This window comes from Anastrepha obliqua, chromosome 2 (assembly GCF_027943255.1).
Source record: "Anastrepha obliqua isolate idAnaObli1 chromosome 2, idAnaObli1_1.0, whole genome shotgun sequence".
NCBI classification, from domain to species: domain Eukaryota; kingdom Metazoa; phylum Arthropoda; class Insecta; order Diptera; family Tephritidae; genus Anastrepha; species Anastrepha obliqua.
The window spans coordinates 29,319,572-29,391,660 of NC_072893.1; the positions used below are offsets into that span (position 1 = coordinate 29,319,572).

At 34.1% G+C, this 72,089-nt stretch overlaps 2 protein-coding genes and 2 pseudogenes across 8 annotated transcripts; 3 read left to right on the forward strand and 1 right to left on the reverse strand.

Annotated features, from left to right (window-relative positions):
• Positions 1-32,327: 32,327 nt before the first annotated feature.
• On the reverse strand, positions 32,328-34,815 carry LOC129238073 (myb-like protein AA). Its single transcript, XM_054873112.1, has 2 exons — positions 34,136-34,815; positions 32,328-33,438 (listed from the first exon to the last, which is right to left on the reverse strand). The coding sequence occupies exon 2, from the start codon at positions 33,309-33,311 to the stop codon at positions 32,328-32,330; it is 984 nt and encodes a 327-aa protein (XP_054729087.1). The 5' UTR covers positions 33,312-33,438; positions 34,136-34,815.
• Positions 34,816-36,465: 1,650 nt separating this feature from the next.
• On the forward strand, positions 36,466-48,694 carry LOC129238297 (uncharacterized). 7 transcript variants are annotated; one of them, XM_054873338.1, is made up of 5 exons: positions 36,466-36,582; positions 43,211-43,846; positions 43,953-45,703; positions 45,766-46,508; positions 46,666-48,694. In XM_054873338.1, exons 3-5 carry the CDS (start codon positions 43,986-43,988, stop codon positions 47,508-47,510), a joined length of 3,306 nt encoding a protein of 1,101 aa, XP_054729313.1. In that variant the 5' UTR covers positions 36,466-36,582; positions 43,211-43,846; positions 43,953-43,985; the 3' UTR covers positions 47,511-48,694. The 7 variants fall into 7 exon arrangements, with proteins under 7 accessions (XP_054729313.1, XP_054729310.1, XP_054729312.1 ...); XM_054873335.1 differs by having other exon boundaries at positions 43,211-45,703; XM_054873337.1 differs by lacking the exon at positions 43,211-43,846.
• LOC129239922 (U2 spliceosomal RNA) lies at positions 40,165-40,351 on the forward strand (annotated as a pseudogene).
• LOC129239885 (U2 spliceosomal RNA) lies at positions 40,942-41,128 on the forward strand (annotated as a pseudogene).
• Positions 48,695-72,089: the final 23,395 nt, after the last annotated feature.

The window sequence follows — 72,089 nt, forward strand, 5'->3', positions numbered from 1 at the left end:
TTGTGCCTAACATTTTGATATTTTTTCATGCCATTTTGCCGCACTGCGTTATTATTAAAAAATAACTTTGTCCACCCTGCGGAACCGACACGTAAATCGAAATTTCTTTATTACATGAGATATGTCTTTAGTAAGTGTTTTTAGCAATTACGTTATTTGTTAAGGGGGGACTCTACTGTAAAACTTAAAAAAAATCGATTTTTTACTTTTTGTTGAAACATACTCAGAAACAACTCCAGAATGTTCCATGAAAATCTTAAAAAGAAATCTTGAATAGTTTTCAAGTTATAAAAGTTTTAGCAAAGCAGGTATAAACTGAGCGCTCGAGAGGTTTACGGTCATATGCGTGTTTTTCTCGAAACCACGTTTTCAAAATTGCCCACATCACAGCTCCGTGAAAAATTAACATATCAAGCTCAAACTTTGATAGTATATTTTTAACAATATTTACTAGTTTTTAAAGCTATGGTGGGGAAAAATTTATTATTTATAACCCCTTTTTTAATAACAAAATGACAACAAAAAAATGTCGATTTTTTAAAAAACTTCAAAAATTTTACAAAAAAATTTTTTTTTTGCAAGTAATAGGCTTAACAACTAAAAATAATGATATATAATAAAAAAAATTTGGGTTTTTTGATTTCAGATTTTTTTTAAATGCGCGACAGTGTGGGCAGATTTCAAAAGGCGTTTCGGGGGAGCGGCTGTACAGCTGCCATTTTGAAATGAAAATAAATTTAAAAATTTTTTTTGTACACTCAAGACCTGTGTTTATGTAACACTAAACTTTTTTTTACTAATTAAATTAATACAAGTATGAAAACAAAATCCATGAAAATTTGATTTTTACAGTAGAATCCCCCCTTAAGGTAAAAGAGAACTTTTTAATACACAATTCGAGTCGAAAAAGCTTATGGAGTAAAATAGAAAATATGCTGAGGCTTTGCCATGAAAAATGGAATTAAAGTAATGAGCGTCTGCAGCCATTAGCGTAGCGGGGCGGCAGGTACATAATGTCTGTTAAATAATAAAGTTAACGGATTTCTACTACTTTCATCCATGCATACACACAGAAGCGTACATTTAGTTAACATAATCGACACACGCACAGCGCTACAATGCACACAACCGCTGATGACTGGCATTGGTAACTGGTGTAATACAAAAGAAAAAAAAAAAAATACTCGTAAAGCATTTGAAAAAAAAACATGAATAAGGAACGAATGCCACCAATAACACAATGAACAATGACTAGATAAGCAGCAATAAAAAAACAGTTGAAAGCTATTAACATAAAAATGCGTTGCTGACTGCAGCTGAAGAAAATTAACATAGAAAGAAAGGTGATGCCAAAGAAAAGTAAGCGAGAAATACGCAGCGAGTATTAGCGCATATCTACAATAATTGCATTGGAAGATTATGACTTTCATTAAATAAACCGGGATCAGTGACAGGTCACTGAATTACAAAGTTGGTAAGAGAGACAAGTTTTTTTTTCAAGTACGCAGTGGCTGTAAATAGTGAAAAAATAATTAATTTTTGTTTAATATAATAACAGGCGACTTTATTGCTCATAATTTCATTAACCTTCAATCCGAGGTGTCAATTCTCAACAGATTTATGAATTAATTTATTAAAGTAGTTGGCGGCTGCAAATTATACAGAAACAATGCTGAAACGATTGTGACGTCCACCCACCATGAAGGAGTGTTTATTAATGTTAAAAATTTTCTCCCAACCCATTCTCTGCTATGCCGATTATGAGGAGGTGTGATTTCTAGACCACGCGTACCATTTTCGGTATACGGTAAGCATTTTAATAATTTTTCATAAATACCCAGCATCAAGGAAAAAATTTTATACTTACATATTTAAAAAATCTACGGGATTCTCTTACAACTTGGCACTTAAACTTTATAATAACGGGTGTTTTTTAGCTGCATGAGAACTATCGTTTAAACCTTGCACAACGCTTCCAAATTGTGGAAATTTACTTTGAAAAAAGAAAATAAATAAATCTGTGCGCGTAGTTCATAGAGCGAAGTGTTGAAGAAGAGCCGGTGAAATTTTGAATCGTCGTCGTTCTCAACTTGTTGGTCTTTAATTTTACAAAAGGATCTTGGCTTACGTGCCTATACAACACAGCCGGTGCAAGAACTGAAGCCGAAAAAATATGTTTATAAAAATAAATTAACTTTTGTGAATATTATTTAATAAAAAAAACTATTATTTCACATCTTCTAAAAAATTTTACTAATTGGGCTCATTTAAATGTAACTAAATAGAATTAATTCATATCTTCTAAAAATAAGGTAAGTTGGATTTTTTTACTAAAATCGAATTTTTTATAAAAAAAAAATATTTTTATAAAAATAAAATAGCCTTTGTGAAAAATATTAAAAAAAAAATATTGTTTGTTCTAAAATTGAATTAAAAAAAAAGCCTTTTTATAAAAATAAATTAGCTTTTATGGAAACCATTAGGTAAAGTAAAAATTTGGTAAACTCAATTTTTTATTAAACTCGAATTTTTCATAAAAATAAATTAGCTTTTATGAAACACATTAAATAAAAACAAATTTCTTTGTACTAACATCGAATTTTTCATAAAAAAATATTTTTATAAAAATAAATTAGCTTTTGTGAAAAATATTTAATAAAAAAAGGATGTTTTATAAAAATAAGTCAGCTTTTGTGACAAACATTTAATAAAAAAATTAGCTTGTACTAAAATCGAATTTTTTATAAAAAAAAATATTTTTATAAAATAATTAACTTTTGTGAAAAATAATAATAAAAAATTTGTTTTTTTTTAAATGGAGTTTTTTATAAAAATAAATTAACTTTTGAGAAAAATATTTAATAAAAAAATGTGTTTGTTCTAAAATCGAATTTTTATTATACAAACTTTTTTTTATAAACCTAAATAAGTTTTTATGAACAACATTTAAAAAAAATTTATACTATTATAGTATCTATTTTTTTATAAAATATAATATTTTAAACTAAATAATTAGCTTTTATGAAGAATATTTAATAAAAAAAATATTTAGAGCAAGCAAATCAAATGTTTAAAAAAAAAATATTTTTATAAAAATAAATTAACTTTTATGAAAAACATGTAAGAAAAAAATTTCTTTGTTCAATTTATTTATATAAAAATTAAAAAAACAAAATTAAAAAATATTATTTTATGAAAATAAATTAGCTTTTGTGAAAAATGTTTAATAAAAAAATTTGTTTGTGCTAAAATCGACGTTTTTATAAAAAAATATTTTTACAAAAATAAATTAGTTTTCATGAAAAACATTTAATAAAAAAAATTTGTTTGTACTAAAATCAATTTTTTATAAAATATAATGTTTTTAATTAAATAAAAAGCTTTTGTGAAATATATTTCATATAATAATAAAAATATGGTTTGTACTAAAATCCAGTTCTTCATAAAAAAAAAAATATTTTTATAAAAATAAATTTACTTTTGGGAAAAATATTTAATACAAAAAATTGTTGCACTAAAATCGAGTTTTTCATAAAAAAAATATTTTTATAAAAATAAATTAGCATTTGTGAAAAACATTTAATAAAAAAATTTTGTTTGCATAAAAATCGATTTTTTTTAAATAAAATTTAAAAAAAGAAAAATATTTTTGTGAAAATAAATTGGCTCTTGTGAAAAATATTTAATAAAAAAAATTCTTTATACTAAAATCGAATTTTATACAAATAAAAATTTTAAAAAATTATTTTATAAAAACAAATTACCTTACGACGCCATTTGCAAGAAATTATAAATATTTCGCTAAGGTGAATAATTTTGCGCCACCTCATATAAAAATAGGGAAATTTTAATTATTTAGAAGTAAATAAACAAAATACGAAACATTGGCATTTTATGGAAAAAATTTAATTTTGATTAAAAGACAAAAGACGTACTCTTCACTTTCTAAAACTGAAATAAAAATCTGAAAACAACTTTCGGTGAAGCGAACCCCAATAAAATTGTCTATAGCTGGCAGTCTTTGATCCTCAAGTGCGTAGCAGACGCATACAAAATATTTTTCAATTGTAAGTGTATATTTACTATACATGCGTAGCACCCTCCCCTCCGCCCGTACCACCACACAAGTTTGAGTTTTCATTGTACCGTTTCACTTTAACAGGAACAGTCCCCGTCTATGAAGGTGTTTTGATTTGTTAGTGCATGCATATGTATGTATGTATGAATTTATGTATGTGTATATGGGTATGTATGTATATGGAATTGTATGTTTGTACCCGTGCTTTATGTGCAAATGTTCGTGTGCAAAAAAAAGTTATAAACGTGGCAAAAACATTAATAATTATTTTACGAGCTCTAAAACTTTTTAATTTAATTTCGAAAAGATGCTACAAAACTTTTTGATTGATGTACCGCCCAGCATTGCGTGAATGAATGAGTGATGATAACTGCAGGTAACAAATAGGCTGAATGGTAGGCATTAAATTGTTGGCTTTCGACATTAAATTGGTAACCAGCAGCCATCAACCCCCAAATTGTACGTTTATGTAGACGTGCATGCATACATAGATACATACACACATACATGGGCTCATACAATACTTCCATCAGTTGAATGAAATCTGAAAAATGTGCAAGTTTCATAAATTGACGGAACAAATTTACTAAAAACGAAATTGCCTACAATAAAGTGAGCTTTAAGAGTTTGACTTTTAAGTTGGCAATACTGTTGCTCTGTGATAATCATTTTATTAGACTCGCAGTTCACTTTTTTTGTTGCTTTAGTCGTTTATTATATTTCATTTGTATTTTTATGATCTCCTCCTAGTAAAATCCTTTTACTTTCCTTTCACCAACACAAATATAGTAAAATGAGGTTCTTTGACAAATGCAACTTTAAATCTCCTTGAAATTTCCTAACGAATTATTTTGATAAATATATATGTTAAAGGTGGCACAAAATTAATCATCCAATTATGTTTTTAAATAACTTTTTTTTACTACATAAAAAAAAAATATAAAAAAAATTAAATAAAAAAAAAATAAGCAAAAAAAAGCTGTCTACTTCACATGTTCCAAATATAATTAACATTGCAAAAATTAGAAATTCTCCGATAGGGTGATTAATATCGCGCCACCTTGTACATGCAACCGAATAGATCTGGGAGACGCGAAGTCTACATCCATGCTTCTAGGGATGCTGCTTATCTGCTCTTGTAACGAACGCAAAATTATAATAAGTTGACTTAGCATATTTGGCATAAAATCTAGAATGAAAATGCAGTGACCTCAAATCCATTAGTCTTCACCGGGAACGATAAGACGATAGAAGTTCCACAAGAAGAGGTTCCCCAATAAAAGTTCGGAAGAGCGAAGCATATGCTACTACGCTGCACCCTTTTGTTTCTTCGGGAATGCGTAAATTAAGTAAGGTTCCAAACTATTGATGCATATTCCTCTACTTTGACCTAACTAGGGAGTTGTAAAGCGATTTTTTGTGCAGCGAAAAACAAAAAACCTTCAGTTTAATAAAATTATTATTATTAATGAAGAAAAAAACTAACTGGCAGTAGAAGGCTGAGCTTTAAAAAGGCTTATAATAAGCAGTGACTTGTAGAAATGTTTTTCAATCTTTTCAGGCACAAAACACCTTTCAAAATAGTTTCTCATTGTCCAAATTAAATATCTAAGACTGCTTCTTAGTAGAACGAATGGTACAACAGCAGCATCCGATGGATAGGACACGTTTGCAGAATGCCAGATGAAAGAATACCTAGCAAAATTTTGGATCGTCGCATATATGTATGGTGAAAAGCGAAGAGAGCCACCGCGAAAAAGGTGGATAGACGACGTTGAGGATGATCTGAGAAGCATAGGAGCTACCAACTACCGTAGTATGGCCATGAACCGAGATGCATGGAAAAAAATTGTGGCGGCAACTAAGGCTCACATCGGGCTGTAGTGCTATGTAAGATGATGATGAGTCCAAAAGATGTGTTAAGTGTATCAGCGGTGTTTTTCATTGTTAATCAAAGATTTTCGAACGGAATTTTAATTTTTCAAGCACAAAATATAATTCAAATTTAATTAAAGGAAATGTAAATAGTCTCAGCGAGATCTCTATTTGTCAATTGGCCGATTTTTGAGCAAGAAAGTTCCGTTTTCCTTGAGAGGGAACGTATTTGGTGAAGACACCCGAACGATGACTGATTTACGGTGGTATAGTCGCTTCAGCAGGCGCAGCAAAGAAATGAGAGCCAAGATACTTAAATCTTAGCAGGGTAGTTAAGGAGAAAGTGTTGAGATACTTCCACCCCATCCTCCATACGACTGACGCAAAAAGGACTCGAAGTAATGCCGAGTTTCACAGCATGTATACCTCGCAGTCGCATAGCCGAATGGGTTGGTGCGTGATTACCATTCGGAATTCACAGAGAGAACGTTGGTTCGAATCTCGGTGAAACACCAAAATTAAAAAAAAAACATTTTTCTAATAGCGGTCGCCCCTCGGCAGGCAACGGCAAACCTCCGAGTGTATTTCTGCCATGAAAAAGCTCCTCATAAAATATCTGCCGTTCGGAGTCGGCTTGCAACTGTAGGTCCCTCCATTTGTGGAACAACATCAAGGCGCACACCACAAATAGGAGGAGGAGCTCGGCCAAACACCCAAGAAGGGTGTACGCGCCTATTATATATATATATATATACCTCGCAGTCAATGTGCTGTAAGGGCATCCACGAAATTCAAGATCTGAGATTTTGTTAACCTCAGGAGATCCCTCGAGCGCCTCCGACCCACTCGTGGCCAGAAAGGCTACGCTACCTTACAAGTTCGTGTAATTACGCAGCGTTCGCTGAGTTGACGCGAAGCCCACTTCTCCAGGAGCAGACCACAGGCAGTCAACGGGATCCCAATCCTCTCGTTTCGCGGGGTAACTACCTCACAGGTCCCCTGTCTAGCCAGCTCATCTACCTCGCAGTTTCCTGAAATGTCGCTATGACCAGGTACCGCGAACCAAGATACCCTTATATCGAAGAATTCGGATGCGATCGAAAGTGAAGTCAGGCATTCTCTAACCAGTTTCGAGTTCACCATCATCGAGCCCAGGGTTTTGATTGCCGCTTGGCCGGAGTAGATAGCAACCTCCGTGACAGTTATTACACAAGTGAGCGGCTTCTTTAACCCCTTGCCGTGCTTTAACGAGTCTGACTCGTAATGCAAATTTTGGTCCAAACATGAATATGACGAGCCAGGCTCGTGAATAGATCGTCGAGTCAAACGTAAATATCACGAGCCGAAGTCGTGTACAGATAGTCGGATCAAACATAAACATTACGAATCTGGGTCGTGATTGAATGTTAGTTTCTATCTGTACGCCACCAGAGTTAGTCACGAGTCTCATGCTGTTACAAAGTAGTTTATATTATTCTGATCTGTTTACCACGCGTTGACGCGTAACACTTGGGTCCAAGTTTCGTCGAGCTAAAGGGCACGGCAAGGGGTTAATTGCCGCTTCCTCTGCTTGGAATACACTGCAATGGTCCGGTAACCTGAACATGGGTCTGTTGGGGAGCTCCTTGCAAAATATTCCTGCGCCAACCCTTCCATCCAATTTCGAGCCTTCCGTGAACAGGATCACCAGGCCCTGCCTTCAAATACTGCATCCCACCCACTCCTTCCTGGAAGGAATGTAAGTGGAGAATGTTACGTTCGGACTAAGCAGTGGTGCGCATTGATCAGACGCCAAAGGGATGAGTCCAATATTTCTAAGGATTCTTGAGTGTCCATAATTGAGGTCAAGTTCTAGCCTTATGGTGCTCACACTCACCAACGTAAACGTACGCCCGTAACAGCTGACACGATAAAACTAATGAGAGCCCAATGTAAATGAATTCTCACCACCGTTCCGTTCCGTAGTATCGTAGATGGTTATTTCATCGTGTCAGCTGATACGGGCGTACGAGCGTACGTTTACGTAACCACAGCTTTGCCTGCAATGTCTAGTAGGGGTAACTCGAAGCGCTCCACTGATTCCAATGAGGGTAGACCTTTGGATTCTTTCCAGCTTCTTCAACGATGCCATCTTAGCGACCGCTTTAGGAAACATATTTTTTTTCTTCCATTATTTGGTGTTTCGTGCACAAGGTTTCGAATTGTCCGAATTTTTAGTTTATTTTAAATTTCATCTACTTTTTGACCACCTTAAGCAACTTATCGGCCGCCGTAGCCGAATAGGTTGGTGCGTGACTACTATTCGGAATTGAGAGAGAACGTAGGTTCGAATCTCGGTGAAACACCAAAATGAAGAAAAAGTTTTTTCTAATAGCTGTCGCTTCTCGGCAGGTGATGGCAAAGCTCCGAGAGTATTTCTGCTATGGAAAAGTTCCTCATAAAACATATCTGCCGTTCGGAGTCGGCTTGTAACTGAAGGTCCCTCCATTTGTGGAACAACATCAAGACACACACCACAAATAGGAGGAGGAGCTCGGCCAAGCATCCAAAACAGGATGTACGCGCCAATTAAAACAAAAAAAAACAACTCATCCGTTCACTTTGGATGGAAAATGTTGCTATTGCATTAGTTTGAAAAAAAAAGAGAAACATATATTTGGACCACCCTGTAGCAGTCACATAATATTAATCATGCGCATATATGTATGCACATCCAACCGATTTCTTATCTGAAGCCAAATGTAAACACTCTATTATCCAACAGCTTTGCAACGCGCTCAAGTTATACGCAACTGAAATTGTATACTTGAAAATCCAATGTTATCAAACAGGAAAAAGGCAAAGAATCCATGAAGCCAACAATGCATGCGACTTAAGCAAATACTTTTCTCTACCAATAACCCTGACCATTCCATGAATTCGAATATCCATACGTTGTACAACATATGTAGGTATGTATTCGAGCTTACACACACACACACACACACACACATATACATATATATGGATATGTGTTTAATAGGTTTATAAGTACTAATATGAATTTACAAGGGGCGCCAGCGATAAGACACTCAATAACATGCCACGAATAAAATTATTTTTATGTGCACTTGTCCACAGACATTGGACACCCAACGCGCTGATGGTAGAGTTTACAGGCGAAGACAGGAAATTTAAATAATAAACTCGCCGCTAAAGAGTAAGTACAGAGCATATCAACACATTGACTTTGCAACTTTGTGGCATTGCCAGTGATTGGCATTTCCAATACTTAACAAAAAATATATATACATACAAGCATACACACACACAAAATGTATATTACACGAAATTGTAAGCGAATGTTTAGCGCCTTATCGCACACGCAAGTCAACAGTTGAATGTTGAATTTGTGGCAATCAATCGCGATAAGCGCGAATTACGAGAAATAAGACAACGAGTTGACTTTATGACTTTTTGTTGACATAATAGACTAAATGGATATCCACTGTGTGTAAAACAAACAAAACCAAGAAAGGAATTAAAGAAAAAAAAAATCAAATACTGTTTCAACGACCTCGGTTAGCCGCAAGGCTTGGGTTGAGAGCTCGGCCAAATATCATCACAACGCCGTCACTTTCCATGGCTTCGCATTGGGTTCGTCGTCGCTTCGCTATCTCCTACCTCGTCGCTTCGCTATCTTCTACCCACTTCGTTGACGCGCATACATTGAATGAGAATACATTGAAAATGAAAGTTATGTGAGTCACTTGAGTCCGTCATAAAGTCAAGTGTGAGTCAAGTAGAGATTGTGACAGCAGCTGCGCGCATCACCAGCCAATTTCCCAACTATTCACTATTCACTCGTCGTATTTTACAAATAATCAAATAGTAGCGGTTACATACACAGTTACTTATCGCCCTCGTTCATTTCTCATCACACAAATGGCTGCGAAACGGCTGAGAAAATGTCGCGACGTTGTGTTATTGCTTTGTTATCGCTAAACTTATCAGGCTGCAAATTGATAAGCCCTCAAGGCAATTATCGGGTTCAATTGCAGGTGACTGACTGCACTCGTTCTCATTTGTGCCGCTAAACATATGTACGCCTACAAACACATATACATACATACACCCGCCGACGGAAACAAGTGTTCGATTGAACGGCAGATAAATGAAATTATTTAGGCGTGCACAAAGATTTCAGAGATCAACAAAAAATGTATGTAGAAACAAAAATACATGGAAAATTTGAAAAAAGATTTCAGAGATTAACAAAAAAATGTATGTGGAAACAAAAGTACATAGAAAATTTGCACTTTTTTTTCTCATAAAATTTACGTTGATAAATAAGTTTGACAGTTTTTGATGGCCAAATTTTCATTGACCTTCAGAACCAACAACCAGACTACACTTTTTCGCATAGCACCAGTACGACAGATATTTCAATTTAAAAGTACAAACAAAACAGGATCTTTGGCTTTAGTTGAGATATGTCACCAGACACTTTTTTTTAAGTTGTTATAGTATCATATAAGTCACTATGAAGAAGACAAATCAGTACGACTGAATTTCAAGCGACGACAATTTCCATTAACTTATCGGCTTATCGGATATTGCATTAACTACTTATCGTCTGCTCCGCCATTTTCCTCTTTATCGCAAGGGTCTAATCTACTATACAAACTTAAAATAATATTTTCGATGAAGTTTACAGACGTACTAGAAGCCTATATGAATGATCGTTGTTTTCGAATAAAGCATGGACAGGCAGAAACTCAAAGCCGAGTGTCGAAAACCAACTCTTAATTTTCAATCAGGTGCTTAAACCAACATGGACCTATTGCGTCCAGCTGTGGAGATACACAGCGAAAAGTAATGTTGAGATGATATAACGCTTTCAAAATAAGGCGCTTCACCGCTTGAAAACAACGAGTTGGAGGAATCATCGCCCATATTTCTTCAAAGACGAAGCTGGCACCAATGTTCCAGACTGTCGAACAGAGGTTTACCCAGGGTTAAAATTCTGTCCTTCCATAGAGCAGGGCATTCGCAGAGGAAATGGTTGTTTACAACTGGGACAGTATGTGTTGTGAGGTATGCCCATTTTGGCTGCTTGTTCTCCCACAGACCAAAAGCCAGTTATGACTGCCGTTAGTAGCTGGTACAATGAGTTCTAACATGGCCGTTCACCCTTGCAGGATGAATTTCGTGAAGGCTTTGCAAAACCGATTGTTGTGTCAATTGATAACGAAAGATGGAAAAATGAATAATTGAATTGGAAATAGTTGTACTTTTTTCCTGTTAGCATTCGTTTGTGCAAATATTTATTTTTTAGTTTATATTTCTTATTTTATGTTTCATATTTTTTAATTTTAATTTTTTTTTTATATGTTTTCATTTGTTTATTTTTTTCTTTTTATTTTATATTTTTTAATTTTTTTTTTATATGTTTTAATTTCTTTATTTTTTTCTTTTTAAATTATATTTTATAATTTTTAGTTTTTTATTTTATATTTTTTATTATTTTTTATTTTATATGTTTATATATTTATATTATATTTAATGTTAATTTTTTTCTTTTTATTTTATAACGTTTTAATTTTTTTTATTTTATATTTCTTATTTCATATTTTTTTATTTTATATTTTTTTTTAGGAGGTTGAATTAGTTTTAAAGGTGACACACAGATGGCGCTATTTATCACTTTATCGCGTTGGCAATACTGAATATATATTCATGACAAAGCCTCATCCCTAGGCTTTGTTTATCAGTATCTGTCATTTCGCTGAAGTATAAACAACGCAGTGTTTTCGTGCTCCGAGTATGTCAACTTTCGTGCCGTCGAAACGCAATTTGCGGGAAGCTTTGCTTTTCTGCTTCAATTTGAAAAAAAAATACAGCCCAAGCCCGTGAATTGCTGCAGGAGGCCTACCCAGACCATACTCCGTCGATTTCAACATGTGAGTACTGGTTTCGACGATTCAAAAGTGGTGATTTTCACAACGAAGACAAGGAGCGTCTTGGCCAGCCCCGCGGAATTGGGGGAATTGGTAGACGAGGACTCGTGCCAAACCCAAGAAGAGCTTGCTGAATCATTGGGCGTTGATAAATCAACCGTTTGCAAGCGTCTAAAAACGATGGGAATGATCCAAAAGCAAGGACATTGGGTCCCGTACGAGTTGAAGCTGCGCGACGTCGAACGGCGATTTTTTACGTGCGAATTGCTGATCGAGCGACAAAATCGGAAGGGTTTTTCGCATCGGGTGGTGACTGGCGACGAAAAATGGATCCACTACGATAACCCAAAACGCAAAAAATCATGGGGTTTGCCCGGCCACGTATCAACGTCGACGGCCAAGCAGAATATTCACGGCAAGAAAATCATGCTCTGCATTTGGTGGGATCAGGTCGGCGTCGTATATTTTGAGCTGCTCCAACCGGGCGAAACAATCACGGGGGATCGTTACCGACTGCAATTGATGCGTTTAAGCCGGGCATTGAAAGAAAAACGGCCGGAAAGGGTAAAAAGGCACGACAAGGTTATTTTGCAACATGACAACGCTCGGCCGCATGTTGCTCAACCTGTCTAAAAATACCTTGGAACGCTTGGCTGGGAAGTGTTACCCCACCCCCCGTATAGTCCAGACATAGCTCCCTCCGATTATCATTTGTTCCGGCATATGAGTCTCGATTTGGCGGACCAGCGGTTCTCCTCGTACGAGGCTACCAAAATATGGGTTGAGTCATGGATAGCCCAGCAGCGGCCAGAATTTTGGAGAAACAGCATCCGGAAATTGCCCGAAAGATGGGCGAAAGTTGTAGCTAGCGATGGCCAATACTTCGAATAAAATATTTTGTACCGTTTTTTCACAATAAAGCCCCAAATCTTTATTTTTATTTTTTTATGTTTTATGTTTTATTTCATATTTCATATTTCTTATTTTATATTTTTTGATTTTAATTTTTTTATTTTATATATTGCAATTTGTTTATTTTTTCGTTTATTTTATATTTTTAATTTTTAGTTTTTTTATTTTTTATCTTATATTTATTTTAAAATTTTTAGTTTTGTTTTTTATTTTATATTATTTATTTTTTTATATTTTTATTTAAATTTTTATTTATTTCATATCATTTGATTTTTCTTATATTTTTTTTATACGTTTGTTTTTTATTCATATATTTTTTATTTTTTTATTTAAATTTCTTTATATGTTTTAATTTTTTTCGTTTTATTCTATATTTTGTAATTTTTTTTTTTTTTTTATGTTTTAATTTGTTTATTTTTTCTTTTTATTTTATATTTTTTAGTTTTTAGTTCTTTTACTTTATATTTCATATTTTATATTTTTTTTGTATTTTTTTTCATTTTTATTTTATATTTTTTAATTTTTATTTTTTTATTTTTTATTTTATATTTCTTATTTTATATTTTTTAATTTTAATTTTATTATTTTTGGTTGGTTGGTTGGTTTAAGGGTGACCCCGCATCGGAGTGCCACATAGACCACAAGTTGGGTACGTTGTGTTGCCCTAGAGCTCATTATTTTAAATGATTTCCCCACCTAACCGAGATTTTTATTGTAGATCTTTGTCAAAGATATTAATTCGTTTCGAGAGTACTGAAAGATTGTCAATTGTTGGAGAGCCTAGAAGAGCGAGTCGACTTCTGGCTAGACCCAGACAACTGCACAGCAAATGTCTGCTCGATACTTCCTCATCTTTGTCCTCGCAGTATCTGCACAGGTCGTTTTGAGGAACCCCGAGCCGACGTGCGTGAGTGCCCAAAAGGCAGTGGCCGGTGATAAGAGATGTTATATGCCTTAGTTCGTGTTTCGAAAGACTTATAAGGGTTTTTGTCTGTTTCAGATTGTAGGATGGCCAGATTTGTCTGGTCGTATTATTTTTTATTATATATTTTTAAATTTTATTTTTTTTTATTGTATATGTTTTAATTTGTTTATTTTTTCGTTTATTTTATATTTTTTAATTTTTAGTTTTATATTTTTTATCTTATATTTTTTAATATTTTTTTATTTTTCGTATTTTATTTTGTTTATTATTTTGTTCTTTTTATTTTATAATTTTTAGATTTTTTTTATATTATTTATATTTTTTTTTAATTTTTATTTTATTTTTATTTTATATTATTTATTTATTTCTTTTTTTTTATTTTAAGTTTTTTTTATTTCATATCATTTGTATTTTTTATTACTTATTTTATTTATTATTATTTTTTCTTCTGCATGTAGTTTTTAGTCCTTGACAATAAAATCGTATACATATGTATTGAAATTCAAATATTTTCAAACATCAAATAATAGAAGTGGCGTCAGATAGAGATGCATTTGCGTTTCACATTTATTCATCACTGTTTTTTTCCTTTTATTTATTTTTTTTTTGTTTTGCCCATAAACGCTCACATACTTTCTGCAAGTATGTAAAGTATTTGTTTATGTATGCCTTTGGTTTTGAGAAAGGCACTACGTATTATACTTATGCAAATGCATGAATGCACAGCAAAAGCATTACGAGTAAATGTGCAAAAACAAAGTAGCGCCAAATAAATTCAGATAATAAAGTTAGATAACCTGATGTCTGCCTACAGAGCAAATAAACGCACGCATACACACTTGTATGTACTACAGAGGTATGTATGTTATGTGCATACATATGTACGTATGCATGATTATAAGCCGACAATGCCACAGACCAGATACATTATGCATTCACTACAATTAGCTGCGGATGCTGTGTGAGTGAAGAAGAGTTTTGTTTTGTTGGTCGGTACGGCCAAGTGTGGCGTAAAAATTATCCGCCATAAACCAGCCAAACCAGTTTCCACTTTTGGTTAACACAAAACAAAAGCTAAAATCGACCAAAAATGCAAGACGCTTTAGGAATTTTTTGTTATTGTAAATATATGCAAGCAAGCACATACACTCAATACTTTTTGTAAGTTCAAAAACTTAAAAGTCGAATGCTGCCACAGCCACAGGAAATATAGCAGCAACAGCAAGCGTTGACCTCCTGAGTAGTTTTTTTTTTTTTATATATTTTTAGTATTAATGCGTTTGCGTTCAGGTATTATTTATACCGAATTTAAATTTGTGTTATAGGTATTTAAGGATAAAAATTTAGCAAGTGAGCTAATATATGATAATAACCTCTTGCGAATTTGTAATATCAAAAGATTCTGGAGTTTTTGTAGTGCATTTGCAGCTGCTCAAAATATGATATGTTGACGTGAAAATTACAACTCCCGAAGTAAAGCAGAAAGTAGTCCCGGGAAGAGTTCTATTGGCCACACCACTCAACACAGTAGACAACGGTCACTGTAACTGTGAAGGCACTTTGAATCCTACCTCACCCACCCAAAAAAAAAAATAAATATGAAAATTACAAAACACAGACTGCAAAAACAGAGAATTTTACTTGTATGATACACATCAAATAATAAATAATTGGCTAATAAATTATGCTAGAACTGTTATATTCCCACGCATCTCAAGATTTTCAGTTATTAACTTGGTATAATCGCAATAACAAACCGCAGTTAACCTTTACTAAAACGAGGACGAGCAATAGTCAATTAAAAAAAATTAGATATATAAAAAATATTAGGGAATTTAAGTAAATTAACATTTTGTTTTTTAATATTTTCCCAAATTTATTTTCGAGCCTTATTAATATAAAAAATTTTGACTTTTAATACACATAGGACAATTATTATACTTTACAAATTTACTTACAAAATTTAGTATTAATTTCTTTAGTTTCGGTAAGAACAAAATTTAGCATAGGTGGAAAGCTGTCAAGTATCAACAGCCTGATAGGGGTCACAGTGTTAAACGTCGGGCTGTTACGGTCCGACTGTTAAAGGTCTGGCTGTTAGGCCGCTGCGCTGTAACTTTACAGTATCACGTAAAGCAATAGCCATACGAATGATTGTTGTTTCATACGCAAATACGAATACAAAAACGAATACGAATCCGAATTCAAATATGATACGAATAGGAATTCGCGTTCCCAGAATAATCGTTGCTACATCACCGGAACGCCACAGTTTTATATCCAGCCGAGAACCGCAGCATTGCTCAAAAATGTACGGCGATTATTACATGGATGTTATAAAGCATAAAAATGAAAATGTTAAAAACCGAAATTATTTCAGGTTGATGTTAACCCGATGCTCAGCCAAGGGGGAAAAGCGTTATTTGTAAAAAAATAAAATAAAAAAATAAAATAAAAAAATAAAAAATAGAAAAAAAAATTAAATACTATAAAGAAAAAACAATGGAAAAAAAATTAAATAATATAAAAAAACAATATAAAAGAAATTAAAAAAAAACTAACACACATAAAAAAATAGTAAAAAATATTAAAAAAATAATAAAATATATTAAAAAATATTAAAAAAATAATAAAAAATTAAAAAAAAACTTTGTTTTGATGGTTTTGCTATGAAATATATGATCATATTTTGGGATGTTTTCAGCAAAACAATGAAATATATAAAAAATCTGAAAAAAGTTCTTTATTATGCATGTCAAAAAAATTTGTCCGAAGAAGAATTTTAGAGCCAGGACAGGTCTAAAATAAAATAAAAATAATAAAAAAATAAAAAATTTTAAATAAAAAATAGTTTTCAAAAATATTAAAAAATAAATACAAAAACAAAAAATGATCACACTTTGGAGTGTTTTCAGCAGAACAATGAAATATATAAAAATTCTAAAAAAAAGTTTTTTAGAGCCAGGCCAGGTCTAGCGGGTCTAAACTAAAATAAAAATTATAATAATAATAAAACAAAATTAATAAATAAAACATAATTAAAAAAAATATTTAAGAAATAAAAAATAATTTTCAAAAATAATAATAATAAAAAAAAAATCCAAAAATAATAGTGAAAAAAAATTCAAAAAATAAATAAAATAAAATTCAAAAATTAAAAATTAAAAAAAAATCGGTGAAAAATATGATCATATCATTTTGGAGTGTTTTCAGCAGAACAATGAAATTATAAAAAATCTGAAAAAGTTCTTTATTGTGCATGTCATAAATTTTGCAAAAACAAAACTTTAGTCCGACGAAGGTTTTTTAGGGCAAGCGGCCGCACCAGCTACATCTGCAATTTTTAATTTGCGGTGAAAAAGCAATTTTCTTTTAATAAGGCATGTGAATAACTGTAGAAGTAGAGTAAGTTTTTTTTAATACATACTTCTTTTCTTTTTTAAAACATCAAAAATCATTTATATAAATCAAATTAATTATCAACCAAGGCGAATCTATTAAAGGTGGTATTGATAAATCAGCTGATTTGTTTTTTTTCTTCCGCCGTGTCCATGTGGCTGTCAGCACAGAATAAAACAAAGCGAATTAATTTTTTGTTTTGTACTTTTCCAATACTTTGCCGTGACAATCAAACGTAGAAAACATTGTTGTTGGTCTAGCGCAACCATCTTTAATAAATACGCCTTGTATCGAAAAAATCCGTTCGCTCTTCCATGAAGAATATATTATTTTGTGAATATACAGTTTAAATTTCCAATTTTTCGACCAAATTATTGTATTTTCAAGTTATTAATAGGACTATGAATAAGTTCGTGCGGTTTTTTTCGAAATTTGAAAGTATTGTCCATCGCTTGCTACTACTTTTTCCCATCTTTCTGGCAATTCACGGATTCCCTTTGTGAAAAATTCGGTCGGTTTTGCCGCAATCCACGAATCGATCCATTTTTTGACTTCATCGTAATTACGGAAGTGCTGGTCAGCCAGGCCATGTTGCATCGATCGGAAGAGATAGTAATCGGATGGCGCAAGGTCTGGACTATACGGCGGGTGGGGTAGGACATCCCATTTGAGCGTTTCTAAGTATGTTTTGACCACTTGTGCAACATGTGGCCGAGCATTGTCATGTTGCAAAATAACTTTGTCGTGTCTATCGGCGTATTGCGGCCGTTTTTCTCGCAGTGCTCGGCTCAAACGCATCAATTGTCGTCGGTAGACATCCCCCGTAATCGTTTCATTCGGTTTCAGTAGCTCATAATACACAACACCCAGCTGGTCCCACCAGATACACAGCATAACCTTCAGGCCATGAATATTCTGCGCCGACGTCGATGTTGAAGCATGGCCAGGGTATCCATACGTTGCCCGACGTTTTGGATTGTCGTAATGGACCCACTTTTCATCGCCAGTCACAATTCGATGCAAAAAACCCTTTCTTTTGTGCCGTTGAAGCAGTTGTTCGCATGCCATAAAACGGCGTTCAACGTCTCTTGGCTTCAATTCATACGGCACCCAATGGCCTACCTTTCGGATCATTCCCATGGCTTTTAAACGTTTGGAAATGGTTGATTGATCAACTCCCAAAGTTTTTGCAACCTCTTCTTGCGTTTGAGCCGGATCTTGATCGAGCAATTCCTCCAATTCGGTATCCATGAACTTTGGCGGCGCACCCTCGCGTTCTTCGTCTTCCAAGCCAAAATCACCACTTTTAAAGCGTGCAAACCACTTCTGGTACGTTCGCTCAGCTAGAGCATGCTCACCATAAACTTCCACCAAGATACGATGACTTTCGGCTGCTTTTTTCTTCATATTAAAATAATGAAGAAGAATTCCCCGCAAAAACACATTATTTGGCACGAAATTCGACATTTTCAAGTGTGGTAAAAATATTGTTGTTTACGCTTCAAATAAAAAACTTATACTGACGTTTGTGCCTTACGACAGTAGCTCTCCAATGAATGTTTGGAAATGTGGATCGATGGAATAATAATCAAGTTACGCCATCTGTTGTAAACCGCAAGGAACTTATTCATAGTCCTATTATTTCGGCCGACATGAAAAATGTAGTTTCGAGAAAAATTCGGTACGGCACGGGGCACATCAGAATTTGCGCCGAAATTGGCAATCGAAATATTTATACATTTTTCACCATTTTAATGCTTTGACCACGCCCTTTTTTAAGGTATAAAGAAATATATTAAACAAAATAAATCGATTGTTCGACATTTCTACGATGGGCCAACATTTTAAACAAACCTCTAAAATAAAGTCCAATCAACATTTTAAGATCAAAAATTAATTTTAATTTAAGAACCGACATACAGTGCCTGGCCATTGAATTATGACCGATGGCTTTTTCTCTGAAAGCTTCAACTATCAGGTAATATATTCAATCTAATTTGGGCTTTTCCAAATAAAAAAGGGTATTAAGGGGGTTTTAACCCCCGAATTTAAGAATTTCCGGTCAATTGGCCTGCGACGATTAGAAAATGATCAGTTATTTTGCTTATAAGTAAAAAGTTAAGTGTGCAAGTGCCAGTGCGAATTAATTCGATCTTGTGTGAAGAGTATAAAAAAACTAATTGAGATCGTCTGAAAAGTGAAAGAATTGAATAGTGAATATTCATAATCTAAAATATAACAACAGTAAGTGCTAAATATACATATCTCTTGAATTTGTCACGTGGATTATCCTTTTTTTCAATTTAACCAGTTTTTTTTTTAAATGGGCCGCAAGTCGGATTTGACATCGGGGCAAAAGCAACAAATTGCAATTCTTTTGAGAACCAAAAACCTTAGCTATGCAGACATAGCAAGAACCATTGGAATATCCAAGGCGTCTGTGGTAAATGTTGCCAAAAATGGGAAAATACCAACAATGTTTTAGCGGTAACTTCAAACAATCGCCAAAATTGCTGCCGAGAACGCATCACCTCAAACAGGCAGGATCGTAAAATCGTCCAAACAGTTTTCTGGAACAGAAACGCTTCAAGTCGGATGATTTTAAGAGAGGTTCAGGAATCTGGAGTAAATATTTCGGAAAGAACGTTGAATTGAATTTGAAGAGGTCGAGCCAAGGAGCACCAGGAGATTTGGTGGCTCCTAAAACACTCAGGCTAAAAAGCCCATTGTATTTAAAGCTCTGGAAAGGGAGTAGATAGTCAAGGAGGGAGGGACAAAAGTATCAGAGAAAGAGATAGGAAAGAATAGAGACAGAGATAGAGATAGTTAGTCCTGTGAGAATTTTCCAGATTCTTTGGCAAATCTGTAAATATCCTCCAGTTTTAGAGAACGAATATTACTCATTCCCATGACATCGGAACCCAATACTCGTAGTCGCGCTCTAGCAAAGGCAGGACACTCACAGAGAAAGTGCTCAGTGCTATCCGCCTCCTCCAAGCATGACAGGCATACCGGGTCCTCCTGGTGGTCATATGCTGACCCCATGGGTTGTGTCCTGTAATGATGCCGACCATCAACCGTATATCTTTCCTTCTAAGTTTTAGTAGAAAGTTTGACAGTTTTCTGTTCGGACTTGTCACAAAACACTTTGCAGTTCTGCAGCGTTCTAGACCGGGCCATCGCTCTTTATGTAGATTGCCTACATAATCGTTGATCCAATTCTTGATTCCTGCGGGACTCATTCCGATTATTGGCTCTGGCCCCTGTGGGGGCACCGCTGATCCACGGTTGGCCAATTCGTCGGCAATTTCGTTTCCTTGAACACCGGAGTGTCCCGGAACCCATATAAGTACAAGCCTGTTTTGTCTTGCGACAGAATTAAGTTTCTTCTTACATTCTTGAACAATCTTTGAGGTTTGCTTCGCGTTTTCCAGGGCCTTCAATGCAGCCTGACTGTCAATCTGTTTCCCGCTCCATCTCTCGATTATCCATTCGGCTACTTTTAGGATGGCAAAAACTTCTGTTTGGAAAACAGTTGCCATTCCCCCCATAGCATAGTGATACTTATTACTATCGTTTAAGTACCATCCGGCTCCAGACCCTATTTCAGTCTTGGACCCATAGGTAAAGAAAACATCCGTCAAACCTCCCTGCATGCATTCTGGATTGCTCCATTGCTCACGCAATGGAAATTTGACATCAAATTTCCTTCCGAATGAAACTGTGGGTATCAGGTCATCTTTAGGTGCCAAAAACAGTGGATATTGCTCCGACAGCAATTTAAAGATTTCTCTGTGTCCCGAAGTTCTATCTTCGTGCCAGAAACCATATTTATGGAATCTACACATTGCTTTTATTGCTTCCTGTTGTATCTTAAGATCCAGGGGGAGCAAATCAAGCATAGCATTTAGGGCATCACCAGAGGTTGTACTCATGGCACCCGTGATGCATAAATATACACTTCTTTGCAGCCTGTATAGTTCCCGGATTGTGGGTTTAACCATGCTCCGTCGCCACCAGACCACAGAAGCGTAAGTGATGATTGGTCTGATAAGTGCCGTGTATATCCATAGGACCACAGCAGGTTTCAGACCCCAAGTTTTGCCAAAGGCTCTACGGCATTGCTGAAAAATCTTCAATGCACGATTCACCTTCAGTGAAACGTGTGTCTCCCAGGTCAGCTTCTTATCCAAGATTACTCCTAGATATTTAACTTCGTTGGAAAGACCAAGTGTCACACCTTTCAGTGTTGGAAGACTGAGTCCATCCAATTTCCGTTTTCTCGTAAACAAGACTATGGTTGTTTTGTTCGTATTAACGGAAAGACCTTGTCTCATGCACCAATAATCGATTTTGTCAAGAATCCTCTGCACTTTCGTGCAAAGCCTCCTTAAGGATTTATCCGATGTTAGCGCACAGACGTCGTCCGCATATGCTTGGACGTGAAAGCCGAGTTCCTGCATCTCCACCAATAGGGAGTCTACGACGAAGCACCACAGCAGCGGAGAAAGAACAGCCCCTTGGGGACATCCTTGCTTGGACCTGACTGTGATTTGCTCGGCATCGCTCCCACCAGCGGTTAACAGGCTCTCAGGGAGCATGGAGTATATCCATTTTATAATGGCTTGATTAACTCCATGTCGTTCGGCAGAAGAACATATCGAGCCGAAAGTGGCATTATCAAAAGCCCCCTCAATGTCCACGAACACGCCCATTGTGTATTCGTCAGCTTCCAGCCCAGCTTCAATCTTGCTAACAAGATCGTGTAAGTCTGATTCACATGATTTTCCACTCTGGTAAGCGTGTTGATTTCTACTAAGTGGACTTCTCGGCAATACCCCCACTCGAATATGTTTTTCCACCACTCGTTCCAGACTTTTTACATGAACGATGTCAAACTGATTGGTCTAAAACTTTTTGCTAGGGAATAGTCATCTTTTCCTGGTTTCGGAATAAATACTACTCTTACGCGTCGCCATTGGGATAGTATATAACCAAATGCAAGACAGGCTGTGAAGATCCTTTTCAGGGCCTCAATCAGCCTGTCTCCTCCTTTTTTAAGCATTGCTGGATATATTCCGTCAGGTCCAGGGGACTTAAAGTTCTCAAAGGAAGATAAGGAAAACCTTATCGATTCCCTTGTCACTATCCGACTAGCAATATACCAGCTGTACCTAGAGGTTCCACCGTTGCCACCGTCATTGTTCATGCCACTCTCAACTTCAGAGAGAGTTCTACTACCCGGAAAATGGGTTTCGAGTAGAGCATTAAACGTTTCCGATTTGGAAATGGTGTATGAACCATCAGGTTTTCGAATGGAATCCAGCCTTACTGAGCGGTCTAAATGAAGGACCTTACAAAATCTCGCTGTTTCCCTCATTTCTTCGACGTTACTGCAGAAATTTCTATAGGATTCAAGTTTGGCTTGCTGTACTTTTTTCTTATATTCTCTCTGTGTAAGTCGATGATTGGCCCAGTCCTCTTCTGTTTTGGTCTTCAAGGCCTTATTAAGAAGTTTCCTGGACCGTACACGAAGCTTCGACAGTTCAGGGTTCCACTAAGGAACCGCTTTCCCCTGTCTGCTTTGCCTGAGTGGACACAGTTTCTCAAAGCAATTGATTAAAGTACCTTCTAATTTCTTAGTAGCATCTTCAATCATTTCTGCTGATTTGAGTTTTTTCAGGTTTGGTAATCGCTCTGTTACAAGCTCACCATACCTGTCCCAGTCCACATTTCGAGGATTCCTACCGGAAGGTATTGATATTGTGTCAATTCCCAGACGGAATTCGATAAGACGATGATCAGAAAGAGAGTCCTCTTCCAAAACTCGCCATCGGTTGATTTGATTTCCAACTGACCTATTGGTAAGTGTTAAATCAATCACCTCTTGTCTCCTTCTGGTCACAAAAGTAGGTTTGTTACCAGTGTCTTGGATGACCAAATCGGATGACAGGATAAAATCCAGTAACTCGAGACTTCTGGGGTTGCATTTGCTGCTTCCCCACACAATGTTCTGTGAATTTGCATCACAGCCCACTATTAGCCCCAGATTATTGGATTATGCGTACTTGACCACTTCTCTTAGCTCCCTCGAAGGAGGTGGCTGTAAAGAGTCGTAGGGTAGGTAGGCCGAAACTACATATGATAGCTTCGACACTGTTCCCACTTTTCACGTACTTTATTTTTGCAGCAACGATATCTCCGGAGCATAGCTCTTTTAACATCGTGTGTTCGATCAACCTCGGCATGATAATACATACTCGCGGTCTCACATTCCCTTCACAATGAAGTATTTGTCCCCACGACATAGCACTTAGACCACAGATACGCTTGTGACATACCCATGGTTCTTGTATAAGTATTATGTGTGGATTTGTTTGCAGTTTTGCATTCCTACGGCACAAGAGAGCCGTAGACGCTTTGCTATGCTGCAGATTTATCTGTGTAAATATTACTTCAGTCATGAGACTGAGTATATTTACGCTTTGTCCTCCACCTTATCCTGGACATGGAACTGGATCCGCCCCAGTTGTAGGTGAGGACGGCACCCGTACTTCGACTTAAGAACCTTGAGGGACCCAAGATCGATACCCAGTACCAGGTGGGAACCCGCCTCCGAAGTGGTAGCGGATTTCTGCCTGGTGCACGAGTATACTCTCCAGAGAGTCGTGTCAAGATCCTTATTCTGAACACGGATGCGTTTGAAGAGTTCTGCTGAATTACAGGAAGGACCCGGAATTCAGACACTCGCTCGTACCAGCCTTTCTTTGCTACTCTCAACAAGAATAAACTTGCTGTTTTCGCAGGCTGGAATCTTTGCTATAGCTTTTTCCAGCCATTCTCGGGAAGAAGCATTGGAACAGTGCACCTTTACGATGCCGTCCACCACGCTTTTCCCCTCGAACGTCGGCGCGTCTTTCGACTCACCGATTGCTTTCCAAAGGTAGCTGTCAAGATAGTCTTGTTGCCCTTTGGACAGTAGACCATCTTGTTTGTCGGTATGTATCTCCACCGTCATTGCCTTTGCTGCCATTCTCGCGAATGATTCGCCAGACGTTGACGGAAGAGTGTCATTCGACATTTGAGGTCCCTTAGCCTCTGCCTTGTCAGGCAAAGGTTTATCTGCCTTGGATTGGGTCGAGGATGTAGGCATTTCCGAATTCCGTCTCTCGACTTTCCTCTTCTTTGCCTTTCTCCTCTTCCCGGTCGTTGGCACAGACCCCGTTTCGTTTACGGAAGAGCGCAGCGCTACAGAGGAATCCTCTGTTCTGCCACGCTTTCCCGTTTCCGTTACAGGTGTCGAAGTTGACGGAGCTTGAGTCCTTGCCTTAGCTAGTGCTTCGGCTTGCCTCGCCTTCTGTCTCCTTCGTTTGATCTGCCTTGCGGTTAGACCAACACCTGCGTTCGAATCTCCAATAACTTCGGTCTTTTTACCGGTACTTACCTGATTCGCACCAGGTTTAAACGTTGTCAATGACTTACTCGGTACCAGAGATCCGTCTGAGTCTACTGAGAGATTGTCCGCCATCTCCACATCCTCCACAACTTGTTCAGTTGCTTCAGATCGTTTCGACGGCGGTGTATCGCTCACACTCGCTCGGCTCTCCATTGGCATAGCCAATGTGCCATGTTTCACCACTAGTAGTGTGCTTCCTCCGGAACCCTGGGTGTCAGTTCCGGTCATAGGAGACTGTGGGGTTCGGGCCTGCACATCCGATGCCCGAGCCGTCGATTGCTCGACGGGAGGATTTCCCAGAAGTGGGTTACCTCGTGCAGAGAGATCCTTGGTTAGCCTCCACATTGTAGGAAAATGCGTTTTATACCTCCTGCCAGGTTGTCGGTACGGTACTCTCCACATAGTACTTGGGTGGCCACCAATTCCGCCGTTCCGCGGTTGAGTGGATACCCAATTCCTATATGGAGCTGCCCTCTTAGTTCGTGGTAAGTTAATCTCCATAGAATGGGGTTAACTCGCCACTTAAGCCTCATCCCCGCGGTAAGGAGACCGACATGAAAGAACGTTACGACGACGCTATTACGAAAATGGACTTTTTTTGAATACGACCAGCAAAAAGGCCAAAACTGACACCGTGTATGCGAAATCGGTGGAAACTTTGGGTACAACTTCACAGAGACTTCGACGCGGAATATTGGAAAAAAGTAAGTTTAAAATAAACATTTTTTCCTTTGTCAAATAGCAGTAAGAAGCTGTGAATATTCACTCATTTTTGTGGTTTGGTTTTTCTTCTTACAGATCATCTTCAGCGATGAATGCCTAGTGGAAACGGTCATAAAAACAGCAAATTTTGTTCGCAGAAGAACCAGAGAACGATATTCTAAAGATTGTGTGCTTCCAAGGGTCAAACACCCCCCCCAGTGTTATGGTTTGGGGCTGTATAACCTCAGAGGGACCAGGTCCGCTACATTTTGTTGAGGGAACAACGCGCTCTGTCCACGTTTTGCTGCTATATTTAGAAACCCTGGAGTGACCGAGAGACGAATACACCTTTATGCAAGATGGAGCTCCATGTCACACATCCAGGATCAATGGAAATAATGGTTTTGCCATGGCCTGGCAATTCACCGGACCTTAACCCCATCGAGAATTGTTTGGCATGCCTCAAATCGGCAGATATACCATGCATGACCAAAATCTTAAGAGGAAGATAACACAGTGCGTAGCCAGTATGCCTCTTAACAACAAGGGCAGGAGCCACGAAATATTAGTTTAAAATAAATATTTTTAATGCAAAAATGTCCAGAAGCTTTTATTAAAAACAAATATCTAAACTTTTTTAAATGCTTTAAAACCGTTTGCTTTTTATTCGCTCTCAAAGCCATGAATATGTCATTTTTATCATCGGTCATAATTCAATGGCCAGGTACTGTATGCACGGCACCGTAGTATGGGCAACTGTGACCTAATTCTACATTAAAGGCTTAGTGCGAAAGAACGCCGAAAGAAGTTTCCTATGATATTTCTAAAACCGAAATCTTTTGGAAAGTTATCTACAAATCCTTCAAAACCCTATAGTTAAGCGTAATAAAATCGATTCTAAAAACATTGTAAAGCCTCTGTGTAATCTCGCATCGAAAAAAGCATCAACACGATAATCAGCTTCCATAACTAAGCCAAAAGTTAAGGTATGTGAAAAGGCTAATTCGGAATATTTATTTTTGATGTCAATTAAAATTTAATGGCACTTTGCAGTTGCCTTCAAGACTTTAACTGCTTCAAAGACTTCAAGCTGAGCCTGCTTTTCTTTCAATGCCGGCACAATAAAGGAACTTCTTATACCTACATAAAAGGAAAGGAACTCGAATGCGAGCTTAAGTCAACATCAATTGCGCACAGCGCGAGCTAAGTAAGTATTTGTACTCGGTGTTTGTTTTTTTATGTCTTCATATATTCCCCTTTTGCTCCCACACTTATCTTTACGTAGAATTTCAGGCGCGGAAACGCGCTTAATGGATTCAGCGTCTACATCATAGCGCATGCACCTCCACTACCGCCTCTTGTCCTACTCTACTCTACCCTCTTCCCGGTCCTGCACACCTTTCCTCCTAACTCTTTTGCGCTTCAATGTTCGCACAAACTGGATTTTTGATGCACTGTTTGTTCCCCTTTCGTCAATTCATTATTCTTATTTTTTTCGTTTTTGCACTGCCAACGACATTCCTTGGCATCTTTTTGCTCCACACGCAGAGCATCTTGAAAGCAGCAACGAAAAAAAATATAAGGGAATTGTGAACAATGAAAAATTGCTTCACATTTCGTTGCATCGAAAGCGGAGTAGAAAAGGAGGCTTATCCTTGCTTATCCTTCGTGCGCTCTATGGATGTTGTTGTTGCTGTAGTGAAATAAGCACACACAAATACAAGCGCGCACTCCTCCCCCGCTGGCTGCCGCACCTGTGCACCAATTTGCTGACTACATTACCATTGCCGAGGATTATATTCCTTGAGGGTTGCGCAGCAGCAGGTATTGAGTTAAGTGGAGCAGCAGCAGCCTTTTTCATACTCTACTTTTGGTGTTGTTGTTGCTGCGACTGCTGTTTTTTTTAGATTATTTTTCACATAGTGCTTTTTTCTGCTTTGCATTGCAATGTGTTCGGACGAACCAGTAATCATTTGTTGTTGTTAATTGTGGTGCCAGAAGTTGCGGTGGCTTTTGAGTTGTTTGTACTTTATGGTTCCGCGTCTCAGCAGCATTTCGCTTTTTTGTTTCAGGTACCTATATATTAACGCGTGTATGTTTGTGTGCGCTTAGCAGTAAAAGGAATTCAAGTAAAAAGGTGGGCATGAATGAGTGTCTCCGATTAGGAGCGTGGGAGTGACGTTGGTTGCACATAAGTCGTTGCCAATTCAAAACTCAATTCAGAGTTCGTTTGACAGCGGTAATTGAGATTAAGCTTTGCGTAGTCAAGCAGAGTTATTGGCACAGACAAACTAGCTAACGGGTGACAACAAACACGGATCTGAATAGACAATTACATGAACGTGCATATGCACTTAGGGGCATAATCCCTGCAGGAAAACCCATTAGTTGCAATCAGGCCGGAAAATGACCCTCGGTTCATCTGAAAAACGTTAAGGCATAGTGAGTTGTTGTTGTTGTAGCAGTTTATCAAATCCTGTCAGACGGATTGAAGTCACCAGTTCTCAACGTCAATGTCATCCAGCGACAGGCTCTAGAAACATGCATTTTCCAATGGCAACACGTTCTACGTACCAGAATAACTCAGGTTTTCCCGACCAAAGACTGTCGTCCCAGTAAACCAACTCTGTTCAGTGCATGCTGGGTTTTTGTTGTTGTAGCAGCTTACTAAACCCTGTCTGTGTAGTCCCCTAACGTCTTCGTCCAACTCATCAAACGGTAGACCCAGAAAGAGAGAGGGGTGTTAGGTGAGTAGGTCTGATAGGGCATGTGAAGAGATCGTTAGTGTCGTGCGGTGTGCCTTCACATGCTGAACATATATTGGGTATGTCGGGGTCGATTCTGAATATGTGGGAGTTTAACCTGCTAATGAGCCGGGTACAAGAGAAACCTTGGAACATCTTCTATGCTACTGTCCGGCTCCCTCGAAAACTAGACTATGCTACCTGGGTGCTTACAGCTTTGAAAGGCTAGAATCTATCCCTGAACTGGAGCTCGAGCGACTACTAAAATTCGCGAACAGTACGCGCATGTTGTTGTTGTTGTAGCAGCATAATCATTCCCCATACATATATGGGGAATGCTGCTGAAGTGACAGTCCTTGGCCGGATATAAATCCGGGTCGTTCCGGTAACGTAGAACCGACTGTCGTGGGAACGAGCAGTACGCTCATCTTAAGTGATGCATATTTTCGCTAAATAGGACTCTGATCTGGTATCGCTATAGACCAAATGGTCTCTACGTGACTTCGGCCCGCCAGTATAACCTAACCTAACCTGCTACAGTATCCAGAACGCAATTGGGCCAAAGTTACGCGGGTCTCGCGAGGCAGCTGAAGCTCTTCGTCTGCAATAGGACTCCGTTAACAGCATTCGGGGGTCGAGAGTTTAGGAACCTGGTAAGGTGGTAAGGGTCTCCCATCGAATGTCGTTGAATGCTTGTCGTTATACTGTTTGGTCCAGTAGTTGTAATTGTATTTTGTCCTGGATCTCGTCAGTGTAGTTAAAGAGATGTCTCCTGACGGGGCTGAGAGGTGGCTCAGGCTCAAGCAAATGTCTATAGGGGGGCCATGGTGCATGGTGGATCAAGTATAATGGTGTGCGACTTCTATTTCTATAGGAGTGTTAGTTCGATTCACAAGAGAGTGATATGTAGCATCTTGGATCAGCACACTTACGTTAATATACCGCAAAATGTTATGTTACCATCTACTGAAGAGAACATATAATGATCTAAGACATGCCCGTAAGCTTTAATTTGTGCAATTTTTTCATATAGCGAATGCTCGACATATTTTTATATGGAAGAAAACACCTACCCCGTCAGAAAAAAAAATTTGCCAAAAATCAACGCGATTTTTAGGCCACTTCAAACTTGCGTTTTATTATACCAAAATTCAATGAGCTATAAAACTGCATACTCGAAATTTTTCTAAAGATTCTTATTAAAAAGTTTGAAGTTTTTATGAAAATGTTTTTGACTTTTTTTAAGTTCGCACAAAGTTTGAAACTTGGATTTATATGATTTTTGTAGGAAAATGAATTATATTTTCATAAAAAAAAATCAGTAAAATTAATAAGACAAATTGTCAAAACTGCTCAAGCATTCCTGTACTACAGTTATTAAATGTATTGTATTTCAGGGCTAGGTGGATTTATAGTCTCCAAGAGACAAGAGAAACGAGAAAATATATCCTCTGCAATCGCTTAGTCTCATTCAGAACTCGAATGAGGTTTATGAGTAAATCTCATTACCACAAACTGCCATTTCAAGAAATTTAAAGAGGAGATTAAATAGTATCGATATGTTAACATTTTATGTCAAATTTAATGAAAAATGGGAATTCAATGGTAATTTTCACAGGAGTAACGGAACGAGTAATTATTAAATATACAAAAATAAGTGCATAATTTTTTTTAACCCAAGAGCAAAATTAGGGTGCCGCATCAAGACAAAAAAATTGTCTTAAGCCTACCTATTAAAATATAAATAAATAAATAATTGGCGCGTAAACTTCTGTTAGGTGTTTGGCCAAGCTCCTCTTGTAGTGTGCGTCTTGATGTTGTTCCACAAATGGAGGGGCCTACAGTTTCAAGCCGACTCTGAACGGAAAATGATTTTTATGCATGTACCAAATTTCGAGATATACACGCAAAAATAATCTCTTGCTAACATTTTATGTTGTGTAAAAAATTAAGAGAAGTATTTAACATTAAAATATGTTTTCACTTTTACTAGCGAGGCCTGGCATTCTTCAACCCTTGAAAGGTTTTCTCGATATTTTGTTTTTTTTTTTTGTATAATGCAACTTTTCTAGCAAATTAAAAATTTAATTTTTTTATTTGATTTTATATATAAACAATTTTTGAGTTCTATTTGCGCAACTAAGTTGCCGCTGTTTGTCAATAGATGCCGCCAACAGTGTGTGCTAGTCAATTCTAACATAACCTGAACGTCATAAACCAAGCTTAGACATATGGTAAACAAACTGCTTCGACACATTAGTGATTTTGTTTTGGTATCAAATACTTTTGGTTTTGTGAAAATGTCTGATTTTGTGCCGAATAATCGTCATTTGCGGGAAGTTTTGATTTTCCTCTTTCATTCGAAAAAAACGGCGGCTGAAGCGCATCGAAAGCTACAAAAAGTTTATGCAGACGCTGCTTTGAGTGCAACAACGAGCCGAGATTGGTTCCGTCGCTTCAAAGACGGTGATTTCAATGTTGACGACCGAACGCGTGAAGGAAGTCCAAAAACCTTCCAAGACGCTGAATTTTCAGGCATTGTCAAATGCAATCTTCTTGCTTGCTTCAGTATTAGAAGTTACCCGACAACCCATTTCCAAGTGATTACATGCTTTGGGAATGATTCAGAAACAGGGGATTTGGGTTCCTTATGAGTTGAAACCAAGGGATGTTGAACGTCGTTTTTTCGCCTGTGCACAACTGCTCCAGCGGCAAAAAAGGAAGGGGTTTCTTCATTGCATCGTGACGCGTGATGAAAAATGGATTCATAACAGCAATCCAAAGAAAAGAAAGTCCAGGGGACTGCCCGATCATGTTTCTACGTCGTCGCCTTGGCCGAATATTCACGCTGCGAAGGTTATGCTGTGTATTTGGTGGGACCAAGTTGGTTTTTTTTATTATTTTTACTGTTAAAACCAAGCGAAACCATCACTGGGGATTGGTATCGACTTCAATTCATGCGATTGAGCCGAGCACTGCGCGAGAAGCGGCCGCAATACGCGGAGAGGCATAAAAGAGTGATTCTACAGCATGACAACGCCCGGCCTCACGTTGCCAAGCCCGTTAAAGCCTACCTGGAAACACTGAAATGGGAAATCCTAGCCTACCCGCCATATTTTCCAGATATTGCGCCGTCCGATTATCACTTGTTCCATGTTCGATGGCACATGGTCTAGCTGATCAGCAGTTCCATTCATATGAAGACATCAAAAATCGTTTGCTCCGTCAATAGTTTCAAAAGATCAACAGTTTTACCGCTACGGTATACGAGATCTACCAGAAAGATGGGAAAAAGTAGTAGCCAGCGATTGGCAATACTTTCAATGATTTACTTGTAACCATTTTTTTCGGAGTAAAGTTGTATTTTCATCAAAAAAACAGCGAGAACTTAGTTGCGCACCTAAAATTAATTTTTTTTTTAGTTTTACTTACTTTGAAGCAAAAAACTAAAAAAAATTTGAATCAATTAAATTTTCAATTTTAGAAATAAATGTTTGATTTTTTCAAACTTGGAATTTAAAATTTAATTCAAAATATTGCATTTCAGGTTTTATAGTAAGAGTAACATTTTTGGGGTTTAGGTTCCCGATTTCCGAACTCATTATCACTTTTTGATTTAGAACGTTGGAATTATATTGATTGTAGGTATTGTATGTTTCCTCATTATTTATTTCGCAGATTTACAGGTACATCCCTGTCGATTTGTTCACATTTTTATGAAGGATTATTTTAGGAAACCTTGTTAAGCGTGCAGCGTTCATTAGCGACATTCAAATTAAAAATTTTTCTACCGAAGCGCATTTGTGTATGTGTGTGTGTATGTGCAAAATGACCTGTGCATAAAGCTCACGCACAGTCTTCCACTCACCCTCGTATTTGTACGTGTATGTGTATATGGCTGCATCGCACCTACAGCCGTGACCACCCCTCAGCTTGTTAACATCAATTTTTGAAGGCCAATACACGCTGCGCTGTTGGCCCTGAATTTCTTTCTTCATGCGCCTAAAATCTCACAGCGTTAACATTGAAACATTCTCTCATTGCAAGGAGAAATAAAAATCAATAAAAGCGCTGAGCGATAAACAGGACAAGGTAAACACTAAGAGCATAAGTAAAAACAGCAAAGCAAAAACAGCAGCGGGAAAAAATCGAAAATAACGATAAATGGCACTCTGTTGTGCGCCTAAAAGCAGATTAAAATGTGACACATTTTACTGATAGAATTTAGAAATCTATCTGAGCTGGGCATTATTTCACTTTGGGCTTACAAAGTAATTATATACCTATGCACATAAATTTACTTATCGATTAGTTGTTGCCTACTCACCTTATCTGATGGAATTGTCCTGCTCAATTTCTGCGTAATCAGTGCACCGCCGCTGCTGCTGACCACAGCTGGTGTAGTAACGATGGCAGCATTCACTGTGGAGCCAGCGGCGCCCATGACACCGACTGCTGATACCGAACCGGTGCTGGAGCAGCAAGATGACGAAGAGCCGGACGAACACACCGATACGTCGGTGTGATGGCGCTTCATGCTGCCTGGCGTATTAGTCGAGATGGCGGTGACGGCCACAGCGGTCACGGTGCCGTCAGGAGTCGTGAATGACGTTGACGGCCTTGCAACGCCGCGTTGCGAATATGAAGAGTATTGTTGCTGTTGTTGTTGTTGTTGTTGTTGTTGTTGTTGCGGCTGCTGCTGCTGCTGCTGCTGTGGCTGGGGATACTGATGATGATGATGATGATTTTGTTGTGGTTGTTGGTACGGATGTGAATATTGATGTGAATTATGTACAGCAGCCGAAGTGGAGGCCGAGGCCGACACTGAAGGTGATGAGGATGTCGACGATGACGGGGTCAGTAAGGAGTGAGTCGATTGATTGGGATTGTTGCCACTACCACTGCAGCTGCCGTCGTTGCTACTATTTGGGTTGTAGTTGTTGCTATTACCAATACCGTTACTATTACCGTTATTGATGTTAACTCCAGTTATGCTTGATTTCATCGAGGCAACACCAGTGACGCCGCCCGTAAAGGAATTATTCGATGAGGACGAAGATGAATGGGTGCGATGACGGCTAAATTGAGTGAAATTGTTGGCCGAATTTGTGTGATGATAGCCAGAGCCAGCGCCAGCGCCAGCGCCAGAACTGACAACAATAGCTGTGGTCGTGTGCTGATGCGGATGGTGTTGAGGATGATGTTGATGCTGTACTGATTGATGGGGTGGCAATGGAATGCTTGGAGATGTGGGCGTTTCAATGGACGAAGTTGTCGACATTATCGCTGCTGAAGACGTCTCAAATGAGTTTTCTTATTTCACTGCGAGTGCGTTTTCTTTGCCTTTTTTTTTTGTTCTTAATTATTTTTTTTTTTTTATAATTTTACGCGATAGCTATAAATATTTGCTGTAATTACCAAGTGCTTAGATAAACACAAAATTCAAAAGGAAAGCAAATAAAAATAATTTAAAATTTTTAATTATTCTGATTTTAGGTGATTAAAATAATAGAAAAACTATAACCCAAAGTGCTAATACTTTAAGTAAAATAAACAGAAAAGCTGTTTCTTGAGTTCTCGCTAATGTTCGAGTACATTTTTTCATTGCCCTTGAAATAGTACATCAAGTCTGACCGAAAGAAAAATCATTTGAACTAACACCTCAAAACATTTTCGTAAACCAAAAATTACTTTTTTTTTAAGTAATAAAGGGTACGGGGAATATTGTGTAATAGGTAATGGCCCTGAGCGGCAGCCAGCGCGCCAATGACGTCTGCGTCGTCGCTGATGCTGTGGTGGGTCACAGCTTCAGATGTAAATAAATAAAAGCATTTAGCAGATTTACATACAAATTGCGAATATACATTTGGTAAACGCAGCGTGTTTTGGTTGTGGGCGGGTAACCAATTTTTCCCCCCTTTTTTTCTTTTTTTCCTTTTTTTTTGTTACATAAAAATAAAGAAATATTCAACACATTAATAATTAAAATGACGCACGTAGAGATACTAAATAAACGGAACAAACGTTGCAAAGTGAAATTCTAATTTGTTTCTTGTTTTTTTCGGACTTCTTCATTTGTTTTCCAATAAGAAACGCAAAACGCACATTCACACATGCAGCAGCAGCAGTAGCACAAATACTCTTTTCAACTGCTTTTGCGCGCTCTCTCTCTCTCTCACTGTTTTCCTATATTTTTTATTTTGACTTGTATTTTTTGGCTCGTTGCTCTAACCAATTTCACTGCACAATTTCTGTTTATATAGTTTTTTTTTAGGCAGCAACCAAAACGATACACTAAACAATTTTATTTAATTTCTTTTTTTTCATAGGTTTTTCACACACTTCACAAGATTTTATTGTATTGGCCTTCTATTTGCTTTTGACATTTAATATACAGTTTCTTGCTGCTACTGCCAAACATTTCTGATCTTCCTCAGTTTAGGATTCATACACACAATTTTTCTTTTTTCGACCAGCTTAGATTTCTTTTACTGGTGCTTTATGCTTTTCTATTTTGCTCACCTTTAGCTTTGCTTTTTGCCTTCGTGCAGGCAATTTTTCATTTGGTGTAGAGAATTAAAAGTTGCTGGCAAAGTGTGGCAGCTATCCGTTGTAATTGTAGCAACAACATAAACAACACAATAAGCAATTTGATTCATACCTTTTTCACTGTTTCACTCGTTTCATATTTTATGGATGTTTTTCTTTGAATTTTCACAAACTATCTATCATCCAATTTATATTTTGCATCAGCCTTTTTTGCTTCAAAACCAATTTCACGGATTTCCTTTCTCTACAATTTTCTCCAATTCGAATCGATTTACACAAATTTCCCGAGCTCTCGCAAAATAGTCGCACAGTCAGTCGACCAGCAAAGACTGCAGCACTGTGCAGCACACAACAACAAAATGTTGTTCTTTTTACGTTAACAGACACAACCCAAAGGCTCAGCGCAAGGTTTGTAATTTATTGGAAAAAGCGCAATTCTTCGATTTTTTTAAGCATTTTACAATTCTTTTTTATATAATGTTTGATTTTCGACCCGTTACTGTTCTATTGAACACTTTCTTTTTTCACTATACAAATATTTATGCGAAAAAGCTCGACCCGACGTTACTGTTTCATCGCCGTCTTTAACTTTACAATGCGAAATAAACACTCATCGCAACAACAAAACAATCTATGCTCAGCACTGTTCGTACTGTTCAGTATGCTGGGCAATTTACAGGCAACCAATGTAACCAGCAGAGTAAAATATGAATTGATCGGTTGCAACAAAAGTACGGAATGTTTCGATTGTTCAGCTGAGGCAAAATGGGCACCCACTTATCGGCGCAGAAATAATCAATTATTAATGTTGAGTGCGATTTTAACATGTTTATGCTCATTTGAGTCTACTAAGATTTCTAGAATAAAACAACAGTCTAAAATAATGCATAACATATAATAAAGGTTGAAAAAGTAAGAAAGTTTGAGCATTCGTGCACTTTGACAGGTTGTAATAAAAGTATAGTTCGGTGCAGGCTCGATTGCTTATCAGAAATCGATACGCATTTATCGGCACAACGAAATTATCAGCAATTCATGACGCACAAATTATTTCCAATTAATAAATGGCTTTATTAATTTCAGAGTATATGCATACAATATGTTCATAATTCAAAGAAAATACTCTTCTATAGTGTTTCAGATACATAAAAATATTTTATTAAAAAATTTAACGCTTTCTACTGTTGCCAGAATACTTAACAAAGTGTTTCGTTTCAGTTATTCAGTTATCTACTGTTGCACGGCACAGCTCATCCAATAGTAGCGGCACCAAGTGGAAATATTTACTTATTAAAAATCATGGACATATATTACTAGAGACAACAACGTAGTAAAAAATGAAATCAAGGTGTCAAATATAACGGATCACATAGATAAATAAAGACATAAGATCTAAACGCATTTAAAATGACATATTGGCAGAAGTTGAAATTTAATTAAAAGAAAATAATTGCCATCTTCATACAAATCATCCCTGCGAGGGCGCCCTCGATGGGGGGCCACTACAGCTTACATTTATCGTCCGTGACCAAGATTGCTACTGCTTTACGCGGCGTCTATTGTGCGATAGTATAAACCTCGTTGCGCACATCTGTTGTGACATCTACTGTTAAATAGTGCAAACTTAATAAAATATTACAGAAGTAACGTAAAAGCCTTTACGTTATGTTATATTTTCTGCTCGAACTAACGCAAATTCAAAACTCGTAATGACCAAACGTTTCCTTGCGGCCAAAGTCAAAGCAAAAAGTCTAAGGATAGTCGTTTCAGCTAAATAATCTCAATACGCTCTTCGCAAGAACGTCGGTTGTCACTCATTTACGTTCTCTGCTTTTACTCCAATCACAAACATATGGTAACACCGTGTGTACGTCGGTCTAGGGAAGGAAACGAACAGGCAAATAGCGATCGCTGCGAAAAAGTTTAATTGTAAATAAAATTTGTAGTGGTAATTTGTATAAAAACTACATAAAAAGTTGAATAATAACAAAACGATCAAGTAGGTAATGAATGCAGTGCAATTGAGTGTTGGATATGTGTGTTAAAATGAAAATAAAAATGTGATTAATGGTGGACAATTTAACAAACGCAAAAGGACTAAAGAGGTGGAAAAAGGAGGAAAAAAGAACAAAATGATTATAAAGGGGAATGGGGGATGTAAGGGTTGAAAGAATATGTCAAGTAAAAGAAGCCGAAAAAAGCGACCGCGGTGAAACTGAATGAAGACGAGAATGTAAATGAGTCAAACGGCGTGCAAAACGAAAGAAGAAAGCAAAAAATTGAAGACGCGAAAAGTAAAAACGTAATATGAAAACTGCAGACGGGTTGCAAATGCAGTTTGTCGGATTTAGTAGTAAAAGAGTAAAAGTGTAGAGTGTTGATACTGTCACATTAACGTAAAATACCAAAGTTTCGCCAATATTCTCAAATGGGTTTGAAGCCATCAGCCTACAGGGCTACACATTAAGCATTTCGGTATTTTTTGTATATACGCACATATTATTTCGATTTTAAGTTTGTTATAATGGAATTACTTAGATGATTTAAACCAAAAAATCGGAGGAAGTGAAATTAAAAATTTTAAAATAGTTCTATGCCTAGGAATAGCTTTTAGTTAACAAACGCATTTCAGTAGGAATAAAAATAGTCCTCTTCCAGTAAAAATACGGTTTCTAGGAACTTATTTTGTTGCATAACCGGGCATACTTTGAAAACAAAAAATTTTAAAGTATATTTGCTAGGTTTGTGCGATTAATTGCTTACTAAAAATTTTAGTTTATTATTTTCGATAAATCGTGTAATATATTACTAGGTGTACTTGATTCCAAGGTTCGAAAATGGCTTAAGTAAAAGAAGTATTAAATTTTGAAGACTTAATGTTGGCTGGTATGAGTAAAACGTAGAAACTCTTAAATTAGTACCTAACTAATAGAACTTTTAACGTATAACGTATTCTCAAAAATCTATTTACCGGACTAAGCTGATCAGCTCTTTTGCGAAAATACTACAGTTCTATAATGGTATGAATAAAACCAGTATCTACTACAATTATTATAATAATATGATATAATAATACATGCCAGGACCCACTAATAAACTGAGACACTTGTACATCCTCATTTCAAACTTTTCTAACTTGATAAATTTTATTCTGTAAAACATTAATATTTTATATAGATTATTTAACATTTTTCCAGTAAACTACAAAATAAGTAAGTTTGACAACTCAACTCAACTTGTGGTAGCGGCACAAAAATTCCCCATACATCTACAGGAAATGACAATTCTTGGGAATAAACTTCTCACGTGGGAACGATTCAAGATCTCCTCAATTGGTGCTTTTCCTTTCAATATGAACATTCAAGTGTCCAAAGAGGCGGCACTTTTTTAACGTTGTTTAATAACCAGTTATTTATAATCAGCGCCATATGCTTAGGGTAGTTGCCATGCATAAAGATATACATTGGTGGTAACTTTTCGACTTTTATTAACTCACATTTAGTCGGATTAGGCATTGTATCTTCCGTCCTCCAGAACAAAGCTATATCAAATGAGTAGAATTTCGCTTCATTGCGACGATAAAAATAACTACTCCAGAACCTTATTCTTTAGCATACTTGAACATTTTATTCACGTGTTAGAAAAAATCGTTTATAGTTTGTGGACTACATCCATAACTGCGACTCTTTTATTGATTGGGCTATATTAACTGCGAATTTTTTGATTTCTCATGTTAACGTAAAATCATTCACGTGGTCACATCTGAATCGAATTTGAAAGCTCATTCTATACCACTTTTTCTTTGGAAATAATTGTACAGTAGATAACTGAATAATAATTTTTCAGTGTGTTGAATACTTGTTACTTAGGCTTTTTAGATTTAAAAAAAGTGCGTGTAGCGTAGTACACATAACAGAAGTGAAACTTTCAACGCAGACAAAGAAAGAGGGAGAGACCCGAGAGAAAATGAGAGCGAGAGAGAAAGAATATATCTAAATAAATTCAGGACGTTTGCAGAGAATACAAATAGACAAAATTAAAAAAAAAACAGAGAAGGGTTGACCGGTGTAGGTAAACGCCGGATACAAACCGTGGCAACAACGCGCACTACTCCGAGCGTTTATCACCCGCACGAACGCAGCGATTCCAGGACCGCAGCAACGTCACAAATTACCGCAAGGCAATACGACGGCATGGATAGCACTTTGTAGTACGCACAAGCACTAGCCAGGAAACGGAAATAAGCGCCAAACAGTAGGCACCAAGGAAATATAACGCCAAAAAGTAGGCACCAAAAATATATTTCCTACAAGTTTGCAAGAAAAAACAAGCGCAAAAAAGTAGGTCGTGTTATTTCTCACTAGAAATTAGCAACCACAAGGAAAAAAATAGCCTAAAGTGTATCTAAGATATATATAATTTATAGCTGTCTCTCTCTATTTTTCCTCTACGTTATATCTTTTTTTCTCTCGCGGAACGAAAATGCCCAAAACGTTGCATGACCTTGAAATTTTACTCCCCATTATCGCTCGTCCATCGACGCTTAAGAAGTTTCACTTCCAAAAAATGGACGAACACTTTTCTCTTAGAAATGATTTGTTTGCTTATTCATCTGCACGCACTTAATTTGACAATATAAAAAATAAACCAAAATTTTTGTTATAGAAAAGGTAACAGTATTAGCCTACTTAAATGTAACAAAATTAAGGTATTCTACTTTTTGTTTGACTTTGAAAAACCAAGCTATTGTGAATTTTACTGACACGAACAGAGTTACCAAAAACGCCAAAAGAAAATTTTGCATACTAAATAACAAAAATGAAATCTATTCAACGCAGTTGCGCTTTTTTCTTTAAATCAGTGTAGTTTAGTCAGAATATCTTTATATAGCTTCGTATTTCAAAAATATGAGTACCCCGTTTTTTCTCAGGTTGCTATAAAATGTAGCAAGCAAAATGATCAAGTGCAAGTAGTTCTTTCAACTGTTGCATGGCATAAAATATGGCTGCGTTTATGCAAATAAATGAAAGTCAGAAATATTATAAGGTTAGAAGATAATCTCCTTGTCGTAACAGATTGCTCATTTTTCTGCAACAAAATAGCCTGCGTAGCCTCAGCAAAAACATAATCCCTTAATTTTAGAGTTGGCGTTATAGAGTCCTCTAAATTAAATTAAGTAAGAATGAAATATGGAAATTACAATTTCACTAGATACTGTTTATCATTTTTGCTTAAGTAGTACCTACTCATATTCGGAAATGTGTTTTTTTGAAGTGAAAACTTCTTTAGAATCGTTGGGAGTGATTTGAGGAAAAGTGAAACGAAAAAAGCGACCTACTTGGCTACGAAGCGTTATATTATATGTTGATATAAAAGTAGCGACGAACTAAATAAAAATAACTTTTATTTTTTCTTGTGATTCGAACCGAGGATTTTGGATCGGAAGCTCACATTGCTAGTCGCTCGGCTACCGCGCCATGCTGTCGTTGTTGGCCTAAAAGTTCTTTAGTTACGAAGCGTTATATTATATGTTGATATAAATAATTTTTGTGAGCGTGTAATTCTCAAAAGGGTTTATTAGGTTTATTATTTAAAATGTATTGACTAGGTAGTGTGGTTATCAGCTTAACATCTGATAGATCCTCCATCGGAGGACAACAAATGTTAAACTAATTTTTGGAAATGAGCGGAGTGTTTTAGGGGCGGCTTGCTCCTTCTCTGCCACGGGCTGACCCGGTATTGCATTACCGCCGGGATTTCAGCTTTGAATAAATACAAGAAAAAATATACTAATACATTTAGCTTTGGTGGCAAGAGCCATAAATTTTTATGTGAATACATGTAGACGAAAATGGAATTTTTTTTTTTTGAAATTTACATTGTAGGACATTTCTGATTATTTATTGAAAACAGTTTTTTGGCTTTTCTATTTTTGGTTTAGATACTGAAAGTCAGTTTAAGTGAATCGGTATAAATATTTCGTACATTAATTTTTGAAGTGAAAACTTCTTTAGAATCGTTGGGAGTGATTTGGGAAAAAGTGAAACGCATTACAACATATAAACGTAGCGACGAACTAAATAACTTTTAGGCCAGCACTGACAGTATGGCGCGATAGCCGAGCGGCTAGCAATGTGAGCTTCCGATCCAAAATTCTTAGTTCGAATCACAAGAAATAAAATTTTTTTTTTTTTTTGAAATTTGCATTGTAGGACATTTCTGATTATTTATTGAAAACAGTTTTTTGGCTTTTCTATTTTTGGTTTAGATACTGAAAGTCAGTTTAAGTGAATCGGTATAAATATTTCGTACATTAATTTTTTTTTTGTGAGCGTGTAATTCTCAAAAGGTTTATTAGGTTTATTATTTAAAATGTATTGACTAGGTAGTGTGGTTATCAGCTTAACATCTGATAGATCCTCCATCGGAGGACAACAAATGTTAAACTAATTTTTGGAAATGGGCGGAGTGTTTTAGGGGCGGCTTGCTCCTTCTCTGCCACGGGTTGACCCGGTATTACATTACCGCCGGGATTTCAGCCTTGAATAAATACAAGAAAAAATGTACTAATACATTTAGCTTTGGTGGGAAAAGGCATAAATTTTTATATGAATACAAGTGGACGAAAATGGAAGAAATTTGTAAGTCTGTTTCTTCGGTCCGTTTGGGTATTTTTTTTTTTGACAACATCGAAACCAAAGCATTTGTATCATATTTTATCTATCATAAGCCACTCGTATCATTTCGCACCCTAAATACAAAAGGGTCACAACTCAAAATTTTCCAAAACTGAGTTTTTTGCATAAATTAATTCAGAGTACACATTTCTAACTGCTGCAAATATTTCGTTCACATAACTATCTTCTTTAACTGGAAAAAAACAGTTATGTCTATTTTTATGTCAAGTGTGTTGCTTTTGCACGATCAATTAAAGAGAATTATTTTTAGTTGCGTTAATGGGCTCAAGAACAGCTGATTACTTTTATTACACATAAAGAGTTTTATTTTGAGTTCTGCCTCTATAACTGTAAAAAGTGATAAATTTCGTGGTATATTATTTTGCATTGTGCCTCTTTAGTTGTGAAAAGTGAGTTCAATTAGGTTAGGGAACTTATAAAATTAAAACATTTTATCAGTTAAAAAGGCACAACTTAAGAAAATATCACTACTTAATCGAAAAAATTTCAGTTAAAGAGTCATAAATCAAAATTTTGTTTTATTTTCGCAAACATAAAATAAAATTGAGAAAAATATAGTAGAACCTTCTTCAATGTTGTATATTTTCATGATGGAACAATATTTTCTTTAAATATTACAATAATTTTTACATAAAACGTTTTTCGTCTCTCCTGAAAATCTTGGTATTTTGAGTTGTGACCCTTTTGTATTTAGGGTGCGATTTGTTGAAATTGAAAACATTGAGGATGAATAATGATAAAATGAAGAAAATAAAATATGAACTTTATAGCAATATTATAATGAACCTATAATTATCCCGCTCCTAATGCTGCTTTCGTCTTATTCTCTCTCAGTTTGTTTTACGGAAGGTTTCACTTCTATCAAGTCTAACCGTTAGACTGGTATTTTTTTTTTTTATTCATACCAAAACCGGGAGTGAAACATCAAATGATAAAAAATTTATATATATATATAAATACATACTTTTTGTGTACTAAATACTTTCTGGTAGATAGTACAATCTAACAAATGCTACATTATATTCATACCAGCCGTTGTTTAACAATAAAAATATTAGAAATTAACTATCTTGATATTAGAATTAGAAAGCTTTTTTTACTTTATTAGAAAATCACTAAAATTAGTTCTGGTATTTACTCCATATCTGCAAAATGCCACAACAAATGTAAATATAGACAGAGCTCGCACAAACCTTAAATAGAACACAAGAGAGTTGTGTAAATTATTAAATTAAATATTATGAGATTAAGTAATGACAATAAAATATAATGCAATTTTGGCAGTGTAGCCAGTCTTATTTGTTCTATTCATATAGCAGTTGAATTTATTTAATTTTTGCTTTATTTTATAGTGATTTTATTAGTATAATAAGTTGATACTATATTCAATAATTGAAAAAATAAAATGATATCCTCATCAAAGAATAAAATAAATAAATTTCTAGTTTACTTATATTGAACGGTATCTATTCTTTAAGTTATTAACTGTTTAAAACTCGATTTTTTTTTATCAATTTTAAGGAGGTTGTCTTATTTATATTTTTGATCAACATTACGTTTCCACCGCAGCTTACTTTTGGGTTTGCTTCCGCTGGCGTGTGTAACGCAGACAGCACCCTAAACACTTGACGAATCCCATACAAATATCATAACCCAAATCCAAGTGAAACCCATTTTCACTGCTTATATGTGTTGAGTTTGCACACATTCGAATATTAAATGGTGAAAATAACACCGGTTAAATGGTCCATTATCAATACAGGGCAACAATATTTTGTAGGCTGACAATATCAGAGCAATTTGATTGGTTGTCGAAACAGTTGACAATTTCCTCAAACCTAAAACCTGCCAACCCAGAGTTTGATTTTGGTGGAAACGTATAAATTCGATGAGTCACGTAATAACGTAAGTGAATCTTGCGCATACGTTTAAGTACTTACAAATGCGAATCTATGGTCTACGAATAGGAGTAAGGAAAATACGATGAAAGAGCTAAAAGGAAAGCTGCAAGCTCGTTGAGGGGGCGCAGCGCAAAATTGAACAGAACAATGCAAGGAGGACGAAAAACGCAGTGAAAATTAAAGCGCACGGAAAATTTTCATTTGTTCAGAAACTGCTCATTTAAAAGTAAGATATTTAAAGTGATAAAGTGTATTAAGTGCAAACGGATGGAAAATGACGTTGTAAATTAACGAATATTGAAGAGTTTTTTTAGATTTTATATGAAAAGTTAATTTGCTTGAAAATTTCCCACACTCGCACATAATCAAACGCACACGCGCGGAGACCGCACAAAATCTCAAACAAAAAGGAAATCGATAAACGCATGAAGCGAACCGTAGTAGAAGAAGTACAAGTGGAAGTGGGATTTAAGAAGAATCAAAAAGGAAAAGGTGAAGGTGAATTGAGTGCGCGAAAGTCGGAAAGAAAAAACGAATCGTAATAAAATGATGTGAAAATGCGGGACATGAAAAAATTTCAGCGTGGATGCTGAGAGCTGTAAGAGACTCTTGACTGATTAACAAGAAAATCAGAGACAGACCAAAGGAAGTGTATGAGTGTGTCAATGGTAACTGTGAAAGCAAATTGCAGGAATAATTACAAAATAAATAACCAGAGGGCTAACTGTAATCGGCTTTTTTTTGTTTTTTTTTTTGTTGTTTGTAATTTTAAAGCGCAGCAAATTAATAGTATAATTTGACAAAGGAATGGAAATGGCCAGCAGCGCCGCAAATGGGTCTGGCAACACAACATCTCGCAGTGTTGTTGTGGGCAATACTTTGCCTTCTCTGTTTGTCAGCGATCATAATGGCGGTAGCTCAATCGTTAGTGGTAAGGACTTGGATGGTTTAATAGCAATGAACGATAGCGCACTCTCACAACAAATCGAATTTATACTGCAAGAGGCTCCCATGGAGCAAGACGATAACGATGTTACCGATCATATGGACGATGACGGTTCGGCGACGATAGAAACAGCTAGTAGTGGCAACTCCAACCCTACTATCAAACTACAAAACCCACCGAATATAATAGTATCAAGCGCTTCCGATTTCTCAAGAGCACATGTGGGTAGCGACGTAGCCGCTACGATTGCGTCCACTCAAACAATGGCGCAACACCATCATCTACTGAATGGACGCCGCATTATAATACAAACAACGCAGGCTTCGAATATGATTAAAGAAGAGGAAGCGGATCCCGAATTGAATGATGAAAATTTGCAAGATATTGAGGAAGAAGAGCAAGCAGCCGAAGCTGAGGAAAATCAATTGCGGCTTCAACATACGGATATTAAATTGGAGCATAGCGAGAACACGGAACAGGAGTTCATTAGAACTGGCATAAATTATATAAGTACGCCTGCAATAACTACACACCATTCGCATCTGGCTGGTGGTCAAACGCAGCAAATAGTTTTGCCGGCTGGATCAATAGTTGGTACAGCAACAGGACGCACCCTAACAGTGCCAGTTTCGGAGGCACTGGCTCAGCTTCAGCGTCGTCCCGTATATATCAGTAATGCCATGGGAGGCATGGCTGGTGCCACATTTGTACGCATGCCGGCTGTGATAAGAAGCAGTCCTATGACTGTTTTGAATGTGGTACAACAGGGCGTACCAGGCAGTGGTCCTACACAGCTTATCCTACAGGCAACACCTGTTTCTACTACAGGAACGCCGATGACAGTGGTGACATCCACCACGTCTGCGGCCGTAACGATGCCCTCATTGCCACCAGCAACTGCAGGAAGCGCAGACGTAGTTGTAGCTACACCCACGCCGGCTACAATGCCGGCGTTGACATCGGTCACAACACAATCTTTATCACCATCAACTTCATCGTCATCGCCACTATCGTCTTCTGGTCATGTTGGATCTTCCACAGTGGTGGCTACTAAAACAGCTACTGCAGTGTCGACAGCTAAAAGTAATGCCACTCACTCGACGTCAAACGGTAGCGGGAACACCAATGCGACTTCCACCAACAATAATCCAGTAACCTATCAATGTGTCGAATGCGTGGAGGAGTTTGAGTCAAAGGAGCTATTCGACATTCATCGCTCAGGTCATGCCAATAATATGAAATGTGCTATATGCAATATGGTGCTGAAGTCGCTCAAGAACTACGAGAAACATTGTCTACGCTGCAAGCCGTACGAGTGTCAGATATGTGGACGTGTGGTGCGCTTCCGACCAAATTTCATCAAGCACATGCGTGTACACACGGGCCAGCAGTCCGAACGCCACAAATATAAATGCGATGTGTGCCACAAAGAATTTATGAGTTTTGAATATTTCAAAGTGCACAAAAAGATTCACAATGAGAATGTGAATCTAACATGCGAAATTTGTGGCAAGGTATTCAGCGCTTTGGCATCGCTGCGTGGCCACTCCAAACTGCATTCAGGCGTAAAATTGCACAAGTGAGTAGTTATAGAAACACTTTGTTTTGCATTTAGTGCATTTATTTCTTTTTCAATTTCAGATGTGATGTTTGTGGCAAAGGCTTTGGGCAGCGTTACAATTTGAAGATACACGCGCGCACCCACACCGGTGACTTTCCGTTCGAGTGCAAGGTGTGCAAGAAGAAGTTGCATACACAGTCCTCCTTACAGACACATATGCAAGTGCATCAGCGCGACCAGACTTCACAAGTTACAACTACAATAAAATATGATAAAAATGCGACCAACACTACAGCGTCATCATCCACGACTTCTACAATAGTCAAACTAGAGGCCCAAGCGAACGATGACGGGCCGAGTACCAGTGGAATGCAGCGCCATTTGCAGAAGCAATTGCTTGAAGATATGGAGGATGACAATTCAGGAATGAGCGATAGCATACAGGATTGTGGCAGTAGTAGTCGCATTGTATCCACTTCTTCCTTGACTTCGGCTGGTCACAGTTTGTTAACGACCACCGCCGAGGATTCCTCGAACGAATCTTCGAATGCATCGCATGAACTCAAACAACAACAATTACAGCAGCAATCACTTTTGGTCACACCCACCCGTACCATTGTGATCAAGAATTATATGCAGAACGATCAAAGTGTTGGTCTGTCACAGCCACAATCGCAGCATCAGACTCACGTCATACAGAGCAGTAACGCAAGCGCCAGCAGCACATTGCAACAACAATTGTTGCGTAAGACGCCCATAATACATTCTACAGGTGGCGCCGGTACACTCTCCTCCGCATTAGCTAGCGTGGTGCAGCAGACCGGTAAGCTACAGTTGTTGCTTAAAATAATTAAAGCCTGAAAACTCGCATCTTAGTTGGTGTTGAAAAGTCAGCTATAAAGGCAGCATTTACATTAGAAATTTGCTAGTATAATTTATGTGTCAACATTTACTAATAATTCTTCTCACACAAATTGTAGGTACATCACCCTCGCCATCGCCGTCATCCTCGTCGACATCATGTTCCTCGTCAGTGGTAGTATCCAAATCTGGCGCTCCGCTCTCGCTGGCGTCTGCCGCGATTGGCACCTCAACCATACGCAGTACACGCAACCATCAGTCTCAATTCAATTCGTCGATTTCTTCATCGAGCAGCCACCACCGTGCGTTACAGCGCAGTAATAACCACCGAAGTCACCATAATAGCCACCGACGTCGACATACGACGCATTTGGACGATGATGACGATGACGATTTGGACGGTTTTGTCGATTCGTCACATTCTCATCATCGCTCTATGCGTGTGAATGGCCAGCATTTTGATGATGATGACGACGATGAGAAATCCTCCCCGTCCTTGGCCACAACGGCCATTATCAAAGTCGAACCGAATCTGTACTCGTCGGGTTCGGGTGACAATTCAAATGAAATGCTTATCAAAGAAGAGGTGATGTTCGAGGACTCTGCAGCGCCTCATTCGCCACACTCGCCGCCAAGTTCAAAATTCCGCATGTCGAACTTTGACAGCGACTTGGTCGATCATAATGTCGATCTAAATCACTCGCTACCGCCATATGGAAATCTCTTTGACCCGCATTCCATACCCGATACCATTCCAGTGCAATTGTATCCGGACGATGATGATGATTTTCGCCTTGATCACAGTTCATTGGGACCCTTGCATCAGACCTCATCATCGACCACCGATGGTGATTTTATTAAAAAAGAATGGGTATACGGAGCTGGTTCCAGTTACACAATGAATGGAAAATTTGGTGATGATAGCGATGCTCTGTGTGATTCGGCGAATTTCATTTACGACTGAGCAGTAGCGCCGCACTTGCTGGTCTGAACAGTGGTGTGATGGTGATTATGATGATGGAAATCGAAGAATCGAAACGGAGACCGGAGACATTATCAAATACATAAATTCAAAACGAAATTTTTATATACGAGTGCCGACCATCGCAAGCAATGAAGAATGATGAAGAAGGGTTGCGTAGAACAAATGCCAATATTAGCAAGTATTTTTTGTCTGTATTGTTAAACGAAATTAAGCTAGAAACTCTTTAAAAAACTCTAAAACATTCAATGTAATGGAATATATTGTTATTTTAGTGTGTGTACTACACTAAACGAATCGGATGTGAAATTCGAAGAAGAGTCGAATGTCGAATGTCGAATAAGTGAAAACGCGCAATGTAGACAATGCAATCAATAGTTTAAAGTAAAATGAGTAGTGAGTGTAATAGATGTAATTGCTCATTAGCGCGATCCTCTTGACTGACCGATCGAAACAGCTGCAGGAAGTTGCTTCTTCCATGACACTCAGTTCGAAATCTAACCTATAATCTACATATTCCTCCCTCTCTCTCTCTATCTCTCTCTCTCTCTGTTTTTGGCTAACACAAATGATTTTAGTTATAGTAATAATAATAATACGCAATCATGCATACAAATAATATTGTACATAGCTGTTAAGTAAATAAGTAATTAATAATTCTCCAATGTAGTTTAAATGTGTATGGTTATTATTGCATCGTATTTTCATTTATTTTTCAAAATTTTTTTTTTATTATTTCACTTTGTGTGTGTTGTGAGTAATACTCAGTGTAAGTGCAAAAATTTACGGAAAACGATGATGAAGAAAAAAAACTGATGTTTTTGAAATTTTCTATTCTTGGTTGTTGCCTAATGACTGCATGTATCCCATCCAAAAAAAGCTATTTTACCAAAATTCATTTCATTTCGTAAGTAGCGAGTTTGTGTGCACCTTTAAAGAGTTCCAAGGGGTTGCAGTGCGATTTTAGATGATTTAACTGAATTTCTGTAGCGCAGCAATGAGTAGTGAGATGCGGCAATAATCCTGGGATTAAATGTAAGGTAGCCGCATAAAGGCAATAGTTTTACAGTATTCATTTCTATCAGACTGTGTACTACAATTGGGAATGGACTATTGCGCAAGCAGCACAGAGATTAATGCTGTTGCAACAACAGTTGAATTAGGACTTTGACAATTTATTTCTGGCAGGTCAAGCAAAATTGATGCTAGAAAATATTTATTTGAAATTTCCTAAAGTACTATTTCTAACAGGTCCCAGATCTGTATGTATAAATGTTCTCTAGTTTTGGTCTAGTATTGACTGCAATAAAACTCCAAAAGGTTATGAAATAAAGTTTTTATTTTGGCATTTTTTTATATTTTTCTTTTTTAATTCTTTTTTTGTTATATTATTAAAAAAAAATGTTTTTTTTTTTAATTTTTTTTTGTTTGTATTTTGCTTCTATTATTATTTTTAAATAATTCATATTTTATTATTAAAATAATTTTCTTTTTTTCATTAAAATAAATTTTTTTTTATTAAAATAATTTTTTTTCATTAAAATACATTTTTTTTAATTAAAATAAATTTTTTTTCCATTAAAATAAAGTTTTTTTTTTTCACTAAAATAAATTTTTTTTCCAATAAAATAAAGTTTTTTTTTCACTAAAATAAATTTTTTTTTCATTAAAATGCATTTTTTTTTATTAAAATAATTTTCTTTTTTTTTAAATACATTTTTTTTCATTAAAATAATGTTTTTGTTTTTCATTAAAATAATTTTTTTTTTATTAAAATATTTTTTTTTATTAAAATAATTTTCTTATTTTTTAAATAAATTGTTTTTCATTAAAATAATGTTTTTGTTTTTCATTAAAATAATTTTTTTTTTCATTAAAATAATTTTTTTTTCATTAAAGTAAATTTTTTTACTAATGCGGACGAAACTTGGTAGTTTTCTTCACTGAAAAGTTTTTTTTTTTGTTTTTATATCTGGCGGGTTTCAAGCCCAACGCACAACCCGACTCGGGAGTTTGGGACTCAGATATGAGCTGTTTCGCCTTCTAACATTAGCCTAACTCTCAAACGGATGTTCAAAAGCTATTCAGAGGATACTTGGGCAAAGCACGAAAGTTGTAAGCTGCTTAGACCGTGCGCAGAAGAATCGTTTTGGTCACTCCCCACTAGCATAGACTTCTGCACACGGAACCATCCTGCAATGAAACTATAAGTTGAGGAAAAAATGTGGGAAGTGATTAAAAAGGCCGTTACATTTTTTTATATATGAAGAAATTCTGATTACTTACTCTTACGTTTACTTCTTCCACACTTCCTTGCAAGGGGTTAATAAGAGATTGGATAGTGGTGGGCTCTATTTTTCTGCAACTCTACTTGCATTATCCGCTTAAGTTTCGTTACATTCTTAAACAGACAGAAAACCTTTGTTGATAATAGAACCCAAAGGGTTTTGAATGGGGCGCGATTATATATTTATATGTGATTCTTTAACTCCTATTTGGGCGTCATAAGGCGTCAACCACTCCTTTTCGCCAACGCACACAGTTTTGTGCTAGGGATCTTAGTTCGTTCCGCGGGTACCGTAGATGAATGGGTTGGTGTGTTACCACCATTCGGGAGTGCGAATCTCCGTACATGAATGTCAAATAATAGAAGAAGTTTTTTCTAATAGCGGTCGCGCCTCGGCAGGCAATGGCAAATCTCTGAGTATGTTTCAGCCATGAAAAAGTTCCTCATAAAAACCATTTGCCGTTCGGAGTCGGAGAAAGACCTCGGCCAAAGACCTAACAGAAGTATAGCCGCTAATTATTTTTTGTTTTTTTTTTTTATCTTAGTTCGTTCCACGTGAATCCAAGAGACTTAATTTCAGCTTCTGTGGATCGTCGCCAAGTGGTACTTGGTCTGCCATTTCCAGTTTGTTTGGGGCGCGAGCATCTACCGAAATTAGCGCAATTTCTGATTATTTTTGGAGCGTTAATATTTATCGGGCTTTTAAACGATAGGTAATGGCGTATAGGGACACTTCAATGAATGACAAAAAAAAAGTTGCGTTCCTTACTTAATTTTCGAGTGAATTTCTGCCATGAAAAAGCTTCTCATAAAAAAATATCTGCCGTCGGTTTAAAACTGTAGGTCTATTTGGAGAACAACATCAAGACGCACGGCATAAAAAAAGAGGAGGAGGAGCTCGGCCAAATACTCATGACATATAAGGACACTTTAATGAATAACAAAAAAAAATTGCATTGTTTAATTCATTTTCGAGTGAAATTTCATCAAATTAACTGTGAAAGCGACATTTGGTGTCCTGTGTTTTACGTTGATTGTTTCATATCCACTGTTTTCTGAAATGAATTGCGAGTTAATTCAGATGTTCTGAGAAACGAATTCACATGAAAATGAATGATTAGTTGTCACTTCATTTTGATTTAATTTCCTTTTTTTATTAATTAAAATTTAATATTTTTTTAAATGTTTTTTTATTTCTTTTTAAATTTTTTTTATTTTTTTTTTAATTTTTTTTTTTGTTTTTAACTTTTTTATTTTTTGTTTTTCTATTTTTTTTTTTAATATATTTAAAAAAAAATTTTTTTAATTCTTTAATTTTTTTTTTAATTTTGTGATTTATTTTTTTAGTTTTTTTATTGTATTTTTTTTAGATTTTTTCGTGAATTTTTTTTTTATAAAAATTAAAAAAATTTTTTTTTATAAAAATTTTAAAAAATTTTTGTTTTTTGTTTTTTCTCTCAGTTTTTTGGTACATAATACAAAGTTATTCCCCCACAACAATTAGCCCGCGTGATTTTAACTTTTGCAGCCGTACGACGCGTTCCAATACGAGAATAACTATTTTTTCCCTCAGCTTCTGCCATAAATCTCAGTGTGGGGTCATTAGTTGCGTAGGAGAGGCTTGTTTTATTAATGCGAAGCAAGAATGTTACTAGACAGTGAAAAAATCACTTTTTTTGACTTGTTAGTTGGACATGAAGCTATTACACTTTTTTTGCTAGAATAATGGCACTAATTGAGATAATCCAAAAAAGTGCTTACGTTCATGCACATCTAAAGAATTCAATTGCTGGTGTAAAATCTTATTTTTAAAAATATTTTTTGGAAAAAAAATTGTTGTTGCAGCAGCATAAACATCCCCCATACATATACGGGGCATGCTGCTGAAGTGACAGTCCTTGGCCGGATATAAATCCGATTCGTTCCGGTTACGTAGGACCGACTGTCGTGGGAACGCCATTTAAAATAATCGGGACGTTTAATACGCAATGCACAATTTTTTAGTTTTTTCGAAAATTTTTTTCTAAAAATTGACTGCTTACGAAGATCATTTTTAGGGCGCGTTTAAAAGTGAACCATTAAATTGTTTTGCAGAAAATCAAAAAAAATTTTCTCGCATTTAGGTTAGTTTTCAGTTTCACTTTCACTAGAACTCCATTTCGATCTGCCCTTTTAGAGACTCCTATAAACATACAATATATTCTAATTTAATTTTTTATTGTTGCTTTTTCAATTTAAATTAATGTGTATACCCAGCGTTTGTGCACGTTGTTTAATGCATAAATTTTCAGTAGTCGTAAAAAAATTGTGAAACTCTTGCGCTTGAAAATATTCGAAGCATACATTTTGGCTAATCCTTTGTTGTCATCTGTAGTTCGTCTAGCTTAAATCATTGCATTTGGCTTCTGTTTAAAATTTATTTAATTAAAAAAAAATGTTTTTTTTTCAAAACTACTTTTTCGCATCCTGCATGCTGCCGTATAAAATATAGTTCCAAAATTTAACGAAGCAAGCAAAACAAAAAAACAAAATAGTTTTTGCATGAACCACAATGAGTAAAATGTGCTTTTCCAAAAATTTAAGAATAGTAGCTGCAAAACAGAAAAAGAAATTAATGATATAGTAAACTTGAATGTTGTTGGTCTTGCCCTCCCGCTAAGCGAATTAATTATTTAGAGCCTAAAGCATTGCAAAAAATCATATAGCGTATTAGAGAGAGATTGCGAATTAAGCAGCTTAGTAAAATTTTGTGCAATTAAGTGTAGTGAAAATTAGTAAAACAAATGTGAAAGCGCCCAAAATTTCCAATAATTAGCATAGCAAAGTAGAAAGCTTTTCTAACTGGCTTATTAAGACTACTAAATGATATTAAACCGAAGACGATACCGATATTTAGTGAACGCATAGCTGACTTGCTGCAAATGCCTTTAAAGGCAAAAGTCCTCTTGAATTTTCAAAAAAAAAAAAAACAAAACCAAGCAAACAAATAAAAACAAGGAAAGTAGAAGCTCAAATTATATATAATATTTATCAAGTGAAAGCTAAAAAGTTACTTATTTGTAATTTGTAATATTTATAAGAAATTCAAGAGTTCTTAACAGCGAATTACGAAAAGTTCTTTTTTTATTTTTTTTTTTATTTAAACATTTTTTTTAATTTTCTTTTTAAATTTTTTTAAATTTTATATTTAATTTTTTTTTTAATTTTTTTATATATATTTTTTTAATTATTTATTTTATTTTTATATTTTTTTATTTTTTTTATATTTTTTTATTTTTTTTTTTAATTTTTAAAATTTTAATTTTTTTTTAATTTTAGATTTTTTTTGTTTTTTAATTTTAAAATTTTTTTTGAATAAAAATTTGTTTTTTATTTTTTATTTTATTTTTTAAATTTTTTATTTTATTTATTTTTTTTTTTATTTAAAAATTTTTTTTATTTAAACATTTTTTTAATTTTAAAATTTTTTTTTAATTTTAATTTTTTTTTTAATTTTTAAAATTTTTTAAGTTTTAAAATTTTTAATTTTTTTTTTTAATTTTTCTGCAATGAATTCATGCAAAATGTCATTTCCTAATGCCACCAGCATTGTAATATGGTCGGAAAAGGTCAAACGCGTTTAAATTTGAAGTCCAATTGGCTAACTTTCCGTTCATTTTTGAGTTTTGTTTAAAAATTCATTAAATTCATTTGCACAGTTTTACATATTCGCTGTACTCGTTTCGCAACAACAGAGGAAAATCATCAAAACCAAAACGAAAAATTTGTAAAAAAAAATGGAAATAAAAATTGTAATGCGCAGGTGCATAGAATATAAAATGGTTGCTATTTACTTAGATTTTTTCTAACACTCTAACTTTAATTTTACTTAACTGTAGGACTAAATTTGTAACAAAAAAAAAAAAGAAGAGCTAACTTCAATTTTAAGTGAGATAATTTATTATAATTTTTTTATATATATATTTTTCCAAACAGAAATGCACAAATTGTGAACATTTTTATTATTTTTTATTATTTAGCCATTAATATTCATTCATGCACGATTTTTAAATTAGTGAAGATTTTATCCTATTTTTAAATTAGTGAAGATTTTATTTAACTCGGCTTTTTCAAATATTTAAAGCGCTTAAAAATTGTAAATTTTCTAATAAAATCTTCGCTGCCTCCTTAAATATGGCACGCCAATTTCCTTAAAATTATATTTTTATATTGAAATTTTTTTTGTCTTTTATAATCTAAGCTTTTTATTTTGCTCATTTCGCTTTATCTATGTATTGTTCACACCTAAACCAAAGATACGAATTGTTCGTTAATATTTCTTTCTTAGCTATACTTACATCCATACACTCATACAAACTTATTTACGCTCTTATTTCTATTTATTATCTGTACTCTCGCTTTTTAACACGTGCTTACATACATACATATGTGCATATGTACATATATGTATGGGTTTTACTGTATAAAGCCTCTTGCAACTAAAGCTGTAATATTAAACGCATAAATTCTATTTATAAAAATTAACGAAAACAAAAAAAAGTGTAAATTCAAAAACAAATTCATACCCATCATCATGTATTAACAGCATCAAAACTAGATATTTTATACAAATATTTATGTGAGGTTATAAGTTTTAATATTTTCCTTCTAACAAATGGCTTTTAAACATATCCGTAGCATAATTTCGATTTCAATAAAATCCAAGCAAGACTGCATTACAAAAAACAAGAAAATTATAGAAAACATGCGCCACACAATCCTTTTGACGGAACTTCGAACAAATATTAAACACTTACATTTTTTAAATTAACAAATTACTGCGAATGCCCTCAAGCTGCAGTGCAAACCTCAGAAAAAGCCTATCTATACCCTGAAACTTTGATTTTTGAACTTTTTGTTGTTTCATATTTTGCAAGTCAAACTTAACCTTTATAACTCAGAATTCAAGCAGAAACTTCCACTTGTTTTGCAATAATACTGTGTTAAAAGCTCTAAAGCCCTTTACACTGCACATATGTGTAGTGAATTTTAGGGCCTTGAGTTTTTCGTTTCAATTTACATTAATTTTGCGAATTTCCAACTCAAGAAGTTTTGCATTGCAGTAAATGTCTGAAATTTGAAAGCTTTTCAGGTTTTTAAACTGCACAAATTGTGAAAGCCTTACATTCGAAAGCTTTCGAGCCTTTTCGCTGTATACCATAAATGTGAAAGCGCAAAAGTGCGACACTTAATTGTGAAAGCCATTAAAACTTTTGATTTGAAAGTTCCGCTATTGTTGTTTTGCAAGGAAAATCTTTGAACAATTTTAAGTTTCAGTGCAAAACAACATCCTCTTGGAGGGAAAAAAGTGAGAGCCTGCAATATCAAAGCTTTTGAGATTTTTTTTACTTCTGTTCGGCGGCAAAATAAATATGAAAGCCTGAAATTTTAAAGCTTTTGAGATTTGTTTTAAACCTGTGTTGTGCGGCAAAAGAAAAGTAAAAAGTGAGATCCGGAAATTTCAAAGATTTTGAGATTTTTTTTACCTCTGTTGGGCGGCAAAATAAATATGAAAGGCTGAAATTTTAAAGCTTTTGAGATTTGTTTTAAACCTGTGTTGTGCGGCAAAAGAAAAGTAAAAAGTGAGATCCGGAAATTTCAAAGATTTTGAGATTTTTTTTAAACTTCTGGTATGTGGCAAAAGTGAGAGCCTTAAATTTCATGGTTTTTTTCACTGCACAATATTATGAAAGCCCTGAATTCGAAAGCTTGTGAGCATGTGCCGTGCGACAAAAGAAAATTGAGAGCCAGGCATTTAAAAGTGTTTGAGCTTTTTTTTTTGTAAACCTCTGATGTACGTCAAAAAAGTGAAAGTCTCAAATTTCAAAGCTTTTGAGCTTTTTCCACCACAAAATTATGAAAGCCATAAATTCAAAAGATATTACGCTTCTGCTGTGCGGCAAAAGGAAAGTAAATGCCTGAAATTTCAAAGCTTTTGAGCTTTTTCCACTTCATAATGTTGTGAAAACTATAAATTGGAAAACTTTTAAACCTCTGCTGTGCGACAAAAGAAAAGTAAACCTGTATTTTCAAAGCTAGCTTGTTAGATTTTTTTAAAACCTCTGCTCTTCAACAAGAGTGAAGTGAGAGCCAGAAATTTTAAAGCTTTTCAGCTTTATCCAGTGCATTATATTTAGGAAGCCATAAATTCAAAAACTTTGAATCCTTTGCTGTGAAAAAAGTGAATGCCAGAAATTTCAAAGCTTTAGAGCTTTTAAGAGCTTCGAAAACACATTAGAAACGTTGCAAATAGCATCCTTTCAAAAGAAAAACATTTGAAATCTAATTTTCCACTCAACGAAAGTATTGCTAGAATTGAGCTTTCTCTACAACACCTTTAAAAAGAAAAAAAAAATGTTAAAAGTAAAAAGTTTCACAAAGCCTTTGAGCTTTCTCTGCGGCACAGCAACAGTTAAAAGGGATAGCTGGTTCTACCTTCCTGAATTTTTAAGCGGCTGTAAGAATTTTTGCTGTTGCAACAACAGCTACATAGAAATACGAAAACTTTTAAGATGCACAGGAGTAGCAATTTTTAACAGCAAAGTGCCAGTGAAAGCAGTAATAACGAAAGGGTTTTCAGCCTTTACATCAAAAGCTTTTTTACTTTTTCCGCTATACCTTAAATCCACATTGTAGTGCACGCGTTTGGATTGCAGACTTGAGGTGAAGCTAATACCGCCATTTTCAGTGTTTCTGACGCGCCTGAATTTGATGATATTTTTGAGTTAACTGCAGTAAAAAAATTCATTTCAAATAACATTTTCGAGTAATCGAGACTGAAAATACATATTTATTTAATATAATTATAAAAAAATGTTTGGAATGTTGATGAAATTAAAATAAAATCGAAAAGCAGAATCAGAACCTACGGGATATCGACAGCACTTCTCACTCCGATGATTAATAGCCACAAATGGTAATGAGTACCGAAAAAAGCAGTAAATTAACTATAAAAAAACTATTTAAAAAAAATTATATTTTTTTCTAGAAATTTGAAATTCAAAATAAAGTATTCTTTAACACATTGAGAACCATGCCCCACGTTCGTGTACGATACTTATTATTTCGGGCGACACTACATGAATTTTTTATGTTTTTAGCGGAAGCTAATATTTGTCAATAAAATTATAAGGCTATGATATAATAGGCCTCTTCTATTCGCTACTTTTCTGCTCGCTATCTCTGGGCTTTGCTCACTTGACGAAAAATTTACATGTGAAAGCGGCAACAAAGTGATCGAGCAAGATTTGCCTTTACTGGCTAACGGCTTATACCTCGTAAAACTGGTGTAACAGCTATTTTCTAAAATAATAAATGTAGTTTCAGGCAGCGTTGCCAAGCCATGTTTATTTATACCGGTTGCTTCACCTATTCGCCTAACGGTTGGCGAAAAAGAGGCTTAATATTTACGATATAGGGTAAAGTGCTATATTTTCATGCCGCTTTCTAACAAAAAACCTGCTTGAACTCCGGTGAAGATTTTCGTCAAATTTGCTTGGCACTCAATGTGTTAATTAAAGAGCTTCTGTAGGTTGTTGTTGTTGCAGCAACCATACTGTAGGTCTCTGCTTTTTATTGAATTTCTATTTCACGCGTGTTTGTGGTTCAAAAAAATTACACTCAGGCTCAGAGAGTAGTCGCTAGACGCGCTAATAGGCGCTAATAAGTAACAGCTAGTGACTGTCGCCTGAATCTTGCCGTGAAACTTTTAATATTTTGCTTAACTTAATTGAAAATTCATTTAATTGAAAATTAAGTTCCGTTCGTTACATTTTGAAACTTCCTATTTTATTGTTCAGTTCTATAAAAATCCGTTATCAAATTGAGATGATTTGGTAGCGATAGTTTTGTCGTATGGGTAATGAAAGTCAGCAGAATTTCACAGTTATCAAATATTTTTATAAAAAATCGGTAATAGGAATACATTTTACTTCTTACTGCTTCAACCTGCACTTCACGTTGGGTGACACATTTTTACTGCTTCACGAACAAAAATCTAGTAACCAAAAATACTTTGAAAGAAGATTAAAAAAAACGTCTATATACCTGCTTCAAAGAGGACTACAAAGCACGACTATGCTTTTAACATTTAATTTTTTTTTATATATACACACTTGTGTATCTAACTTAATATATAAATATATATTTATATGTATGGAGTAGTGATACTAAACCTATCGACTAATGCCGAGTCTAAATATGTACTAAAAATGAAAATTTTGTATTTATTTTTAATTTTACACTGTTTACGGAGAAGCAAAAACAAAACTAAAAACAAACAAAAAAAAACTGAGTATATTTGTATTGTATTTATAAATGTCTGCTATTTCTACTAAACGTGCAAAACAAAATGTGAAAATGTGTAAAAAAAAATTACTAATAAAAAAAATTAATAACATGAAACAGGAACTAAAAAGTAATTAGCAAGTTTTTTAGTAACTTTTGTAACAAATAAAATATAAATTGAGAGCATAAACTATAAACACTGAAAAAGTGGGGAAATAGTAAACAGTTATTGGTGGAAGTTAAAGCAAAAACAAAAGCTATTAAATGAAATGCTATCGAGGTGGAGAACTTAGCGAAAGTGGGTGGTAAAATGAGATATAGACGAATATGTATATGGACGTTTCTAACAATTACTTGTAATAATCTTTTTTAAATGTACCTAATTCTGATAAAAATTATATAAATAAATAAATATAAAATTATTATTAGCGTAATTGCGAGCGAAAGCAAAGCATCAAATAGAAGTGAAGTAAATATAAAATAGTATTTGAAGATTTTTTCATATTATATTTAAAAGTAAGATGATGCATAAAAAAGAAAAACAAAAACAAAAAATATACATACATACATACATACAATAAATAAGCGCAGTTGAAAGCATAATACAACTTAAAACTCAAAACAAATAACAAAATTAACAACAAAAACCATGTAGAATTCTTGTACTGTGTGTGTGTATGTGGGAGTCGATAGTTGATGTAGTTCTAATACCCCTATGTGTACAAGTATATGTAGAAGAATCGAACATAGAAATGCATTCTATTGTATTTGCTGTATGTGTGTATACATAAGTAGACATATACACGAAATGTACATGAAATACAAAAACGCAACCGAAAACAAAAACAGCGCAAACAAAAGCAAAAAACAAAAACAAAAAAACAGTAACAGCAAAGAACTGCATGGAGCGCGTGGAAAAGCTGCAAAAGCACAAAGCAAAGCCAGACGAATGTGGGCGAATTAGCAAAGCAACCAGCAAGCAAATGAGAAATTATTAATATATATACTATATATATATATATATATATATATATATATACATATACATACATACCTACATTAATATCGTATATTTTATTATAAACATTTATAATTTATCACATAAAAATATTATGTTAGCATTTCATTTTAGTGAACAACTAAATTGTTGTTGTTTTAAGCCTGGCATAATTGTATTTGCGCCGCTTGATTTATTGTGCAGCAAAATTTACATGAATGATTTGAAAAATCTAAAATTATTGTATTGCATGCATTTGAGTTTGTGTATAAATTCTGTGTTTTTTTTTTTGTCAAATTCGCTACGGTCGAATACTAAAATGCTGCTGCAATTGTGTCTTTTTTTGTAAATTAATACATAACATAATAATTTAATGGAAAATTTTTAAAGAGAAAAGTGAAAACTTCATATGAAAAGTTGTACCATTTCGCATTGTAAAGTGGAGTATTAAGTTAAATTTGCATTTATGTACATACATAGAAATATAATTCGGTTGATTGCAATTTTTAAAACTTGCTGAGTTACAAAAAAAAAACTTAATTATAATTAAAAGGAAAACAAAAGGAAAACATAAAATAAAAATAAAATGATAAGTAATAAATAAATGCCAAAATCTCAAACAAAATATTGTATAATGAAATGTGTGCAGAAAGTGCGCGTAGATTTCACTTTTTAAGTCCAAATAATTTCGCACATACATAAATACATCCTTCTGCATATGTATACGCACAATAAACGATATACTTATGACACCCAAGCTGCAAACAATCGGTGGTGTTTTTTTTTAATTAAAAATAGAAATTAATTAAAATTTTAAATTAAAACTTTTAAATTTTTGAAATTTAAAATTTGAAAATTAATTTTTTTAGCGACACAATTAAAAAAAAAAGCAAATAAAAAAAATTTTTTAGTTAAAAAAAAAAATTAATTATAATTTAAAATTAAAACTTTTTAATTTTTGAAATTTAAAATTTAAATTTTAATTAATTTTTTTAGCAACACAATATAAAAAAAAATAAAAAAAAAAATTTTGTTTAAAAAAAAAATTAAAATTTAAAATTTTTGAAATTTAAATTTTAATTAAAGTTTTCTTTTTAACCTAAAAAAATTTTTTTTTTATCATTAAAAAATTAATTAAAATTTTAAAATTTTTCAAATTTTAATTTCAATTAAATTTTTGTTTTTAAACTAAAAAAAATAATTTTTTAATCTTGAAAAAATTAATTAAACTTTTTAATTAAAACTTTTAAATTTTTGAAATTTAAATCTTAATACAATTTCGTTTTTAAACTAAAAAGAAAAATTTTTCTTAAATTTTTTTTTATATTGTGTTATAAAAAATTAAAAAACAAATTTTATTAGTTTAAAAAAACAAAATTAATTAAAATTTTAAATTAAAACTTTTAATTTTTTATATTTAAATTGAAATTGTAATAACATTTTTTTTTAAACTAAAACATTTTTTATTTTTATTTTTTTTTATCTTAAAAAAATTAATTAAAATTAAACTTAAAAAAAAAATATTTTTTTATCTTAAAAAAATTAATTAAATTTTTTTTTTGGTTTTAAACCAAAAACATTTTTTTCTTAGATATAAATTTTTTCTTACATTTTTTTTATATTGTGTTATAAAAATTAAAAAAAAAAAACTTGTTAATTAAACAAAAAATTATTAAAATTTTAATTTAAAACTTTTAAATTTTTTATATTTAAAATTGTAATTAAATTTTTTTTTAAACTAAAACATTTTTTTATTTATATTTTTTTTTTATATTGTGCTGCTAATTTTCTCTACAAAATTGTGTACACTACTTAAAAGCCACTGGATACATACTTACGCATAAGTTATGATTTTTTTCCATATGCATAGTTGCATATTTGCTCTTCTTTTTCAAAAAAAAAATTGTATATCTATACACATTTTTAAGTTAATCTACAGTTTTGTATGTTTGATTTGTAACACAGCGAAGGAATATTTAGCTACAACAGCAATATGTAATAACAATAATTGTAGGTCATCAAAGTGTAAGCCATACTAATTTTTGGAAATTTTCGCAAATTAGCGTATTAATCTTCGCGGCAGGAAAATGTGAGTTGTAGAAATTTGAGAAGACGAATTTGTGTGACAAAAATATAAAATATGTACATTACAAAATGAAACAAGAACAAAATAAATATGTGCATTTAAAGAAAATCCTAAAAACGTTAGAAAGCATTTCGCCAGCAAACATTCATTCGCAATACCATTCTGCCGAATATTCAAAAGAAATTTCTCAAAACTCAGTTGTATGAGTAGTTTAAGGTGTTACGAAGTTTGCTATGTTAGTCTTTGGCGTCGATTTAATAGGTTTACGAAATAATGTGAAACAAAATTCTGTGGTAATCAACAATTAGGCGCTTGAAAACGTAGGAGCCTAGAAATTAATTAAAAAAAATTAGTGGTCAAGAAATTAATTTAAAAATTAGTACTCAAGAAATTAATTTAAAATTGAGTACTCAAGAAATTAATTTCAAATTTGGTACGCAAGAAATTATTTTCCCACCTAACAGGGATGTTTGAAGCCCGCTTTAGTTCCACATGCGCTTAAGCAGTCTTTGTAGAGGTTCTTTACTCACAAGAGAAATGAAGCAAAACAGAAAAAAAACAATGCACTTAAGCGGTTTGAGTTATGAGTTATGTAAATGCGTTCTAAAAGGGTAAATGTGTTTTCATATAAGTAAATGCGCGCTTAAGCAGTAATGCAATAATTAAAGTTGGTTAAAAACGAAATATTTATTGTATGTATTCAAATCTACGTGCATGAAACACCAAAATGATAAAAAACATTTTTTTTTTTTTTTGATAGCGGTCGCCCCTCGGCAGGCAATGGCAAACATCTGAGTTTATTGCTGCCATGAAAAAGCTCCTCATAAAAAACAATTTGCCGTTTGGAGTTGGCTTAAAACTGTAGGTCCCTCTATTTGGATGCAGGAGGAGCTCGGCCAACCACCCAAAAAGGGTGTAACCGCCAATTATTTATATATTTTTTTAATATATGATTTGTAATTTTTGCAAATGGCGTACAGCTAGAGTATACAAACAGGCAAGCAATGGGGCCCGTAAAGAACAAAAGAAAAAGGTTTCCATCACTCAAAATATTTTTTTTGTTTTTATTTAGGGAAAAAGTTATTCAAAAACAAAATGGCTGATTAATTTTGCGCTACCGTTATATTAGCTATTATGTGTTGTTTGTGTGCTCTTACGCGTATAAGCAATTAACCGAAATCATGGATAGACACACCGCATTACAGATAGCAGTAAAATTTTACTGATAATGCAATTTTATTTGCATTACGAGTAAACTTTTATTGATTACGAGAAAAAAATGGACTAAAAATATGTTTTTTACTGATTATTGGAAAAAAATTGTATTAAAAATATGCTTTTACTCATTACTGACAAAATTGCATTAAAAATATTTTTTTACTGATTACTGAAAAAAATTGCAGTGAAAATTTTTTTTACTGATTATTGAAAAAAAAAATTGCATCAAAAATATTTGCCCATCTATGAACAGAATATTATAGGGAATTCTTTCTTATGCAACAAAAACATGCTGGGAAAAATACTTAAGTTACGTAAGCGGTCGGAAGAAATTCGCAAAAGCAAATCAAATAATTCAAATAGGTTTGCAGTTTTACTTACTAAGAATCAAAAAGTGTTCTACTGGGATCTTAAGCGCGCGCATAAGGATTTGGTTTTTGCTAAATAGCGTAATTGGCTAAGATGGTTAACTCCCAAACAGAAAACTACAAATTAAATTAAAATTAGTGAGTAATTTTGCGAACGCACACTAAATATGCTGCTCGAGTATAGGTTCCAACGAATTAAACTTTGCCGCATTTTGAAGATTTAGAATTTAAACTAAGGCCGCGTGTTAATTTTCGTGAGCAATGCCAGTGAGTTTTCTTGAATATTGTGTAAAACTGTTCAATAGAGCCGTTCCATGCGTTTTTTTTCATTCGCCTAGCACAATTGCTGAAATTCTTAATAGATTTATGAAATAACCAACAGCAGCAAGAGATGTGAATACACACAGAACCATTCAGATCTAGTAAATAAAATCGTAAACGGGCTGAGGTAACTCCGCACACTCCTTAATTTTAGTAACTCTAAAACCTGATATGTGCGTTAGTGCTGCTACATACAAAATCTAAACTGCAACTTTTGAATGTGTTAAAATTGAAAAGAACTACTCAAATCCCATGAGCATTTTGTTTATTTTTTATTACTTTTTTCTATTTTTTATAATGGTTTCCAGCTGTAAAATTTTAAATTTAAATTAATTTTTTATAATTTTCTTTCAAATTAATTTTATTTTGTAAATTTTTTTGTACTTATTCAAGTAGGACGAGCGACTACAAAGTTTTAAATTTATTTTAATTATCTTTATAATAATTTTTTTCAATTGGTTATATTTTTTTTTAATTTTTTATATATTTTTTCTTTTTTATTTTTTATATAATATATCTATTTTTAGTTTTTTATATATATATTTAAAACAAAAAATAATATTCTGTCATTTTTTTGTACTTATTTAGCAAAAGTTTCAAATTGCAAGAGGGGCCCGCAGCTGTAAAATTTTAAATTTTAATTTTTTATAATTTTCGTTCAAATTAATTTTTGTTTTTTAACTTTTTTTATACTTATTCAAACAACTACACAATTTTAAATTTATTTAAATTATTTTTATAATATCTTTTTAAATTGTTTTTAAATATTTTTTTAATTTTTTATGTCTTACATATTTTATTAAATTTTTTATACATTAAAACATTTTTGTTTTTTCATACTTATTTAGCTAAAGTTTGAAACTAAAAACACTTATTAAAGTGGGAGGGGCATCTACAAAATTTTAAATTTAACATACTTTAACTCTAGTAATTTTATTAATTTATTGTAATATTTTATAATTTTGTTTTAATTTTTTATAAATTTTTTAATTTTTTTACTACTTTTTGAAAATATTTTTTCAAAAAAAAACATTGTTTTTGTATTTATTCTGCAAAATATAAAATCAAAAACACTCATTCAAGTGGGATGGGCAAATGTAAAATTTTAATTGTTTTTCATATTTCATTACTTATTCTGCAAAAATTTTAAATTGAAAACACTTTTTGAAGTGAGGTGAATAATTGTTGTAAAATTTTAAATATTTTATTACTGTTTCTATGTTTTTTTATAACTCTTTCTTTTTAATTTTTTATTCATCAAAAGTTGCAAACATTAATTGGGGTGGGATAAATAAATAAAGTTTGAAAATTTTTATTTATTTATTTAAAATTTTGTTGTTTTTACATTTTGCACTAATTCAGCAAAGTAAGTGTAAAATCTAAATTTTTTATATATATTTTTATTTTATTTTTATAATTTTTTATTTTTTTATATTTTTATTATTTTTTATTTTTATAATTTTTTATTTAAATTTTTTATAATTTTTATTTTTAGAAATATTATATATATGTATATAAATAAAATTGTATAAATTATAAAAAATAAAAACAATTATACAAATAAAAATTATAAAATATATACATACATATATATATATGCATATATTTGTTTATTTAATTTTTTATTCAGCAAAAGTTTGAAATTGAAAATACTTATGGAGTAAAATTTATTTTTTTTATAATATTTTATATATATTTTTTTTAATTTTTTTTAATTTTTTTTTTACTTTTTTGATATAAATACAGTCGTCCACATATTTCATCTGAACACTGAATTTTGTATTTTTATTTTATTAATCGTGAACAATTGAAAACTTAAATAGTGAACAAAGTTTTAAAAGCACCTCCAGGCAGAAAGCAATAAAAATAAAAATAAACACATTTGACATAATAAAAGGAGACGTAATACCATCTCTCACCAGACACATTTAGCATTTAAGTGGAAGTCTCTTGAAAAAAGCGAGTATTTATTCTAATGATCTGTTGCATTTTTGCACGCACACACTCACGTGTATTTTGGGAAAATGAAACAAGTTTTTGAACAAAAATTTTAACCTTGACATTAAGAACATCCTGGGTACTGTTTTGAACATCCAGGTCTTTCAAATATTAGTTCGTTATATCCAAACACGACTGTTTATAACGAAATTAAATGAAATTTTGTTTTTTTTTTGTGTGCTTTTTGCGTAAAAATTTCTGCTTTGCCAAAATCGAGGGGGTCTGTTGTCTATCAAAGAGTGCAGCGAATTTTCCAAAAAACTTAGGTTCTTACATTTTTCAGCTATTCATGTTGATTACCACTTGCTGTCATATTTGTAGCCGCAACAAAATTTAGAACATTTCGATACATATTTTTAAAAAATTAAAACAATTTTAATATCTGCTAGAAAATATATAAAGTAAAGAGTATTCGCTATACGAATATTTAATGTGAGAATAAAGTAAATGAAAAGAAATGAAGTGTAAACACTAACCACCCGGTAATTAAATAAAACAAAAACAAAAACGAAAACAAAAAATCAAGAAAAATTATTTATACATACAATATATTACTATATATAGATATAATTATTATACATGCATATATACATACATATAAATGTCTAGTCGTATTTTCAGTATTATGAAAATGAATAAAAACAAACAAAAAATATCAAAAAACGCATAAACAAAAAAAAATATATATATATATTAAAATAATAATAAGCAAGGAAGAGAATTAATAAAAAATGAAAAAAAGCTCCAACAAAAAAATCTCATACATTTGCAGTATAACTCGTGTCAACTGCATAAATTAGTAAACAATATTGCGGAAGCGTTAAGTAAATAAAACTAACCAATCAATGCATATAAAAAATAAAGAATAAAGTTCTACAGAAACAAAAGAAAACAAACAAAAAAAAAAAAAAGAAACTGAAAGAAAACAAAGAAATATAAAACCTTTTTAGAAGCATTTTTTAACACAAAAACTTTGTCTATAAAACTGAAAAATAGATTTTTTCGCAAAAAAAAACAAACAAACACAAAAACAAGAAATGCAACTTATTAACTATAAAAAAAACAAGGAAAAATCTAAAGAAAAGTATGTGAATAAATTGAATGTCTGTATGTTTTTAGCTACTAAGTTTCTCGCATTAACATTAAAATAAAATATAAATCATAAATATAAATAAATAAAGAAAAAAATGCATGCGTACATCATTATTGCGTTTAGCGTCGTACATATAAAAATTATTGTAAGCAAAACAAAAGTAAAACTAAAAAAACACGAGAGTAAACATACAAACAATGTACGCACATACATGCGCCGCGGTCCTCAGTTGCTGCTGCGCCAAAGGACGAGCGGCGATAAAATTCAAGGTGCACCGCTAAATGCAAAATAGTTTTTCATAATTTATTCGAATGTATATTTTGAAAATTATTATTTTTGTAATGGATTTAAGTTTTATTATTATTATTACTTAATCATTATTTAGTTATATATTTTTTTATATTTTTTATTATAATTTCACCGGTACTAATTTGTGAGTTGAATTTGATTAAAGTTGGTAAGTTTCAATTTAAAATGAAGTTTTATTTCCATTTATTTTTTTCCTTGTTCACTCCTCTCGGGAGCATAGGGCCTCGACAAGACTCAGCCTTGCGTTGGTTTCATCAATCTGTTTCTGATTTCTGACAGGGTAGGTGATTAGCCTGCCGGTAATTAAGTAATCAAAAACTAAATGGATTTCTAGTTATACTTTGTTTTGGGAGCTCCTCCGCCAATTTGTGGTGTGCGTTTTGTTGTAGTCCTACAGTTTTATGCCTACTCCGAACGGCAGTTGGTTTTCATGAGAAGAAGCTTTTTTGAAGGCAAAAATACACTCAGAGTTTGCCATTGCCTGTTGAGGGGCGACAACTGTTAGTAAACAACTTTTTCTGATATTTGTTATTCCATGCGCACATTGCGTTTCGAACCCAGATGCTACTGAATATGAGCAACACACCAACCCATTCGGCTCTGGTCGTTGGCGTTGAAAATATTCAGACGCTTCAGTTTTATTCCAACTTCGAAATTTCCAAATGCTGCTTTGCACGTAGAAGTTTGATCAACCCTCCATTGGGCATCCGGGTCTGGCCAGACTGGCGTTTTCGAATTTGGTCGTGAATTTAACATATTTCTATTATTGACTTGGAACCCACAAGGAATGTGAAGAAGAGGCAGGCCATTGGTGACTTGGAAAAGGACGGACAATCCGCAGTGAAACTGTAAAATTGTTTAATGAACTGAGCTTTATGTCTAGAAATAGAAATGTTTGGAAAACTTTTGTTGAATCTTTAAGCTCCTAAAGGAGTATGGAATAATAATAATAATTATAGCTAACGACTGCAGCTTCCTGGTAGCATCCTAAAATTTAATTTTCGATCGATCTATGGATACAACCTATTAAAAATGATTCTCGAACAGGACGAAAAAAGGCTAAGACCCGGGTACCCCACCCACCCAAAGATTTTAAAAAGCGTGACCAACGGGGGGTTAAAGTGGAACTCCACGATGATGAAGATGAGTAATGCTAATGAGAAATGGTGGACAGTCCTTGACTGAATAAAAATCCAGTTGGCTCCAGTGGCATACATCTCACGACAGTCTTTTCTAAGTCACCGGAAAAATTAGTTAAGTTCAACCAATATTCGTAATAGCCGGAAAGCTGTTGGTATAAGTTTTTATTTTTGGTGTAGCAAACATACTAAATCCAGCCATGGTCGGTGTTCCGCTAGCTGTTCTCATCGAATTTATGTAAAGCAGGACTAGGAAATTTGCTGTACCGAAGTTATGGGACCAAAGGGTGAAAGGGTGAAAACTCAAGCTCTTCATCTGCACGGGATGATACTCGTCCCTTTATTAATTTCCGAGATAGTCGGTTTTAAGTAGTAGAATAATTCCAGTGTTACCCAATCAATAACTTATATTTCAGCGATTTGACTCCGTTTTTTTGGGTGAATTCTCCATTTCTTGTTTGCTCTTAGTTGATGTGGCGTTTTATAAGATAAAAAAAGGCAAGGACTCTCAATGCTTTATAAAAGTAATTTTTTTTAGAATTTCTCATGTTTAGTTAGCTCGTACTGAGTAGATGTAGAAGGTAGCCACTTCCGGATTCAACCATGTCAGATTGATGTCTGGCGACTACAGTGACTTTTGATGTCTTCGAGGGATCGAATAGTAATAAAAACTACTGAAATAGGATGTGGAGTAGGACATCAAACCATTTGGGTGTTTTCAAGTATTTGTTATCAACATTTGCAGCATATGGCCACGCCCTTTTGTTGCCTTTTTAATTTGTCTGTAATTGTTCAGCTCAAGCGCATCAGCTACAGTTGCTACCTATCCTCACTTGATTTCAACAGCTTATAATTTTGTAGAAGGCTTCACCGTCATCCCTCTAAACATACCATATGTATAGCACATTTTCGAACTCAAAGCTTTGGCGGTACGGGTAAATATTAAATAATATAGAAAAGCAAAATATTTTTGGCCACGAAGCATATGTACCTGTATTTAATCGGTAGCATCAAGAAAAAAAATTTTTGGGTCATTCTAATGTAGTGACTGCTTATTAAAAAAATTAATAAATATTTAAAATGCTTTTAAGAACTTTGATTTATGTTTCAAATTGGAGAAAATAAATTAAATAATTTTTTTATATTTGAAAATTTAAATTATTATACATTTTATTGAAAAGTTTTCGTTAGCACTTTAAAAACTCACTCAAATCGAAAGAGAAGAATTTAATTTTTTTCTTTTAATTTAAGTTACAGATTTTTTTTAAATTTCCAATAGCATTTGAAAAGCTTCCTCAAATTCAAGGAAGAATGCAAGCATTTAAATCTTTTTTTCAAAAAAATTAAATTATAAATTTTCAATAACAGCTGGAAATGTTACTCTGATTGGAGGACAAGCTCACCTTTTTTTGGGCCATCCTAATGTAGGGACTGCTTACACAATTTTCCTTAGCATTTGAAAGTCTTTTTCATATCGGATATGGATTTCATAATTTTTTTTGAAACACTTAAATTAAAAATTGTATTATAAAATGTTCATTAGCATTTGAAAATTATCCTCAAACTGGATATGAATTTCATTAATACAATTGTTTGTTTTTTTGAAAACTGAGATTATTAAATATTTTATTATAAAATTGGCATTTGGCATTTGAAAACCTTACTCAAATTAAAGGAATTAAAGAATTTAAATATTTTTTCCAAAAAATTAAAATATTATAAATTTTTAATAATAGTTGAAAATCTTACTGAAATTGGAGGGCAAGCTCACCTTTTTTTGGGCCATCCTAATGTATCTACTACTAACTAAAAAAAACATATTTAAAAAGCTGTTAAGAACTTCAATTTGCATTTCAAATTGGAGAAAAAGAATGAAATATTTTTGTATTATTTTTGAAAAAATTAAACAAATAGTAGTTTTATTATAATCGCCAGCATTTCAAAGTCTTACTGAATTTAGATATGAATTCCATTATTTTAACTGTTGGTTTTGGAAAAATTAATTTACATTTATTAATATTAAAAATTTTAATTTCATTTCATTTTTAAGTTTAAAATTTAAATAATTAAAATTTTAATAAAAAAAAAAAAAATTTTAAATTTATTTTAAAATTTATTTATTTAGCATTAGCACTTAAATCGGAGGACAAGATCAACTGGGCGTAGTTCTTTATATAAAAAAAAATTAATTTAGATCTTATTATAAAATATTTGTTAGCATTAGAAAGTCTTAATTCAAATTGCAGAAGTAGAAATTAATTATTATTATTAGTTTTTTTTATATATATTTTTTTAATTATTATTTTAATTTCAAGGTTGTTTTTGTTTCTTGGAAAAATTGTATTATATATTGTAATATTATTTCATTCGCATTTAAAAAACTCACTCAAATTGGAAGGGATGAATTTAATTATTTTTGGTTTCAGAAAACTTTAATTTTTATAATTTTTTTTTAATTTTCATTCGAAAATCTCACTCAAATTGGACGACAAACGCTGTTAAACTCCGTTCTTTATACAAAAAAAAGAAACTTTTTTCATATAGATTTTGTTATACAATTTTCGTTGGCATTTGAAAATTTTACTTCAAGTCGGAGAAGAAGAATTACATTATTTATTCTTTGTTTTTGTGTTTTTGGAATACTATATTTACTAGAAATTTTATTATTAAGTTTGCGTCAGTCACTTCAAAATCTTACTCAAAATGGGTACGAATTTCATTATTTATTTAAACATTTTTTTTTTCAAAATACATGAACTTCAACTCAAAATGCATATAAATTAACGAATTATGTTTTTTTTTGGGAAAATATTAAATTTAAAATTTTGTTATACCATTTTTATTAGCATTTGACGGGAAGAAGTTAATTATTTTTCCTGAACTATTGTAATGTTTTTTTTTATAAAACTTTCATTCGAAAAAACCCACTCAAATTGGAGGGCAAACTCAGTTAATTGAAATTTGAAAAGGTCGAGCCAAAGAGCACCAGGAGATTTGGTGGCGCCTAAAACCCTCAGGCTAAAGAGCCCATTGTATTTAAAGCTCTGGAAAGAGGGTAGATAGTCAAGGATGGAAGGAGAAAAGTATCAGAGAAAGAGACAGGAAAGAATAGAGACAGAGATAGAGATAGTTAGTCTTGTGAGAATTTTTCAGATTCTTTGGCAAATCTGTAAATATCCTCCAGTTTAAGAGAACGAATATTACTCATTCTCACAAAATCGGAACCCAGAATTCGTAGCCTTTCTCTAGCAAAGACAGGACACTCACAGGGAAAATACTTGACTCTGGCCCTTGTGGGGAACCGCTGATATACGGTTGGCCAATTCATCGGCAATTTAGTTTCCTCGAACACCGGAGTGTCCTGTAAGCTTCTTCTTACATTCTTGATCAATCTTTGACGTTTGCTTCGCGTTCTTCAGGGTATTCAGAGCAGCCTGACTGTCACTAAAAACTCCAATCTGTTTCCCGCTCCATCTCCTCTCGGCTACTGGCAAAAAATTTCCGTTGGAAAACAGTTGCCATTTTGGTTAGGTTAGGTTAGGCTAGTCAGGTTGCTTATCTACGACAAGGCATTCGCTGGCCCTAAGGCCCATTGCGATACCTGTATTTAATTTGCATCCCCTAACTAAGTTGCTTAAACTATTTAGACCTTTTTAAGAAGGTGACGAGTCCCTCCAGTGAGATATTTTGCAAGTTTCCCAGGTCTTCAAAGAAATAATCGCTAAGATATTTGCCACGGCTTCTTTGAAGTGCAGGACATTCACAGAGGATGTGTTGTACCGATTCAATTTCTTCTGCATCTCCACAGCTAATGCAGAAGTCCTTGTCTTTATCTTCGGCTTCGCTTTCACTCTGCCTGTAACCTTAGAATTGAATAAACTTGAACATTACAAGTTTTAGAGCACGAATATTACTCGTTCTTAAGACATCGGAACCCAAAACTCGTATCTTTTCTCTAGCAAAGGCAGGACACTCACAGAGAAAGTGCTCAGTGCTATCCGAATCCTCCAAGCACGACAGGCACATTGGGTCCTCAATGATTCCAATGGTAGTCATATACTGACCCTATGGATTGTGTCCTGTAATGATACCGACCATTAACCGAACGTCTTTTCTTCCAAGTTTCAGTAGAAAATTTGACAGTTTTCTGTTCGGACTTGTCACAAAACACTTTGTAGTTCTGCAGCGGTCTAGACCGGACCATCGCTCGCTATGTAAATTGCACACATAATCGCTGATTCAATTCATGATTCCTGCGGAACTGATTCCAATTTTGGCTCTGGCCCTTGTGGGGGCCTTTCTTCTTATAGATTTTATTATAAAATTTTCATTGGTATATGAAAATCTTACTCTAAGTTCGAGAAGAAGAATTTCCTCATAATTTTTTTTTTATTTTTTGAAAACTTTACTTATTAGAAAT

What these genes read in the sequence shown, in the direction of transcription:
- LOC129238073 (XM_054873112.1), bottom strand. Translation starts at nt 33,311, where the DNA reads ATGTCGACAACTTCGTCCATTGAAACGCCCACATCTCCAAGCATTCCA.
- LOC129238297 (XM_054873335.1), top strand. Translation starts at nt 43,986, where the DNA reads ATGGAAATGGCCAGCAGCGCCGCAAATGGGTCTGGCAACACAACATCT. An exon ending in TCAGGCGTAAAATTGCACAA is followed by an intron (nt 45,704 to 45,765) that starts GTGAGTAGTTAT and finishes TTTCAATTTCAG; the next exon opens with ATGTGATGTTTGTGGCAAAG. An exon ending in TAGCGTGGTGCAGCAGACCG is followed by an intron (nt 46,509 to 46,665) that starts GTAAGCTACAGT and finishes CACAAATTGTAG; the next exon opens with GTACATCACCCTCGCCATCG.